This window comes from Puma concolor, unplaced genomic scaffold (genome assembly GCF_028749965.1).
Source record: "Puma concolor isolate L17-30 unplaced genomic scaffold, mPumCon1.1.hap2 unalloc_scaffold_28, whole genome shotgun sequence".
In the NCBI taxonomy this organism is placed as follows: Eukaryota; Metazoa; Chordata; class Mammalia; order Carnivora; family Felidae; genus Puma; species Puma concolor.
The window spans coordinates 437,169-506,937 of record NW_028240234.1 but is presented as its reverse complement, the minus strand read 5'-3'; the positions used below and the strand labels follow the sequence as shown (position 1 = coordinate 506,937).

At 53.7% G+C, this 69,769-nt stretch overlaps 2 protein-coding genes and 1 pseudogene across 3 annotated transcripts; 1 reads left to right on the top strand and 2 right to left on the bottom strand.

The window, feature by feature from the left end:
• Positions 1-772: 772 nt before the first annotated feature.
• On the top strand, positions 773-891 carry LOC147571427 (5S ribosomal RNA; annotated as a pseudogene).
• Positions 892-29,107: 28,216 nt separating this feature from the next.
• Positions 29,108-55,431, bottom strand: LOC147571426 (liprin-alpha-4-like). 2 transcript variants are annotated; one of them, XM_086696423.1, is made up of 9 exons: positions 55,135-55,431; positions 53,467-53,613; positions 53,023-53,071; positions 51,831-51,965; positions 50,170-50,253; positions 48,069-48,200; positions 45,357-45,436; positions 42,079-42,220; positions 29,108-30,125 (listed from the first exon to the last, which is right to left on the bottom strand). In XM_086696423.1, exons 1-9 carry the CDS (start codon positions 55,143-55,145, stop codon positions 30,072-30,074), a joined length of 834 nt encoding a protein of 277 aa, XP_086552549.1. In that variant the 5' UTR covers positions 55,146-55,431; the 3' UTR covers positions 29,108-30,071. The 2 variants fall into 2 exon arrangements, with proteins under 2 accessions (XP_086552549.1, XP_086552548.1); XM_086696422.1 differs by lacking the exon at positions 53,023-53,071.
• Positions 55,432-55,578: 147 nt separating this feature from the next.
• LOC147571425 (liprin-alpha-1-like) lies at positions 55,579-61,282 on the bottom strand. The gene is made up of 3 exons (XM_086696425.1): positions 60,836-61,282; positions 56,298-56,399; positions 55,579-56,025 (listed from the first exon to the last, which is right to left on the bottom strand). The coding sequence occupies exons 1-3, from the start codon at positions 61,001-61,003 to the stop codon at positions 55,951-55,953; spliced, it is 345 nt and encodes a 114-aa protein (XP_086552551.1). The 5' UTR covers positions 61,004-61,282; the 3' UTR covers positions 55,579-55,950.
• Positions 61,283-69,769: the final 8,487 nt, after the last annotated feature.

Sequence of the window (69,769 nt, the reverse complement as noted above, 5' to 3'; positions counted from 1 at the left end):
TGCCTTTGACCTCCTTGACCTCTTCATTGGCGCCAGCCCACCCCCCCTCCCTTCCTGACCAGGGAGAGGCGCTCCTGGGGCCAAACTCAACGCAGCCAGGGCTCCCTCAGCCCCTCCCAGTTCAGCCCAGCGGCCTGGCCTGCCTTACACACCCCACCCCACGTCACAAGGGGCCCGCTCCCCTTTCCCCACTCCCCGCACCAGGCCAAATCCCACTGCACGGGCCTGAAAACACACCCCAGCTTTGCACCTTCCCTGACACACCACCTACACCCGCACGGAGTGCACAGTGCACGCGGGACCGGTTTCCGGAGTTGGGGGTCCGGGGTGCGGGGTCCTGGGGATGGCCGCTGGAGCGTGGGGGCTGGGGCCTGGGTTGGAGGGTGGGGGCTGGGGTGCGTAGACGCGAGGACAAAAATGGGGCAGGAGGGACACAGAGACACCACACTCCGTCTACGCCACAGGCCTGGGCTGTCTGGGTGCTGGGCCTCTTCCCTCCCTCGGAGCCCTCCACCCCTGAATCCCTGGCAATTCACAAGACCCAGCTAGGTGAGCGGGCTTTGTCTGGTGATGTTGTCTGGGGACGCTGGGGCTCCGGTTGGCGTTTGAGCCAGTTGGGGCAGAAGGGAGGGAATGGCCAGGTGGGGGGCTGGCAGACAGGCAGGCAGGCAGGCAGGCAGGCAGGCAAGCAGGTGCATGGGTGCAGCGCGGCACCCTCTGGGCTTGGGACGCGTGGAGCAGGCTCTTGAAGTGCACAGCGGCAGCCCCTGGCGTCTTTGGCCATACCAGCCTGAACGCGCCCGACCCCGTCTCCTCTCGGAAGCTAAGCAGGGTCGGGCCTGCTTAGAACTTGGATGGGAGACCGCCTGGGAACACCGGGTGCTGTAGGCTTTTGCCTTTTGCCTTGGCCTCCTTGACCTCTCCTTTGGCGCCCGCCGCCCCCCCCTCCCTCCCTGTGTCCCTGTCTCCCCAGGGAGCACGGCTCCTGGGGCCAAACACACCCCAGCCACTGCTACCTCAGCCCCTCCCGGGCCAGCTGAGCGGCCTGGCAGGGCCTGGCTCCGCTCCGCCCCACCCCCCCAGGCCCCCCCCCCCCCCCCCCCGCACACCCCACCGCACTTCACAAGGGGCACGCTCCCCGCTCCCCGCCTCAGCCAAATCCCACTGCACCGACTGGAAGCCACAGCGCAGCTTTGCACCTTTCCTGACACACCACCCAAACCCGCACCCGCACGGAGGGTGGCGGGTGCGGTGTGGGCGGGACCGGAAGCTGGCGCCTGGGGGCTGGAGGGTGGGGGCTGGGTGGGTGGATACAAGAACCCAGGAGCGGGCGGGCGGTCGGGCGGGCGGGAGGGGCAGCGAGACCCCAGACTCGGACTCCATCACAGGCCTGGGCTCCCTGGGTCCTGGACCTCTTCGCTCCCTCGAGCCCTCATCCCCAGGGCCCGTGGCATTTCACGAGGCCAAGCTAGGGCAGCGTACTCGGGCTGGTGATGGTCTCTGGGGGCGCTGGGGGCTCCGGGGTGGGTTTGCACCAGGTGGGGCAGACGGGAGGGAACGGCCCCGTGGCTGGCTGCGCCCGCCCTAGGGCTGGGGAGGAGGCTCTGAGAACCAGGCGGGGCGGGCCCCGAAGGCCCGAGCGGCCTGATGCCCCACGCTCACTTCCACCCTCTTCCCACTGAGCAGCCCATCGTGGTGTGGTGCGGGGCTGCGAGGTGTGGTGCGGTGCGCTGCGGGATGGAAGCGGAGGCGGGCGTGGGGCCAAGCCAGGAGCAGCCGGCAAGAGTCCCGGGGTTAGAGAACACCGGGGCTTGTGCCACAGAGCCTTGCCAGGGTCCTCTGGCGCAGCCTCCGCCACCCGCGGCGGAGGGCGGCGGCTGCGGCGGCGGGGCGGCGGCGGCGACTGCGGCTGCGGATGAGGCGGCGGCGGCGGCGGCTGAGGCTGAAGCGGCGGGTGTGTCGGCTGCGGCTGAGGCGGCGGCTGCGGCTGAAGCGGGGGCTGTGGCGGCTGCGGCTGAGGCGGCGGCAGGCAGGCTGGCAGGCAGGCTAGCAGGCAGGCAGGTAGTCAGGCCGGCGCGTGCATGGGAGAAGCGCGGCACCCGCTGGGCTTGGGACGCGTGGAGCTTTCTCTTGGAGCGCTCAGCGGCAGCCGCTGGCGTCTTCGGCCATAGCAGCCTGAATGCGCCCCACCCGGTCTTCTCTCCGCAGCTAAGCAGGGTCGGGCCTGGTTAGAACTTGGATGGGAGACCGCCTGGGAACACCTGGTGCTGTAGGCTTTTGCCTTTTGCTTTTGGCTTCCTTAACCTCTCTTCTGGCACCCATCTGCCTCCCCCCCCCCCGTGTCCTTTACTCCCCAGGGAGCGGGGCTCCTGGGGCCAAACACACCCCAGCCACTGCTCCCTCAGCCCCTCCCGGGCCAGCAGAGCGGCCTGGCAGAGCCTGGCTCCTCCCTGACCCTCCCCACCTCCCCAGGGGCCCGCACCCCCCACGGCATTTCACAAGGGGCATCTTCCCCGATCCCCGCACCTGGCCAAATCCAACTGCTTGGGCTTGAAGCCACACCCCAGCTTTGCACCTTCCCTGACACACCGCCTACAGCCGCACTGAGGGCAGGCCGGACCGGTTCGGGATCCGGGATCTGGGGGCTGGGCCTGGGGGCTGGGGGCTGGGGGCTGGAGGGTGGGGGCTGGGGTGCGTGGATGCGAGGACAAAGAAGGGGCGGGAGGGACACAGAGACACCACACTCCGACTATGCCACAGGCCTGGGCTGCCTGGGTCCTGGGCCTCTTCCCTCCCTCAGAGCCCTCAACCCCTGAGCCCCTGGCGATTCACAAGACCCAGCTAGGGGAGCGGGCGTTGTGTGGTGATGTTGCCTGGGGCCTCTGGGGTCTCAGGTTTGCGTTTGAGCCAGGTGGCGCAGAAGGGAGGGAATGGCCAGGTGGGGGGCTGCCCGAGGGTGGGGAGGGGGTGCTGAGAATCCGGGGGGCCCCTAAGGCCTGGCCTGGCGGATGCTGCTGCTCGCTCCCACCCATTTTGCAGTGAGCGGCTGGACTTGGTGTGGTGTGCTTTTCTTTGGTGTGCTTTGGTGGGGTGGGGTGTGGTGTGGTGTGGTGTGGTGTGGTGTGGTGAGGGGTGGTGTGCAGAGATGCTGCGAAGTGCGGTGCCATGCGGTGCGGTGACCTGTGGGATGGAGGGGCTGGTTGGCGTGGGAGCAAGCCGGAGCAGCCCGCAAGAGTACCGGGATCAGAGAGCGCCAGGGCTTGCGGCACTCCGGGCTGCCAGGGGCCTGTTGCGCGGCCCTCGCCACCGACCCGGGGCCCTCCCCTCGGAGGACGGCAGCGGGAGGCAGGTAGTCAAGAAGGCAGGCAGGCTGGCAGGCATGTGCACGGTGAAGGGGGCACGCGCTGGGCCTGGGAGGCGAGGACAGCGCACAGCGGCAGCGGGTAGCGTTTGGGGACAAACGAACCTGAACACGCCGGATCTCCTCTTGGGTCGGAAGCTATGCAGGGTCGGGCCTGGTTAGTACTAGGATGGGAGACCATCTGGGAATGCGTGTAACTGGAGGCTTTTCCCTTTTGCCTTTGACCTCCTTGACCTCTTCATTGGCGCCAGCCCACCCCCTCTCCCTTCCTGACCAGGGAGAGGCGCTCCTGGGGCCAAACTCAACGCAGCCAGGGCTCCCTCAGCCCCTCCCAGTTCAGCCCAGCGGCCTGGCCTGCCTTACACACCCCACCCCACGTCACAAGGGGCCCGCTCCCCTTTCCCCACTCCCCGCACCAGGCCAAATCCCACTGCAGGGACTGGAAGCGACAGTCCAGCTGTGCACCTTTCCAGACACACCACCCAAACCCGCACCCGGAAGGAGGGAGGGTGGTGTGGGAGGAATCGGAGGCTGGCGCCTGGGGGGTGGAGGATGGGCGCCGGGTAGGTGGATACAAGAACCCAGGAGCGGGCGTTTGGGTGGGCGGGAGGGCAACACAACCCCAGCCTCCAACTTCCCCAAGGCCTGGGCTCCCTGCGTCCTGGATCTCTTCCCTCCCTCGAGCCCTCATCCACAGGGCCCCTGGCATTTTAAGAGGCCCAGCTAGGGCAGCGGACTCGGGCTGATGATGCTGTCTGGGGGCGCTGGGGGCTCTGGGTGGGTTTGCACCAGGTGGGTCAGACGGGAGGGAACGGCCTGGTGGCTGGCTGCGCTCGCCCTACTGCTGGCTAGGAAGCGCTGAGAACCTGGCGGGGCGGGCCTCGAAGGCACGAGCGTCCTGATGCCCCACGCTCGCTTCCGCCCTCTTCCCAGTGAGCAGCCCAACTTGGTGTGGTGCAGGGCTGCGAGGTGCGGTGCGGTGCGGTGCGCTGCGGGATGGAAGCAGAGGCGGGCCTGGGGCCAAACCGGGAGCCACCTGCAAGAGTCCCGGGGTTACAGAAAGCCAGGGATTGCGCCACGGCGCGTTGCCAGGGTTCTCTTGCCAAGCCTCTGTCACCCGCCCAGGGCCGGGGGCCGCGGCGGAGGGCGGCGGCAGGAAAGCAGGCAGGCTGGCAGGCAGGCACGCTCGCAGGCTGGCAGGCTGGCAGGCAGGCAGGCAGGCATTCAGGCGCGTGCGTGGGTGAAGCGCGGCACCCGCTTGGCTTGGGACGCGTGGAGCAGGGTCTTGAAGCACCCAGCGGCAGCCGCTGGCCTCTTGGGCCATAACAGCCAGAACGCTCCCGACCCAGTCTTCTCTGGGAAGCTAAGCAGGGTCAGGCCTTGTTAGCACTGGATGGGAGACGGTCTGGGAGTAACGGGTGCTCTACGCCTTTGCCTTTACCTTTGGCCACCTTCACCTCTCCTTTGGCACCCGCCGCCCCTCCCCCCTCCCTGTCTGTGTCCCTGTCTCCCCAGGGAGCACCGCTGATGGGGCCAAACACACCCCAGTCAATACTCCCTCAGCCCCTCCTGGGCGAGTGAGTCAGCCACTCCTGGCCCGGCCCAACCCCGCCTCGCCCCCCGTGCCCGCATATCCCAGGACACTTCAAAGGGGCACGCTCCCCACTCCCGGCAGCCGGCCAAATGCCACTGCAGCCACTGGAAGCCACAGCCCAGCTTTGCACCTTTCCTGACACACCACCCAAACCCGCACCCTGACAGATGGTGGGTGGTGCGGTGTGGGCGGAACCGGAGGCTGGCGCCTGGGGGCTGGGGGGTGGGGGCTGGGTGGGTGGATACAAGAACCCAGGAGCCAGAGGAGGGGGCACCGCGACTCCAGACTCCGCATCCGCCACAGCCCTGGGCTCCCTGGGTCCTGGACCTCTTCCCTCCTCGAGCCCTCATTCCCAGGGCCCCTGGCATTTCACCAGGCCCAGCTAGGGCAGCAGCCTCGGGCTGGTGATGGTGCTGGGGGCGCTGGGGGCTCCGGGTGGGTTTGCACCAGGTGGGGCAGACGGGAGGGAAAGGCCTGGTGGCTGGCGGCGCTCGCCCCAGGGCTGGGGAGGAGGCGCTGAGATCCCAGCGGGGCAGGCCCGGAAGGCACGACTGGCCTGATGCCCCAAGCTCGCTCCACCCACTTCCCAGTGACCAGCCCAGCGGGGTGTGGTGCGCGGCTACTAGGTGCCTAGCTGTGGGGTTCCGGATGGAAGCGGAGGCGGAAGTGGGGCCACCCTGGAGGAGCCTGCAAGAGTCCCGGGATTGGAGAACGCCAGGGCTTGGGCCACAGCGCGTTGCCAGGGTCCTCTTGCGGGGCCTCTGCCACCCGCCCGGGGCCCGGGGCCCAGGGCCCGCGGCGGAGGGCGGCGGAAGGCAAGCAGGCAGGCTGGCAGGCCGGCAAGCAGGCTGGCAGGCAGGCAAGCAGGCAGGCTGGCAGGCAGGCAAACAGGCAGGCGAGCAGGCAGGCAGGCAGGCTGGCAGGCAGTCAGGCTGGCAGGCAGGCAAGCAATGAGGCGCGTGCATGGGTGAGGCATGGCACCCGCTAGGCTTGGCAGGCGTGCAATAGCCTATTGAAGCGCCCAGCGGCAGCCGCTGGCCAGTTCGGCCATAGCAGCCAGAACGCGTCCGACCGCGTATTCTTTGGGAAGCTAAGCAGGGTCGGGCCTGGTTCCCCCTTGGAAGGGAGACGGACTCGGAATACCGGGTGCTGTAGGCCTTTCCCTTTTAAGCCTTTGGCCTCCTTCACCACTCCTTTGGCGCCCGTCGCCCGTCCCCCCTCCCTGCCTGCATCCCTGTCTCCCCAGGGAGCGGCGCTGCTGGGGCCAAACACGCCCCAGCTACTGTTCCCTCAGCTCCTCCCGGGCCAGCAAGGCGGCCATGCCTGGCCCGGCCCCGCCCCGTCTCCCCCCCCCCCCAACTCCGTGCCCGTACACCCCAGGGCACTTCAAATGGGCACGCCTCCCACTCCCGGTACCCGGCCAAATCCCACCGCAGGGACTGGAGCGAGAGTCCAGCTGTGCACCTTTCCTGACACACCACCCAAACCCGCACCAGCTCCGAGGGGGGGGGTTTGGTGTGGGCAGAACCGGAGGCTGGCGCCTGGGGGCTGGGGGGTGGGGGCTGGGTGGGTGGATACAAGAACCCAGGAGCGAGAGGAGTGGCACCGCGACTCCAGACTCCGCATCCGCCACAGCCCTGGGCTCCCTGGGTCCTGGACCTCTTCCCTCCCTCGAGCCCTCATCCCCAGGGCCCCTGGCATTTCACGAGGCCCTGCTAGGGCAGCGGCCTTGGGCTGGTGATGGTGCTGGGTGCGCTGGGGGCTCCGGGTGGGTTTGCACCAGGTGGGGCAGACGGGAGGGAAAGGCCTGGTGGCTGGCGGCGCTCGCCCCAGGGCTGGGGAGGAGGCGCTGAGATCCCAGCGGGGCGGGCCCGGATGGCACGACTGGCCTGATGCCCCAAGCTCGCTCCACCCACTTCCGAGTGACCAGCCCAGCGTGGTGTGGTGCGCGGCTGCGAGGTGCCTAGCGGTGCGGTTCGGGATGGAAGCTGAGGCGGAAGTGGGGCCATGCCTGGAGCAGCCTGTAAGAGTCCCGGGATTGGAGAACGCTGGGGCTTGGGCCACAGCGCGTTGCCAGGGTCCTCTTGCGGGGCCTCTGCCACCCGCCCGGGGCCGGGGCCCAGGGCCCGCGGCGGAAGGCAAGCAGGCAGGCTGGCAGGCCGGGAAGCAGGCTGGCAGGCAGGCAAGCAGGCAGGCTGGCAGGCAGGCAAGCAGGCAGGCTGGCAGGCAGGCAAACAGGCAGGCTGGCAGGAGGCAAACAGGCAGGCTGGCAGGCAGGCAGGCAGGCTGGCAGGCAGGCAGGCAGTGAGGCGCGTGCATGGGTGAGGCGCGGCACCCGCTTGGCTTGGCACGCGTGCAGCAGGCTCTTGAAGCGCCCAGCGGCAGCCGCTGGCCAGTTCGGCCATAGCAGCCAGAACGCGTCCGACCGCGTCTTCTTTGGGAACCTAAGCAGGGTCTGGCCTGGTTCCCCCTTGGAAGGGAGACGGACTCGGAATACCGGGTGCTGTAGGCCTTTCCCTTTTAAGCCTTTGGCTTCCTTCACCACTCCTTTGGCACCCGCCGCCCTTCCCCCCTCCCTGCCTGCGTCCCTGTCTGCCCAGGGAGCGGCGCTGCTGGGGCCAAACATGCCCCAGCCACTGCTCCCTCAGCCCCTCCCGGGCCAGCAAGGCGGCCATGGCTGGCCCGGCCCCGCCCCGTCTCGCCCCCCCCCCCCCGGGCCCGCACACACCAGGGCACTACAAAGGGGCACACTCCCCACTCCCGGTACCCGGCCAAACCCCACTGCAGCGACTGGAAGCCACAGTCCAGCTGTGCACCTTTCCTGACACACCACCCAAACCCACACCCGATCCGAGGGGGTGTTACTGTGTGGGCGGAACCGGAGGCTGGCGTCTGGGGGCTGGGGGTGGGGGCTGGGTGGGTGGATACAAGAACCCAGGAGGGAGCGGAGAGGCAGCGCGACTCCAGACTCCGCATCCGCCACAGCCCTGGGCCCCCTGGGTCCTGGACCTCTTCCCTCCCTCCAGCCCTCATCCCCAGGGCCCCTGGCATTTCACGAGGCCCAGCTAGGGCAGCGGCCTCGGGCTGGTGATGGTGTCTGGGGGCGCTGGGGGCTCCGGGTGGGTTTGCCCCAGGTGGGGCAGACGGGAGGGAAAGGCCTGGTGGCTGGCGGCCCTCGCCCCAGGGCTGGGGAGGAGGCGCTGAGATCCCAGCGGGGCGGGCCCGGGAGGCACGACTGGCCTGATGCCCCAAGCTCGCTCCACCCACTTCCCAGTGACTAGCCCAGCGTGGTGTGGTGCCTGGCTGGGAGGTGCCTTGCGGTGCGGTTCGGGATGGAAGCGGAGGCGGAAGTGGGGCCACGCCTGGAGCAGCCCGCAAGAGACCCGGGATTGCAGAACGCCGAGGCTTGGGCCACAACGCGTTGCCAGGGTCCTCTTGCGGGGCCTCTGCCACCCGCTCGGGGCCGGGGCCCAGGGCCCGCGGCGGAAGGCAAGCAGGCAGGCTGGCAGGCCGGCAAGCAGGCTGGCAGGCAGGCAAGCAGGCAGGCTGAGAGGCAGGCAAGCAGGCAGGCTGGCATGCAGGCAAGCAGGCAGGCTGGCAGGCAGGCAAGCAGGCAGGCTGGCAGGCAGGCACACAGGCAGGCTGGAAGGCCGGCAAGCAGACAGGCTGGCATGCAGGCAAACAGGCAGGCTGGCAGGCAGGCAAGCAGGCAGGCTGGCAGGCCGGCAAGCAGGCAGGCAAGCAGGCAGACTGGCATGCAGGCAAGCAGGCAGGCTGAGAGGCAGGCAAGGAGGCAGGCTGGAATGCAGGCAAGCAGGCAGGCTGGAAGGCTGGAAGGCCAGCAAGCAGGCAGGCTGGCATGCAGGCAAACAGGCAGGCTGGCATGCAGGCAAACAGGCAGGCTGGCAGGCAGGCAAACAGGCAGGCTGGCAGGCCGGCAAGCAGGCAGGCTGGCAGGCAGGCAAGCAGGCAGGCTGGCAGGCAGGCGAGCAGGCAGGCAGGCTGGCAGGCAGGCAGGCTGGCAGGCAGGCAGGCAGTGAGGCGCGTGCATGGGTGAGGCGCGGCACGCGCTTGGCTTGGCACGCGTGCAGCAGGCTCTTGAAGCGCCCAGCGGCGGCCCCTGGCCTGTTCGGCCGTAGCAGCCAGAACGCGTCCGACCCCGTCTTCTCTGGGAAGCTAAGCAGGGTCGGGCCTGGTTCCCACTTGGAAGGGAGACGGACTAGGATACTGGGTGTTGTAGGCCTTTGCCTTTTAAGCCTTTGGCCTCCTTCACCACTCCTTTGGCGCCCGCCGCCCTTCCCCCCTCCGTGCCTGCGTCCCTGTCTGCCCAGGGAGCGGCGCTGCTGGGGCCAAACACACCCCAGCCACTGCTCCCTCAGCCCCTCCCGGGCCAGCAAGGCGGCCATGCCTGGCCCGGCCCCGCCCGCCTCGCTCCCCGCCCCCCCCCCCCCCCCCCCCCCCCCCCCGCTGCCCGCACACCCCGGGGCACTTCAAAAGGGCACGCTCCCCACTCCCAGAACCCGGCCAAATCCCACTGCAGTGACTGGAAGCCACAGTCCAGCTGTGCACCTTTCCTGACACACCACCCAAACCCCAAACCCGCACCCGGACGGGGGGAGGGTGATGTGGGCGGAACCGGAATCTGGCGCCTGGGGGCTGGAGGGTGGGCGCTGGGTGGGTGGATACAAGAACCCAGGAGCGGGCGTTTGGGTGGCTGGGAGGGCAACAGGTCCCCAGCCTCCAACTTCCCCAAGGCCTGGGCTCCCTGGGTCCTGGATCTCTTCCCTCCCTCGAGCCCTCATCCACAGGGCCCCTGGCATTTTAGGAGGCCCAGCTAGGGCAGCGGACTCGGGCTGATGGTGCTGTCTGGGGGCGCTGGGGGCTCCGGGTGGGTTTGCACCAGGTGGGGCAGACGGGAGGGAATGGCCTGTTGGCTGGCTGTGCTCGCCCTAGCGCTGGGGAGGAAGCGCTGAGAACCTGGCGGGGCGGGCCCCGAAGGCACGAGCGTCCTGATGCCCCACGCTCGCTTCTGCCCTCTTCCCAGTGAGCAGCCCAACGTGGTGTGGTGCGGGGCTGCGAGGTGCGGTGCGGTGCGCTGAGGGATGGATGCAGAGGCGGACCTGGGGCCAAACCGGGAGCCGCCTGCAAGAGTCCCGGGGTTACAGAACGCCGGGATTGCGCCACGGCGCGTTGCCAGGGTCCTCTGGCGCGGCCTCCGCCACCCGCCGCGGCCCCACGGCTGCGGGCGGTGGCGGCAGGGGCGGCGGCTGAGGCGGCGGCTGTGGCTGAGGCGCCGGCGGGGGCGGCGGCTGCGTCTGAGCTGGCGGCTGGGGCGGCTGCAGCTGAGGCTGCGACGGCGGGGGCGGCTGCAGCTGAGGCTGCGACGGAGGGGGCGGTGGCGGCTGTGGCTGAGGCGGCGGCGGCGGCGGCGGCATCGGCGGCGGTGGCGGTGGCGGCGGCGGCTGAGTCGGCTGCAGCTGAGGCTGCGGCTGAGGTGGCGGCGACGGCCGCGGCGGCAGAGGCGGCGGCGGCTGCGGCCGAGGCTGCGACAGCGGCAGTGGCTGTGGCTGAGGCGGCGGCGGCGACGCCGGCATCTGCGGCTGAAGCGGCGGCGGCGGCGACTGACTCCGAGGTTTGGACGGCGGCGGCGGCGGCTGCGGCTGAGGCGGCAGCGGCGGCGGCGGCGGCGGCGGCTGAGGCGGCGGCGGCGGCTGAGGCGGCTGCAGCTGAGGCTGCGACGGCGGTGGCGGCTGCGGCTGAGGCGGCTGCGGCTGAGGCGGCGGCGGCGGCTGAAGCGGCTGCAGCTGAGGGTGCGATGGCGGCGTCGGCGGCTGCGGCTGAGACGGCGGCGGCGACGGTGGCAGCGGCTGCCGCCGAGGCTTGGACGGCGGCGGTGGCTCCGGCTTCGGCGGCGGCGGCGGCTGCGGCGGCTGCAGCTGAGGCTGCGATGGCAGGGGCGGCGGCGGCTGCGGCTGAGGCGGCGGCGGTGGAGGCTGCGGCTGCGGCTGAGGCGGCGGCGGTGGCGGCTGCGGCTGAGGCGGCGGCGAAGGCAGCTGCGGCAGCGGCGGCGGTGGCGGCTGAGGCGGCGGCGGCGGCTGAGGCGGCTGCAGCTGAGGCTGCGACGGCGGCGGCGTCGGCGGCTGCGGCGGCGGCTGAGGCGGCGGCGGCGACGGTGGCGGCGGGTGCCGCGGAGGCTTGGACTGCGGCGGTGGCTCCGGCTCCGGCTCCAGCGGCGGCGGAGGCTTCGGCGGCGGCTTCGGCGGCGGGGGCGGCGTGGGCTGCGGCTGAGGCGGCGGCGGCTGCAGGCATGCTGGCGCTGCTGGGGCCAAACACACCCCAGCCACTGCTCCCCCAGCCCCTCCCGGGTCAGCAAGTTGGCCTGGCCTGGTCCGGCCCTGTCAGGCGTGGCTGGCACACCCCACCGCATGTCAGAAGGGGCATGCTCCCTGCTACCCGCTCCCCTTATCAGGCCAAATCCCTCTGTACTGGCTGGAGGCCACTCCTCAGGTTTGCAATTTCCCTGACACACCACCCACAGGTGCAGGGAGCAGGAAGAGAGGGCGGGGCTGGGGTCTCGGTAGGGGTTCGCATGTTGGAGGTTTGGGTTGGGGCCTATTTATACAAGGACCCAGGAGGCTGGGAGGCGCAGTGAGTTCTCAGATATTGACTGTGCCCCAGTCCTGGGCTCCCTGGGTCCTCTACCTCTGCCCTGCCTCTCAGCCCTCATCCCCAGAGCCTCTGTCAATTCACGAGGCCCATCTACGGTATTGGGCTTGGGCTGGTGAGGTTCTCTGGGGACGCTCGGGGGGCTTCCTTTTGGTTTCGAGCCAGGTGGGGCAGACAGGAGAGAATGGCCAGGTTTTGGTTTGCGCTAGCCCTCTTGGTGGGGAGGAGGGCCTGAGAATCTGCTGGGCTGGAAGGCAAGGCTGGTCTTATGCCGCTTCTTCAGCGACCTGGTTCCACATTAGCAGCCTTGTTTTTTTTGTATGGGTTTGACACAGGTGTGTTTCCTTCCTGGGTCAGCCACTAAGATATGTACTTTTCAGCCCAGTGATAGAGTGTAAAGTTTCAACTTGTAATGGTTTGTTGAAACTATCGATTATTGGACTAAGTGAATTATGTCAGTCAGAAATCTACAAGTACCATGTAATATTGTAATCATTCACGGGTTAGAAGTAAAGAATCACCGGAAATAAGAGAGCGAGATCGTGAGGAAGAGACAAAGGGAGAGAGTGAGAGCGAGTAGAGTATCAAGTAACAGACCCTACTGTGATAATAGTTTGATAGTACTAGAGCGAAGGTGGCTGCTGGGGTAGTTTTCGCACCACGTGAAGGAGATTGAAATGTGTACCTGCAAAAATGCACACTGGGTAATATTTGGACCGTGAAACTACTTAACTCTTTGTATTAACCTTTTGAAATCAAAGAGACTACAAAAACTGCAATTTGAAAACGAAACAAAATGAAATGAGTACCTGTCCAATCGTTTAGTAGGTGAATTACATGAGATTGTAGTTATGGCACCCTTGCCAGGACTGCTGTGGGTTCTGAACTACGTTGGGGGTGGCACATGGGTGGCTCAGTGAGTTGAGTGTCCGACTTGGGCTCAGATCATGATCTCGCTGTCTGTGAGTTCGAGCCCTTTGTCGGGCCTTGTGCTGATAGCTCAGAGCCTGTGTCTCCCTCTCTCTCTGCCCCTTCCCTACTCATGCTGTGTCTTTCTCTGTCTCTCAAAGATGAATGAACATGAAAAAAATTTAAAAAAAAGAAGTACCTTAGAAGAAGTTACAATGTCCTCTAAGTCACATTGCATAGAGACTCCTCTCTTTCCCGTGCAGAAATAGTTAGCAGTAGTTGTGCAGGTATTGAAGAAGAATGAGGATGACAATGTCTTACAGATAGACAAAGGCAGCTTAACAATGGAAGGCTAGTGGGAAATCCTCCGTGCATGCCATCCTGGGCCTGTAGTTTTGACGCTCATGACGCAAGTCAAATAACAGGTTCATTCTGTATGAATTCCTTTAAAGGCCACCCATCCTTCCTCTGGGTCCAGCACTATATCTTCATTAGTGACCGGGACAAAATGTGATCTGTGCCCATGTGGAGATCACTGCCAATGAGGAAGACAGAGGTGAAAAGGGGGTCCATGTGGTTAGTAGGGATGGGAGACAACAGCACGGGTCATTGAGAGCAGAGACCTGCACTTCAAAGGAAACTTCCTCCGAAAGGAAAACTTGGCACGAAGGTCTCGGAAAGGAATGAATGAGAGCTTTTGGAAAAGTGTGTTTTTATATTGAATAAAAGATGTGTTATCATCTCACCTGTGTATTTATTCCTGGAACGTAGGTTTAAACTGGAGGGGATCGGGTATCTATCTGGCAATTTGTCTCACCAAATTATAGCATTGTGGCAGAAATCTCCTAGGCCTCTTTAGTTTTTCCAAGGACTTCTCCATTCCTGTGACAATCAAGTCATGCTCTTTGGAAACCTCCATTGGCTCCTCTTCCTGATTGACTTTCCTTAGATTTGGAAGCAGCTTAACCAAACCAGGTTACGTTTGCCGGTAGCTTTCTGTGTTCTTTGGATAGACAAAATAAGGCTGATGAAGGAAATAAGAATCCTGGCATTCAAGGGCAATCACAGCCTACACTGTTTTTCTACCTTAAGCATTATTTTCAGAGAGTGGAATCACAGTGTGAGTTTGGCTTTTTTGTTGGGCAAACTGTTTTGTTTCTGTTTTTATTCTTATTTTCATTTCAACTGGGTAAACCCTACTTCGTATCTTTAAATCTCCATTTACATTGGTTTTCAATTTTTTGTTACCCTACTCCTCATAGGGAAAACTCTTGGCCTGCTGCCAGTGCCCTTAAGAGTACACATAAATGGGAACAACAAGTAGCCATAGAAGGGGGAGCGCTTGCTGACGTTGCTTCTTTAAAAAGTCATAACAGGGTGGCTGCACCAGTTTGTATTGTGACCAGCAGTGCAAGAGTGTTCCCCTTTCTCCAACTCTCACCGACAACGGTTCTTTCTTGTGTGGTTCATTTTAGCCATTCTAGCAGGTGTGAGGTGGTCTCTCATCGTGGTTTTGCTCTGCATTCCTTAATGCACAGAGATGTTGAGCATCTTTCCATATGTCTGTTAGCCATCTGGAAGTCTTCTTTGGGCAAGTGTCTATTCATGCCTTCTGCCCATTTCATAACTGGGCTGTTTGGTTTTGGGTGCTGAGTTTGATAAGGTGTTTCTACATTTTGATCCTAACCCTTTCTCACATATGTGTCTTGCAAATATCTTCTCCCATGCTGTGGGCTGCTTTTAGTTGTGTTCATTGTTTCCTCCACTGTGCAGAAGGTTTTGTCTTGATGAGAATATTACTCAGCCATCAAAAAGCATGGAGTCTTGCCATTTGAAACTATGTGGATGGAACTAGAACGTATTGTGCTAAGCTAAATGAGTCCATCTGAGAAAGACAAAGATACAATTTCACTAGTATGTGGCAATTAACATATGAGAAGGTGAGGACGAGAAGAGAGGTAGACTTAAAAATTTTTTTTTTAATGTTTATTTATTTCTGAGACCGAGAGAGACAGAGCATGAGCGGGGGAGGGGCAGAGAGAGAGGGAGACACAGAATCCGAAGCAGGCTCCAGGCTCTGAGCTGTCAGCACAGAGCCTGACGCGGGGCCCAAACTCACAGATTGAGATCATGACCTGAGCCGAAGTCAGACACTCAACCGACTGAGCCACCCAGGTGGACCTAGAAAAGAGGTAGACTTTTAATGCTAAAGAACAAACTGAGAGTTGATGGAGGGATGTGGGTGAGAGATGGGCTAGATGGGTGGTGGGTACCAAGGAGGGCACTTGTGATGAGCACTGGGTGTTGTACGTAACTGATGAATCACGGAATTCGACTTCTGAAACCTATACGTTAACTAACTAAAATTTAAATTAAAATAAGAAACAGAAATCTAAACAGCCCACTCCCTCGGTCATGGCCCATGCAACGGTTTTGACAACAGTGTGTGACATTCTCTCTGGCACCATCATTCTAGATGCTGTATCATGGTCCTGTAGCCAGAGGAATCGGATCCTCTATGTCTGAGAAGGAGGTGTCCCATTCAGGGCTCTTAGAGCAAAAGCAGAGATGACACATGCCTACATGAAAGTCTGTGCAAATCCCTAGTCACTGTCTTTGCTCTCCAGAATCAGACCCCTCCCCACCGGAATCAAAGGTGATGGCAACTGAAATCATGGCAACAATCACCCTCCAGTAAGAGAGTCGAGGCCCCTCCCGCTACTGAAAAATGAGTGCCCTGATCTCTAATGCACAACAAGGGGTCTGGTTTCAGGAGTGCGATGAGTCATTTTTGCTAGTTTTGTGGATGAGAAATTACACCAAACTCATCGTCCTATGTTCACTTTTCTGATGACGAGTGAGGCTGGATGTTTACCACTTCCTGCCATTTCCAAAATGTAGCCACCGTTCTCAGTTCTGGGTGAGCGTGCTGAACACACTCTCCCGGACATCCCCCGGGGACACAGACAGTGATCTGTGTCCAGTCAGGAAACGTCACTCCTTGTGAAACCACTAAGCTGTTAGTGAGGGGAGGTCAGTTTCCAGATTTCAGGACAGAAATTCTGTCACTTGCTTCTGACTTGCTTTGTCCCGTGTTTGTTCCATCTCTCTCTGTCTGTCTGCTCCTCTTTCTCTCTCTCTCTGTATCTCTCTCTCTCTCTCTCTCTCTCTCTCTCTCTCTCTCCTTCCCTTTTCCCTCTCTCTCTCTGCTCTCTGTCCTCATTTGCTCCCTCTGTCTGTCCGCTAACCCTGCAAATGGGGAATCAAACACCTCAGTTAGGGAATACCATATGAGAACACGATAGAGGAGAGTAAGAAGCAAGTTTCCAAGGCAAAAGATTGAAATAGGCTCTCAGTTGCAACTGAGTTCTGACACTGTCTGTGTGAGTGAGCTTGGAAGGAAAGTATCGCCCTTTTGACTCTCCGTTGAGACCACAACCCTGGCTTCATAGAGACTTACTTTGAGGCAGGGTCACACAGCTATGCTGTGACTGGATTCCTCTCCTACAAAAATTGTGAGCTATTCAATATTTGTAGTTTTAAGGTTCTAAATAGCTAGACAAGTCTGTCAGGGAGGAATGGAAAGCTAATAGTCTACCAGGTCCCAGCATCTGGTCTATGGTCTGGCTCCTCTCTGCCTCTCCCCTCCCGGGATCCCACAGCCACATTATCCACCTTTCTGATGTGTCTGGACAAACTCGATTCTGTCTCCTATTCTTGGCCACAGCAATATCTTCTCCTGACACGTTGTAGACACGGGCAGGGTGGTTCCCTCTTGTCATTCTGGTCCCAGCAGATGTCACCTCCAGTGACTCCCCAGGCTGTCCTCACAGCACACTTGTTTTTTTTCACTATTACAGTCCTTGAACCCCTTCCCTTTTTATTGGGACAACTCTTGTGTCTCATACCTTCGTTCATCTCCCCACCAGACTGTGGAGACCTGGCAGGCGGGGACCGCTTTGTCATTGCCAGCCTTTCAGTTAGGCCCGCCAGATCCCCTAGCGCAAAGTGCGTGCTTGGAGCAGTTACTGAATGAAGAAATAGAAGGACTGTGGAGCCCTGTGTCTAGATTTAATGGGCTTACTCTGTGGAGATAACTGCTACTCATGGGAGATTCCTGTTGTATCTGAGGCAGGGGGATTCCAGAATGACCTCTGCACGAACTTTCCCTTGTTCCGTTCCTCCAGCAAGTCTCAGTGTGCACCACAGACACAGGAGGCTGCCTGTTCCCTGGTGCCCGGCGCTAGCACTGCAGCCGCAGGCATGAAGACCACCAAACAGAATCAGCGCCCTGACCCCAGCTTAACCTAATCGGACCTAAACCTAAGCTAACGTGGCCCTCGAAGGTCCCTGAGTAAAGCTCATAAGCCACACGCCCAAGAGCTGTGCTATGGACCTCAGGTTTCTGGCGTTCCCCTTTGTCCACCCCCAGTGTATACTCGTGACTCGTGAGGCATCCTCCCGTCGGCCAGCAAAATGAACCCCCTGTTTCCCAATGAAGAGCCCGGGGACCCCGGACTGTTACTGGACTTGGGCTCTGGAGTCAGTGTACAGGGCTCTGACATGTCCCTCCCTATCCCCACCCCTCACCGCCCCAGGTCCCCAAACCTCTCTAGGCTCTAAAGGCTTCAGCAAGTATCAAGTCCTTCTCTAGTCTCTCAGAACACAGTGAGGCATTGATCGAGAACCAAGGCCAGTTGACGCTTTATGATTTTACGGAACTCAGGAGAAACCCACTGGCAACACAACTGATTATGGGAGAACACCAAAGCCTTTTCTTCTTTAGCTATTGTGAAACTACTGGGAGTTAGTTCATCATAATTCCAGGTGCCCAGAGAGGTGGACTGTAGGACCCTAGTCCTTTCCTCTGGAGGCTGGGTCAAGGATGGTCCTGGGTGCAGCAGAAACCTACATACGTTAAGAATCTCTTGCCCATCTTTGGGCCTTTGTGCATGCAGCTGTGACAATGGATGCTGCTGCCCCATGGCAGAGCTCTCGCTCACCTGTTTCTTCCTTCTGTCTTGTTATTGCCCAGTGTCCAGTCTCTCTTGAACACCGTTCAGTGTGTGTGTGTGTGTGTGTGTGTGTGTGTGCCAGTACATATGTGGGAATTAGGATGGCAAGGTGAACTCAAATGGACAGGAAGTGCTGACATGATTTCTCCTGGAATATCTGCCTCTCATTTTTAGAGCAAACGTGATGGGAGAGCTTTAAGCTATTGCCAGTTGCACCAAAGATACTTTGTCAGTTACATAGAAATTACCCTAACGGAGAGGTATAAAATCTGTACTCTGAAATCTCATGAACGAAATGCGAGAGGACACAAAGAAATGGGAAACCTCTCCATGCCCGTGGTTTGGAGTACAACGTGGTTAAAAGGTCTATACTACCCCAAGCAATCGACACGTTAGCGCAATGCATATCAAAATACCACCACCATCTTTCACAGAACAAAAGATCGTAAAATTTGTATGGAATGATAAAAGTCCCCGAATAAACAAAGCGATGCTAAAAACCAAAGCAAAACTGGAGGCATCGTTGTGGACATATTACAAAGAGGACTGAAAACCGACAAAAGAAATAAAACAAACAAAAAGCCTAATGATTTCTTGTGACTGACTCACTTATTCCAAGAATATTTCTATTTAGTTTCTCTTTATGCTTCTACCTCAGCAGTAGTCGAATAAAATCTAATGGTTGCCACTCAGATATTTAGAATACATGAAGGAAAATAGGACAGAAGAATGTGCTGTCGTGAAGATTCAACGTTTCTTTATGACATTTTCTACTCACAGGTGTTTCTAAATATGCGACCTCCTCATTTCTAGGTGATAGGAGAACGTGACCACATGCAGGAACCACAACTGACAGACTGTCTTTCAAGTGAATTGAGATATTTCTATATTTCTGTCAGATATCACTTTCCTGTTTGGCAATCCCACAGAAGTACTCACAGCTCAACCATTGGGAGACTTTGCACTTTAGCAACATAGGTTATTGTAAAGTCTATGTGGCCCGAGACATAAAAACACACAGTGATGTGTCCCTGTGTGGTGAATGCAGTCCAGAAACAGCGGTCATGCTGCAAAGCGATCAGGTTAGATGTTAAATAGAATAGAGAATATAAGACGCTCATGCAATTCAAAGCAGGTGGTGCTGGAAAGAGCCCACCTCACTTCAGGGTCAAGAAGAGACTGGGATCAGGGGCCAGATTCAGGAGCAACTGGTCTGTCCTCAGACAGTGACAAGAAGCTCTAGGCGAGCTCCCACTCGGTGGTGTGCTACCCCACAGCAATCCGTTTGCCATGTTGGGGAAGAAAGGTTGTCCTTGCATTCCTAAGAAGTCAGGGCCAGGCAGGATTGTGTTGGCTCAGATGGTTACTTCCTGCTCTCTCCCAACCTCCTGGAATGCCTGTGCTTCCTAAGTTCTGAGATGCTAATGGTTTGTCCAAGCAAAGTGCATACCTTGCCTAAGGAGGTAGAAACAAGAATCTCCGTAAGTAAAGACCAGAGACCATCTCCAGGGACTTGGGGGTCAGCCAGGAGCCAGATAAGATCCTTCAAATCACCACTGCTCTATCGCTGAAGGAAAGGAATGGAAGAAAGTGATAGCCCTTTTACATACAGGGCTCCTAAGTGTAGCTACTGGAGGTTCCCCTGAGGCCTGGCCCACTGAGGTTAGTGCTGACACCAACCTGGCCCAGGAAAAAGTGCTAGTGACTTCATTGGAAGCTTTATACCATTTTCTTCGGTGAGGAAGACATCTGGCCTTCAGTGCATCCCTTCAGATTCCCTTGCTCTTTCATTAATGAGGATATCATTATGGGACATTCACAGACATCATCTAGGAGCATTTTCTGACGGTAATCATGGAGTTGCGACCAGTTGCCAGGAATCTAGGATGGCCTGGGCAATATGAATCCATGGGCCTCCTCTGCAAGGCCTACCTTGGCCAAAGATGTCATCGGGGATCGGAACTGTTCAGCCCAAGAGGCTTGCTTTGTGCATAGGGGCAGAGGAGGTTCGGAAGGATCCGATCTCCTTTCTGGATCAAGGGCCTAGGGCCATGTTGAGGAGCTACAGGGCTGTCAGTCAGACCGTGCCCAGTCCTTCCCGGGGAGCCTGCACTCACACCGTGTGTCATCGCATAGCACTTAATTTCTGATATCGAAAAGGAAAGGTTGACCTCCTGCCAGTAAGAACTCTGTGTCTGGCTGGTTTCTGTCGCCATGGGACCATTGCCCTGCTCTCTACCCACCCCTTCCGGGAAAGCCTGAGCTACCTACCCCCTGAGACACTCAGGGACCGTGCGTGTAAAGTTCATTCACCGAGCAGGTTGGGGCACAACGATACTCCAAGACTAAAATACCAGAGCCTGAATCTGAAGACTCGCCAGGAGCAAGAGCCTACCTTGTGAGTCACAAGGGCCTCTCTATCCACAGATGGGAATGGCTTGAAACCTGGCCAGAGCTTGACACTTTGCTGACCATATTGACGTTGGGGTGCATGACGTTGCTCACGGGACTCCCTGGTACAGCTAGTGGGTGTTCCATTTCTCTTCAGGCCACAGGTCTTTTTCACTCCTTGGAACCCACACTTGCCCAGGGAGTTGTGCTAGTAACATCAGCTCCAGCTTCTTTCTGTTTTCACCTGAGATGAAGAACTTTAGCCCTCAGTGTATCTTTTCCATTTTCTTACACGTATCCTCACCGTGTGTTCATTGGGAGACATTCGTGCTGGAGTCGGGCAGCCTTTGTCTCCACTTTGATTGGTGGAGTCTTGCCAAGTTCCCATCGATTTGGAATGGCTTGAGGAACTGATGCTCTTCTGGTGTCTGCCAGATGTATCTTGGGAACAGGAGGTACTGGGGACATGAATGTGTGAAGCACAAGAGGCTTGCTCGTGGGTAGTGGCAGGTGATATTGAGAGACGGTTGGCCTCACTGCTGTGGCAAAAGTTGACAGAGATGTGGCCTTTAGGGCCACGGTCAGAAGGGGAAAAAAAATCACATAGATAGGGCTAGCTAGTCTTCTTTTCTTTCATACTTTACTGATAAATTAGATTCCATACAACACCCAGTGCTCATCCCAACAAGCCCTCCTCAATGCCCATCACCCATTTTCCCTCTCCCCCACCACCCATCCACCCTCCATTTGTTCTCTGTATTTAAGAGTCTCTTATGGTTTGCCTCCATCCCTCTCTGTTTGTAACTATTTTTTCCCCTTCCCTTCCCCTCGGTCTTCTCTTAAGCTTCTCAGGAAGCACATGTGAGTGAAAACATATGATACGTATCCTCCTCTGACTGACTTATGTCGCTCAGCATACAACCTTCCCGTTGCATCCACGTTGCTGCCAATGACATGCTTTCACTCTTTCTCTTTGCACGTAGGGCCGATTAACTCCCAGTGAGCACACGTGAAGGTTGTTTTCAACCCCCCGAACAACTAATTTCTGATGTCAACGAAAACATGTTGTCCTCCTCAAACCGTTGGGCGTTGAAGTCTCTTGTTGGTGCAGTGACTATTACTGTGCTCTTTGCCCCCGCCATAGACTGCCTCAACATCCTGCTTTTGGAGACTTTCAGGGATCCTGCATGCCCAGTCGTTGCGCCAGCAGGTGATCGTCAAAGAAACGACTCAAAAAGAACTAAACAGAATCAGAACCCAGTCCTACACACTTGGGCATCGGCTCGTATGGAGACTCTGCCCTCCAGATCACCACTGCTTTTACCCACGGACAGGAAAAGCTGCAAAGCTGGCAAGTGCCCCACCCCCCCTACACTGTTTGATGTCAGATGTTGGGGGTTTCTTTTGCTGCATTGAAGCTCCCAGGTGTAACTAAAATAGGTTCTATTTCTCTACAACCCACAGGTTTTCCATAGTCATAGGACATGAAGCTTCCCTGGGCAATTGTGCCGGTCACTTCCTTCACAGATTTATTTTAGTATCATCTGGGACAGAGAGTTGGGACCCAACTGTATCCCTTCTGATTCCCTTGATCTCTTCCTAATCCGGTTTTCCAGTGAGGGACTGAGTTTCCTAGCCTGGAACTATGTCTCTCTGATTTTAAGTGTGGAGTCCTGCTACGTTGCCCTAGATCCAAGGGAACATGGACAGTGGGTTCTCCATGGGCTCACCTGTGACACCTCTCTTGGCAAGAGAAGGCAAAAAGTCTTCTGGGATGGGGCAAGTGGTATTGGGAGGGAGCCATCTTCACTTGTGTGCAAGGGGAGTTGGAGATCAGAGGTCAGAGTCAGGAACCATGTAACTGTTACTCAGAGAGTGCCCAGCATTCACAAGCAGCTAACCCATGGCGATTCCCAAGGACACATTGCCCTCCCTTACTGAGACCTGTGTGCTTGTTAGCCGGAGGGCTGTCGGTGACCCTGTTCCACAGGTCGCTGTGAGGTAACCACATGATGAGAAGTCCAGTGTTGGAGCATGAGCATTGTTCTTCCCCAGGTGGTCAGGGCAGACAGTCCATTCAAAGACTCGGGGACCAGAGCCCAATTCCACAGACATGGCTGCCAGCCAGCACAGAGAAGCCAACGCTGAGATAGATCACGAGGGCCTCTGCCCACCGGTTGTGAGTGGAAGGCCAGAGCCAGAAGCCTTCCTGCCCTACGTAGCTCAGGATGCAGTGCGCTTGTGATCGGTGCTTCCTTTCATGCCAACCCCACAGACGTTTCCTTCTTACCCTCAGGACACCTAGCTTGCCTGGAAAATAGTGGTCATGTCCGCAGTCCCATCTTAATTCCATTTTCATCTGAGCTGAACAACTTATGTCCCCAGTGTGTTTCTTCTCACTTGTTATTCTTATTTTGATTATGATTATCATCATAATCATCATTGTTATTTATTGACCAGTTCCTCCCTGTGGAGCTTTGGTGGAAGCAGTCTGGAAGCCTCCCTTCTGATTTTTCATTGTCAACTCCTTTAAAGCAGAGTCCCTGGATGGGGGACAGTTTGGAAAATCAGTGCCTCATGGGCTTCCCTGGCAAACGTACACTGGCAACAGGAAGCAGGTACCCCAGTGCGTTGCAAAGCATTGAGCACAAGAGGTTTGCCTGTGGACAAAAGGCCGGGTGGAAAGCAGGCTGCCTTCCTTCTAGGGCAAAGGAAATATATCAGCAGGAAGGAGTCAGGAGCAACGCGGCTGCCACCCAGACAGCAATCTCTGGCAGCTTCTCTGACTGAGAAGCTAATTTCACTTAGCATAATATCCTCCAGTTCCATCCACCTAGTTGCAAATGGCAAGATTCCGTTCATTTTGATAAGGCACAGACCTCTCTTCCTGGCGGAAGGTGAGAGGCTGCTCACAGGTCTCTCTCTGAAACCCAGCGATCCACTGAGGAAATCCCAGGCATCTGGAGGGATCCGTGTGTAACATGATGAAGAGTAAAAACGTCAGGAGGACGTCTGATGCCAGGGCAAGCCGTCAGGCGTGCAGACCTCTTCAGGACTCCAGGACATCCTCCCACACTTCACACGGCTTTGTGAAGAAATCCGAAGGAGGGAAGGAGGAAGTGCATTTGACTAACCAAATAGCTCAACCGGTTTTCAGACACATTGAGAAAATACAGAAAATGACACGTTTCCAAAGATTTGTAGCTGCATAAAGTTCTCTCTTCGTGCAAACGGAAATCACTGCTGCAACCTGCCAGCATACATCTCCTCATGGCCTCCAGGGTTTGTTCCTCGTAAATGATGACTTTGCTACAAGTAATAAATTCTATTACTGTGAGTTAAACATGTACTCACACATGCAAACACAACACACAAAAGGGCCACCAGGGTGGCCCACTAGGTCAAGCGTCCAACTTTCGACTCAGGTCATGATCTCGAGGTTTGTGGGTTCGAGCCCTTCGTCCAGCTCTGTGCTGTAAACTGGGAGCCTGGAGCCTGCTTCTGATTCTGTCTCCCTGTCTCTCTGCTCCTCCCCTGCTCACACCCTGTCTCCCTCTCTCAAAAAGGAATAAACACAAATAAATAAATAAATAAATAACCCAAGTAATCCTCTCTGGAGGGACCGTGTTGCAGCTGGGAGACAATCACAGCACAGGGAATGCTGTCTGCATGAAAAGCAGGGAGCTTCTGGGAGCAAAGGGAGAAGCCGGCTGCAATTCTAATGAACAGTAATGCTTACTGCCCAGAGATCAAGACACCGATCCGTCAAGCCACCGACTCCCCACCAACTCCCAGAAATGATACAGCAGCCTCGACAGGCACCCCACGGTTAGACATTACAGAGCAGAGAAACAAAGTGCCCTCTTTCCCTAGAAACAAGCCAGTCTCAAGCACATGCCACTTACATCCACGAACCACTCTGTCACACACAAGAACCACAGGGTCCCCGGCATCCCATCTACACATCCATTTGGTCAAGCACATCACTGAGCCCGGCCCAGGCTCGAAGGGAGGCCTTAGACTCCACCTCTCAAAGGGAGTAGTAGCGAAGCACCTACCTCCCATCGTGACTTTGATGTCATCATAGGCCACCTCTCAGCAAGTCTACGATGTCACTGCTTGTAGGACACATCCTGATGTCACACGAATCAAAATGTGAAAGCAGGGTCAAGACGGGATCGTGATGTAGCACTTGCATGCTGATTTGTGAGAGGAGACATGTCTCCACTGCCAGTGCAGCTCAAAGTTCGAACCCGGGCTACTTTACGTTCCAAAGTGAGGGCCAGGGAGCAGTCGTTCCAGGCTGAGACCATCTATCGCATGGAGGGGATCCCTAAACAACCACTAATGTTTTCTATTCTAGAAACTTCTGCACAAATGCCAAAGGAAGATGTACAGTAAACCCTCATGAACGCATCACCCATCTTCCACCAGTATCAAACCACATGGTCACTTAATCATTGATGCATACCCTGACCTAACCCAGGGCGTCGAATTCCCAGACGGTGGGTGAGTTCACGTGTAAATGCTGGGACATACGGTGGCACCGTGAGCCCTTTGTGTTGTCCTCCTTGCAATCCACGTGGCTGAGCGATACATATCGCTTTATTACCTAGATGCCACCGGGTAAATCTGAAATGGATTTGCCAGGGCTCACACTGGCCACCAATGAGTTTGTAGGGAAGCAAGGGGAGGAACGGTTAGAATAGTATCACATGGGGTAGGGAGGGGAGTAAAAACCAAGGTGGGGGCAACCACAGTTTCTCTTGAAATAATGAGTGTGGTGGCACTTTGGGCAAAACGTTAAAAACAGGGGCCCCTGGGTGGCTCAGCTAGTTGAGTGTCCAACTTCGGTTCAGGTCATCATCTTATCATTGATGAGTTCAAGCCCTGCGTCAAGCTCTATACTGACAGCCCGGAGCATGGAGCCTGTTTTGGATTCTATGTCTCCCTGTATCTCTGCCCCTCCCCCAGTAGCATTCTGTGTGTGTGTCTCTCTCTCCCTCTCAAAAATAAACAAACATTAAAACATTTGAAAAAGGAAAACAAAAAACCAGGGTCACTCAGCTGCCACTCGGGGGAGTATACAACTCTTGTAGGAGGGTCACGGGTCTGTGCAGACGTTATTTAAAATCTTTAAAAAGTAAATCGAAATTAGGGGCACCTGCGTGGCTCAGTCTGTTTAGCATCTGACTCTTGATTTCAGCTCACATCATGATCTTTTTGTTGGTGAGAGTTGTGTCCCATGTCGGGTTTGTGCTGACAGTGAGGAACCTGCTTGGGATTGTCTCTCCCTCTCCTCTGCCCCTCCTCCTCTCTCTCTCTCTCTCTCTCTCTCTCTCTCTGTCCCTCTCAAAATGAATACAATTTTTACAAAATTTAAAAGGTAACGTAAATGGAAAAGAAAATAAGGTGTTGGAGACGAAGACACCCTCAACCCTCTATTTGTGCAATGTGACAATCCCTCAGTCACTGCTTTAGTTACAAGTTAAATATTTTGTTAATTTTATATTTTTTACGTTCATTTTGAGAGCAAGCACTTGCGTGAACGGGAGAGGGGAGAGAGAGAATGCCAAGCAGGGTCCGTGCTGTCAGCGTAGAGACCGATGCCATGCTCAAACCCCACAAACCGTGAGACTATGACCTGAGAAGAGATCGAGAGGCAGACGCTCAACCAACTGAGCCACACCGGCACCCCTAGTTAAGAATTTGTAAAGCAATTTCCACTATTTTATTCTCATTATAAGTTTAAAAATAGCTTTTACTTAATTTTCTTAGAGCATCGTGGCCTGAAAACCAGAGCCATGGCACTGAGGCCTGGAGTGTAAGCTGTGGGCCGCCCCCCAGCGCCAGGGGAGAAAGGTTCTGTTGGCCTCCTCTGAGGATGGCTGGCCGGATGCACCGAAGACACTCCAAGCCAGTGGGACGGTGGCCGCCGCTTGCGCAGGAGAGGCCGACGTACCCTCTAACTGCTGGATGTGTCCCGGTACGTGTCCCCGAAACCCTGTGGGCGGCCACCATGCCCATGGCTCACAGCGGACGGAGGCCTTGGAGGCGGCACAGTGGGACACAGGCCAACCTGCACCTGGCCCTCACCACAGCCCAGCCTGGCTGGCATCCTGGCGTCCAGGCCTGATGCTGCTTCCTCTCGCGTGTGGGCAGGATGGTTTCCTCTTGCATCGCTGTCTCCCCACACGTCCTTGTACCTGTCCAGAGTGCTTTCTGTCTCAGTAGCCCCTGAAAGTGTCTTCTACCAACGCAGAGCCCCCCCACCCACCGGGCACACACACACATTCGTGGCCAGGAGAGGCTCGGCACACTCGAGTGAGAAGATCAACTGGAAGTAATCCCGATGCGTGCCAGAGGTCCTCTTGACCATTGTCCGCTGTCTTCTGCTGTCTTCCTGGACAGTCCAGGGCCCTTCCTGTGACTCGAGAGTCCTCTTCCCTTGGGAGGGTGGGGCTCGCCCTCCCCACCCTGATGGCTCTGGGACAGGACCAGGCAAGGCAGGCCTTCTCCAGAAACAGGTGGACTGAGGAGGTGGGGTGAGCAGTGGGCCCCCTGCAGGCACATCTATGTCCAAATCTCTGGAACCTGTGCATGAGACTTTATTTGGGAAAGGGGTCTTTGTAGGTGCAGCTAAGCGGAGGACCTTGACACCACCCTGCGGTCCTCAGGAGGGAAGGTGCAAGGACGGATGTTCTTACGAGAGGCGGCAGGTAAGATACACTGAGGGAGGACAGGACAGTGGGCAGCAAGCAGCGAGGCTGGCAGGCCGCAGCCTCCCCGCCCCCCACCAGTTTCTGCCCAAGCAATGGTGGCTGAAGACACAGCGCTGGCCTCGAGGCAGGACTGGAAAAGGTGCAACAGGAAGACAAGGACAAGAAACAGCACAATCCGGGCCACTTGTTCCCACTGAGGAGTCAAGCGACAGGAAGGTAAGAGAGAGCAGAGCTCGGAGATCTTGAGAAACACCATCAAGCGAAGCCGTATCGGCAAGAAGGAGGAAACAACCCCACTTGCGCGTGTGCCTGCTGCCCCTCTGCAGAGGACATGGGGACAGATCACTCCCCGGACCACGGAGCACCCTTCTGGGGGGCTGAGGGCTCAGCTAGCAATAGGCGAGGAAGAACACGTGAAGCCACAATCACCTTCAGATCACACGATGTGACACTGGAGACAGGACCTGAAGGGCAGCAGTGATGAGGGTTTAGTGACCTCCAGTAGGAGTTTCTAGCAGCGGGGGAGTCAAGGGTCTTCGGTGGGACCTGGTGGGACTGTGGAAAGGCCTGCAAGCCCCGGACGTTCAGTGTGGAGTGAGTACAACCAAGTATGGCTAAGGAGTGTTCTCAGAGAGGCGAAAGCTCTCGACATCTGCTCGGCGCTTGGTCTGTTTCTCAACTGACATTTGTTTTTTAGGCACGAGTGGAACCACCAAATCAAGTTTTAATAAAACATCTGCAACTTAATGTACCTGGGGTGAACTGATCTGTTTCCAGAAACTTTCAGATGCCTAAGGCTTGCCCAGCTTTGGTGGGGAAGAGCAGATTGTTACATGTAAAAAGCAAGGAAGCACTCCGTTGTTCCAAAGCTCACACTTAACACGAAGGACTAGGAAGTGCAGAAAAAAAATAAAAATAAAAAATCAGCCAGCACAGATTCTGAGCAGGAAGACAACAACCTAACTACGCCCTAACGGAAGAAAGACGGGAAGGATTACTCCACAAAAAGGGAACGCAGCATTCAGAGGAGTAGCCGATCAGTCCTGGCAGGAGAGACAGTCCAGGAAGATGAAACCCAGTGATCGTCAGCTGTGCCCACCACACACGGACCACGGGTCAAGGTGTCCATCCGCCAACCCGATGGCCACGTGCTCTCCGTGGCGGGGAGGGAAGGAACCGTCCCAGAGTCGCCCGAGCGACAGGGATCTTGTGCCAGAGCCTCATGAGTTGGCCTGGTGGTGGCTGCCAGCCCCCGGTGCGGGCAGACCCTCCCGCCTGCCACACTGGCTGGTGTAAGACTCAGCACTGGGTCTGAGCTTCGGGAGAAGCAGCCTAGTGGGTTCCAGGGGCTGAGACGATGGGGAAGGATGCGGCCCTGGGCACTTCTTGGGACCTTGAGAGGACAGCAGCAGGACAGGAAAGCCCACACAGAGGATGGAAGAGGAGTGGAGACTGGGTGGAAAGCACGCGCCTGTACACACATGCGCACACGCACACACTCCAGTCTCCTGGGGTCCTGGAGGAAGAGCAGCCTCAGCTGGCCCTGACCGTGGAAGAGTCGCCCTGCCCCATTGGCCTATTGCCTGGGCCCCCGGCTGCACTGATTCCGGGGCCGCTACCCTAGGGTCTGGGCACTTGGCCCTCCTGTGGAGGACACCCCTGTCCTGAACTTCCACTCCCAGCTGTGGTATTCTATCAGCTGGTTTCCACACTACTACTTCCACGTGGCAGAAGTGCCTTCATGGCCCCGAGCACCAGAGAAAACCACGGCAGCCACTTCTCAAGTCAATGGCAGCTTGTTCTCACTAGTCTTTATTGGCAGTGGGAAACGCTCCACTACTGCCTTGAAAGCCAGCAATAAATAATACCGTGAGAAAAATAGTTCAAAGTAGACGGTACCTACTCTGGCATACAATCAGGAAGTTCACAAAAGATTAATAGAAAAACACAGGGAAACTGTCAAACGTCCAATGAAAAGCAGAAACGACATGTAAAGAGACATGTCGTTTCTATCTCTGTACCAGCTGCATAAGAAATAAGGCACCATGATCTGAGCACATTCCTGGGTGGCTTTTTTATATGCCACCTCAAAATTATAAGTTACGTTGGCTACTCGTATAACCTGAAATGGCTGTCTCCTCAAAATCTACACATGGAGATGGGGCGCCTGGGTGGCTCAGTCACTTAAGCGTTCGACTTCAGCTCAGCTCACGATCTCACAGTTTGTGAGTTCGAGCCCCACGTCGGGCCCCGTGCTGACAGACAGCTCGGAGCCTGGAGCCTGCTTCGGATTCTGTGTCTTCTCCTGTCTCTGCAGCATCCATGCTCATGCTCTGTCTCTCTCTCTGTCTTTCAATAATAAAGAAACATAAAAAAATTAAATAAAATCTACAAATGGAGAATGAGGTCCACTCCGTAAACTTGTTTACAAACAAATCTAAACAGCTGATTTCCGTAAGAACAATAAGGCCTTTATTAGAGTTGCACTACATTGTTTCCAGGATCTTGCATCTTGCTCTGTGCTGAGCACCCAGCGCCCTGGCCCGAGGTGGGAGACCAGTGCACCCTGATTGGTCCTCTGAGAGTTCTGCTGCCAGGGGTCTAAGGTTCGGGTTGGGGGGGGGGGGAGAAGGGGGTGGGCAGGGTTTCGGGGAAGAGGTGGCCAGGTTGCCCCACCCAGGCTTTCTGGGGCCTCAGCTCCCAGGTTGTGCGGGTCACTGCAGGCAAACTGCCCAGGCCCCCGGGGACCAGGCTCAGAAACAGCATACCGGCCCTGGGAGATTGTCACAGTGTTTCAATCAGCTTTCCACTCCAAGTTTCTTTAGCTGATAGTTAACACCAGATATTTTTAATCTGTTCACACTGCAGAAGAAAGCATTGCTTGCTAGAAAAAGTGTAGTTAAGGTGAGTCATTAAAATACAATGACAATTGCTGCAAATTAAGTCTGATTATATCAAAACCATGGTTGTAGAGCTAAGGGACATTCGTAAAGGATAATGCAGGCTGTGTCACGGTGATTTGACAAACGTGGTAAAATCCTTTTCTCTGTCAGGGCTTCTTAACAAACAATTAAACAATGATAATTACAATACATGCACAGGTTATAAAAGCCCTGTATTTGTCGTAGGATTTATACATACAACCATGATAGTACATACACTTGAAAGACTAAACTGCGATATAAGAACATCAATTGATTCCAAAGGATATTTATAGCCCGGATATACATGAAAGTAAGGAACTATCTATAGGGAGTGACAAATTTACAGAAATGTACGAAACATTACATGCTAAATGAGTTTCTCGATCCTATTCACGAATTTTTCAGTAATTAAATACTGTAAGAAAATATCTCAGGGTCCATATAACAAGGATTAACAGATGAAAGATCTGGTTGAAGTTTCAAATGTAGTCACTGCTGGGCTCTGCGTGCTGCAAGACCATCGGTAGAAGCAGTGTGGGTAAACTGCAAGATAAAGGAAAGAATCAGTCTTAAGACATCAGCCCGAAAAGCACCTTCCAGGGCCCCAGGTGGGGCCTAGCGCGTGCCCCCCGTCCCCAAAGACCTTCCTGGCTGAAGAGATTTGAGAATCTAGAGAAAATATGAAGCATTTTGCATGACCAATGAGAATCATTCGATTGAGTTCATACTGGCTTAAGACTGAAAGTTACCAAATTAAAAAAAAAACAAGATGAAGGAATCAATCAACTATTCTTTTTTTTTTTTTCAGGATTTTAAGTAATCTCCATTCTAAAATGGGGCTCAAACTCACTACCCTAAGTTCAAGTGTCATAGGCTCCACCTGGCCTCCAGCCAGGAGCTCCCAACAATCAAACACTGTGGCTGAGACAGGAAAACAGAATGAGAGCAGCACAAAGCCCACCCCCCGAGGCCCTCAGAGCAGGGAGAAGAGGGCTGGGCTCTGGGGCCCACACCCGAAATCTCCAAGTTCAAACTCAGCCCCTCAGAGGGCAATGTGCTTCCGCTTTTAAAAGCTAATCTCTCAACTGAGAGGCCACCAGCGTCACTCACGTGAGGACTAGAATCCTCTTGGGCCTGGTTCATTCAAGAAGGTGTGCGTAAAACAAGCCAGCCAGGGCCTGCTGACCTAGGAGCTCCAGCAGACCAGGCAAAGGCCAGTGCCACTTGCTCCCGAACGACCAGGAAGGTCAGCTCAGACCTGGAAAATCTCCTACTGCTCCGACAGCAAGCCTGCCTCCCTACCACAAAAGACATTAGCAGACACTGAAGCCAAACTTCTTTTTTTACAAAAAGAGTGGAAATACAGTTTTCTCCGGAAAAACTGAGAACACACCAACCTCTTTAAGTGTAAGCACACAAACACCAGAATCCTCTTAGCAGGTGTAGAGAAGCTCGTGTGTGTGTGTGTGTGTGTGTGTGTGTGCGCGCGCGCGCGCGCGTATGTGTATGTGTGTGTGAGTCTGTCTATGTGTGTCTGCGTGTCTGTGTGTTTCTGAAAGTCCCTAAGTGAGCCTGCTGCGGCTGTCCTGGCTCACACGGACATTGCGCAGACAGGACACAGGGTGTCCGACTGTGGCCTGCATGGACGGTGCCCTCTACTCACCAACAGGAGGCGTCGGCAGGATTAAGACATGACTGGCTGAATCCAGCCTCTGTGGTGCAGATACTATGCCTGCTCCAAGCAACACAAGGGGCAGCGTGCAAATGCAGCATGCGGTTAGTCTTAAAATAGCACATGAGGGCACAAATACAGCCACACACATTCTAAACCACAGCAGCAACCACTGAGGGCTCCCGGGGCACTTCTGAGTGGGGTTCTCTCCACCCGCAAGCAGCCGGGGGAGTCCCCGGGAGTTCACTCTCAAATAGCAATGGGGCAGTAGAGGCCATGAAAACACTTTCGCCGTGTCCATCTGCCATCTTGGGAAAGAGGGGCCAGGGCTGCCCATCACATACGTAGCTCTGCGAGTGTCGCTCTGAGGCTGGTCCAACGCTCTGAGGACACCCACGATGCCTAGTTGTAGTAGTTGAGAGAATACGCTAATATTCCATCAGATAGAAAAGTTAAAAAAATCTCTTTCACTGTGAAACTTTGATAAGCAGAAGTGAGGAGTAACCTTAGATCATTTGAGCCTGAGCATGCCACAGCATCTGAACGCCTTGTTACATATGAAGTCGGCCATTCTCCATCAGTGTTCACATTCCAACCCAAGAGCCTCCCATACCTCCGCCAAGAGGCTGGGGCAGAGCAGCACGTCACATACAGACCAGCAGCGTCTTCTCTGGCTGCATAGAGGACAGAGAGGAAGTGACCCAGAAGCCTGCAGGGAGAGTCTCTGCTGACCCAGCAGGTAAGTCAAGAGTGTCTTGATCCACATTGCTATCTCTAAGAAGGTGCCCTCCTGAAGCTTCTATCATCATCCTGGGAAATTACAGGACCCATTGTGAAATAAAAACCAAAAATATATAGTAAGGTCACCAGCCCTTTAAAATGACCTCACTCTGCAAGTTTGTTTACAGCTGTTTACCCCCATTCCTGACAGCCATTGGGGGCCCCCTGCCCAGACGGCTGCCCCAGGCGGTAAAGGGAGGCAGGGCCATATTTGTGCCAGGACCCTGACCGGGCACAAGTCAGGACAGTCCTGGGCTGACTGGACCTGCCGCACTGTCTTTGTGAAATCACCTTCTTGCTATAGAAGATACTACCTTTTTGTTTTCAAAACAGTCTTTAAGCTGCGGACAGTGCCACACGCTAGGACAGTCCCACCGCACCCTTTCACGTGTCCTATTCTCGTCACACTCGAGTGTTCTTATGGCAATGAAGACAGTCTTAAGTAGTGGTGTGGGAGTAAATCAGTCCTGGTGTTGTATAAGGAGAAATCAACACTTCGTGTCTTGTTCAATAAACGACTGTAACCTTCCCCCAGAGCACAGGGCCCTGGACTGCAGAGAGACCTCCAGGCGCCCCCAAACGCAACTTACAGGCTCTACTGCCAGGCTGCCGTCAACGTGTTATGATGTGAAAAATATTTCTCAAGACTATCAAAAGTCAAATACCAAAAGGAAAGAAACCAAACTCCTCACCTCTGTTAAAATATTGGTTTCTCAATAGCCCATTGGTTTGGGTGTTTTCTACGTTTTTGCAGGTACATTTATTTATTTTTGAAAGAGACACAAACAGTATGAGTTGTGGAAGGGCAGAGAGCTAGGGAGAGAGAGAATCCCAAGCAGAATCCCCATTGTCACCGCTGAGCCCAATGGGAGGCCCAAACTCACGAAGTGTGAGATCATGACCTGAGCCGAAAGCAAGACTCAGATGCTTAAATGATTGAGCTACCAGGCACCCCTGTTTGTTAGATTTTCAGAGAGAGAGGGAGAGAGAGAGAGAGAGAGAGAGAGAGAGAGAGAGAGAGAGAGAGAACGATTGTGTGTGAGTGAGATAGGGGCAGATAGAAAGGGTGACAGGGGACCCAAAGCAGGCTCCACGCAGACAGCAGCCAGCCCCATGCTGGCCTCAGACTCACAAGCAGTGTGATCATGACCTGAGCCAAAGTCAGACACTTAACCAACTGAGCCACACAGGCGCCCCAAAGCTCATTTGTTAATAAATTAAGAGCTAAGCTTAACTTGTAAGGTAAAATTATCTCCGCATTTGGAAGAGTAGTCTGGTACGTGATCCCTACAAACATAATAATCTACGTTCCTTTTGTTTTTTTTGTTTTTTTTTTTTTTTTTTGATTTTACTTTTAGGAAATCTCTACCCCCAGCACAGGGCTCAAAGTCACAACCCAGAGATTATGAGTCACGCTGTCCTCTGACTCAGCCAGCCAGGCATCCCCAAATATAATACTTAACAGTTAACGCAAATTTAGATATCATTAGGCTGAAAACTTATTTCACCAACCCTTTGGTCAGTCGCCATGACCAAAAGGTGGTTCGACTCCCATTCCAAGATAGCACGAGCCTGAAATCACGAGCCGACACCCCAAAAGTTAATGTCAATCTAAAGGATGACAACATATTGCAATTGCGTCGAAACCAAGACTTCAAACTCAAAACAATACCCATTGAATCCTAATAGTGTATTTTCAATCAGAGATGTTAATGTGGAGTCCATTAATGGGCTTGATTTACTTATCTTTGAGAGGCAGAGAGACAGCATGAGCAGGGGAGGGGCAGAGAGAGATGGAGAGAGAGAATCCCAAGCCGACTCCAAGTTGTCGGCACGGAGCCCGACTTGGGGCTCGACGCCACCAACTATGAGATCATGACCTGAGCCCAAAGCAAGGGTCGAGCGCCGAATCATCTGAGCCCCCCAGGAAGCCCACAGGAATGGGCCTTTGGGGAGAGGGGTCCATGCTCTCCGGGAAATTAGACAAGGGTGCCGTGGAGGGGGGTTTGCAGAGGGGACACTGAGGGCATTCCCAAAGGTGTACAGTGTTCTGTAGAAGGATCGAAAGAGTCCTGATTCTCCACTGAGCCCATGAGTCGAACAGAATTCCACAGGGAAATCAGAAACAGAAGCCATGAAACTTCCACGTGGCACACGAAGTAAGAGTGTTTCTCTCTCCACATAAGAGCTAAATGCACGCCAGTCTCACGAGCCTGTGAGGGGAAGGGACAGGCAGAGCTCAGGCAGGAGGAGGCAGCACCGAGGACTCCGTGCCGCGCAAAACAGACCGGGTTTGGCGAGAGAGGACTAGCTGTGCGGTGAAGCTACGCGCTGCCTTGCTCTAATACAGGCTGCGGGGTCTCCAGCAGGAGAGCAGTGGGCGGGTGCAGACGGCCCGGTGTCACCTGTGTGTGCTGGGTCGGGATCTGCACCAGAAGCGCCAGGGCGGTGACATCGAAGGTCCCATCTAAGGCCATCAACGTGCCGTGAACTCCACCGTCTACGCGATTGTTGGCATCCTCCTTAAGGCCGATCGATAGGACCCAGCGAATCCCCGGGTCCTTCCTCCAAACCAGCACCTCTGCCGACAGTAAACACCCATGGCCACGGTGGCTGCCGAAAGCTCTCTCCATCACATCCACACCCTGTAATGCAGGACAAGGATCTCCGCTGTGTGCCCCAAGCCTATGCTTCAGCTGCACACTCCGGGTGTTCTGGAAAACCTTCCTCCCGTCAGACAACACTGTTGGCCCCGAGCCTGGGCACCTTGTCACTTCAACACAAACGTCTCAGTTCTAATCGCAGAGCCCGCTTTGTGGACTCGGTTGAAAATCAGAGAAACCTGAAAAGACTCCCCAGCATATTAAGAGACTGTGACGGGACACCTCACTTTCATGCAAAGTAATAACTATTGCATTTGCTTTAGGACACATCGAAAAATCACCAGATGATTCACTAGTTACTTCTGGTGAAAGACGGCTTCTGTCAACTGTGAAGAGATTTAAAATGAAGTACACAGTACAGGAAACACATATACCCAGTTCATTTCCAAGGTCTTTCACTAGGTAAAATAACAGTTGTTCAAACACATGGACACGCTTAAAACACTTACAGATCGTTATCACATTTCTCTGTAATAACTCTGTAATAACTCTGAGACTCATTCTCCTGAGGCGGACATTGTCACCACTAGGCACCTTTCGTGGAGCCTTATGGGGCTCTACCTCACCGCCACCTCCCTGAGAACTTCACTCCTCATAGCCCACTGTACCCAGAAGCCTTACCAGAAACAGTCGGTTAACACATATTTTATAAGTGACGTGTATATGCTGTATTCCTTCATAAAACAAGGTAAATGTGATTAAGAAAACCATAAAGAGGAGAAAATACATTTACAATACTCTACTGGATGGAAACACATAACTTGCATACGAGTGGACCTGATCTTCAAACCCTGGCTGTTCAAGGGTCAACCGTATGTTTCTGGGACTGGCCGTGCATGTCCACAGAGACCACAGTATGATCCACTCTCAGACACTGCGTGATACCTATGGTAACACAGAACCCAAGTCAGCGATTTGAACATCTCAGCCCCGGAGAAAGTCACCTACACACACTCTGTGAAACTGAATCAAATGCTGGGGCAAACAACTCAATAAACGCTGTCCTCATACGACCAAGTACTTAAACCATACCTCCCGAAGATGACAAAATAAACGTAGGAAACACAGGGGAATGTTTTGGCCAATTTTGTGACCTCTGGACTTACAAGACATACACATTTCTGGGAGCAGTGGGTGTGACAGCCAGAGGGCACTACCACGAATCTTAACGTTTTCATTACAGAAAGTATAAGGATGTGGAAGAAAACACACTGGCAACATCTAAGGGACCGAATTTTCCCAGCATGGTTCCAGGAGCAAAAGGCCCTGGAGGCCTTTTTATGTCCGTGGAGGACATAATACTGCTTTGCAGCTATAGAGTCTATTGACCAAACGAACAGCTACTGCTTGAAAAACAGGTACAGCTGAAAAGTGCTCAGCAAGGTGACAAGAAACACAATGCTTATTTTTTAAAGTTTTTGGTGTTTTTCAGCTTGTGCGCCCAATTTGCGGAGTCCCAGGGCACCTTGGGAAGGGTTTTCAATTCCGTGGCTCCAATTCAGCGGCTGTGGGGAAGCAGAGTGATGAAATGGGAGGTGGGGGGTGTCCACAGCCACGTGAGGTCTCCCGACACGGGGAGGGGTCCGCAGGCAGAGAGACCACGGATCTAGAGGAATGAGGCCAGTAAGACCACCCACACGCTGGAAACACGCAGGGGACACCAACCTGGTCATGCAGGCTCGTCGCTAGCGTGGCTGGGGTGGACCTTTTGTCTTCTGGTGAGCAACCAGCGGATGGATTTTGTGATGCCCTTCTTCTTGGGGGCGTGGTTCAGTGAGTCCCGGCTATTGCTAGTTTTGCTGAGGCTGCTCAAGGGGCCATCCCGAGAGCCCGGGGATCTGGGGGACGCACAGGAGAGCATCTTCCACGCGTGCTCGTCACACGACACACCGCCCCACGTGATTAGAAGCACAATCCCCCAGCTTCTAGGGAGGGCTGCGCCCTGGGAGCTGACACTCTCTCCCTCCCAAGTATTATCTGGAGTCCAAGCCCCTTGGGTTGAGAACGCTCGGCACCCCTCCCTGGCTGTGACCCGGGAGCACGGAGGACATGCACACCTGAGCCACCCCAGGGCGTGGTGCGAGTAACAGAGGGGCTGCTGGAGCTGCGTGGTGGGGGTGGGGGGAAGAGAGCATGGCTCCTGACAGCCCCACAGGGCACAGTGCGGCCCAGGGGAGGAGCCCTAGGGAGCATGTCACCCAGGATCCACCGGGAGGAAAAGGGAGGTCTCAGGACGGCTGGTGCGTAGGATCTGAGCAAACGAGGCTGCCCTACAGCCACCAGCATCACAAGACTCCGGTCTTTCCCACCTGCCTTTTGCTCTGCTGGCCACACCCAGGGCACCCAGGCAGGTATCCCAAGAACGCCGTGCACGTAAGCTCGGTTCATTGGCCTCTCTTTGGAATCGCTGTTCCGACCCTTTCTCCCCCATGTAGAGATCAAAGGTTTCTCAGAGCTGAAAACCAGCGCACAGGCATGTCTCCTACGATGCCTGTGCCCCTTACTTTGTGGCGTCCCTGATGTCCTCGTGGCTGGCCTTGTGCGGTGCCCCTTGCTGCAGCCTGTCCAAGCTCAGGGACCTCTGGGAAGAAGGAGCTGACGGTCCACATCGTGTCCTTGCCACACGATCTTGTGACTCTCCCTCCAAAGGCAGCAACTGTGGGGTGGAGAGGAGAGTGACATGAGTTCACCGTGCGCCCAGACAGAGGAGCACACGGCCCTGAAATCACAGCCAGCAACTCATTTGAAAAGCTATGAGCTGTGCTTTGTGCAGGGTCCAAAACGACTTCCTAGGATCGGCCTAACGCCAGGCGAAAGGGTGGATTCGCGTCCGGGCAGTGGGCCCACTGAGACCCCCAGCCCATCGGCACCGAGGGGTGTACCCTCCCCAGGACCTCGCACCACCAGGAGCCCGGCCACAGAAGGTAGAGGCGGAGACCCAAACCATGTCACCATACACCACGGCCAGCTGAGAAGGAAGGTGTTTGTTTCCTGACGCCGTTCAGGGCAAACCCTGGTGAGCACGGAGCCCTCCCGTGCACGATTGTCCAAAGCTCTTTGTTTGGGGGAAGTGGAGCGAGCTTGTGGCCTAACCCACTGTCACTTCTGGTAGCGATGCAAGGCTGGAACCTACGGGGACGTGTGTAAAGTGACAAGGCACCCAACCCCCTGACCCCACACTCGGGTCTGACTTCTGCTTCTCGGGGCCGTTTCGGGTGATGTTACAAACTGACGGACTCATCTGCAGCTTACAGACAGTCTGCTCGACACGGTGGAGACACAGTGTCCCGTGGCTGCCGTCACGACAAATGAACCCCTTCAGACTCCATTTTTCCTTCTGTGACAGGCGGTGGGTCTGCGGCTATGTGGCTGTGGGCCCTGGAAAGGACCGTGGGGCCACGGACCCGCCAGCGTTATGACCCTTGACAGGTCCTGGGGGTGAGGCAGGGCCGGATCTCACGAGACACACGTGTAGGACTGGCGAGACAGGCACAGCCAACTGGGTTTGTACCAGGACCTCCGAAGCTGCACGGGGCTCGGGACACCCATGGCGGTCAGCACCAAGCGGAGCTGAGCTCAGGGAAGACACAAGCTTCACCAACAGCTCCAAAACACCTGCCTCCTCTCCTGATTTCCTGACAATCGGCAGACAACAAAAGGCTACCTTAACAGGCTACAAATTATCCACATAAAAGCAAACAGGGTCAGACTCCCTCAACACAAGTAGATTTCATACCCAGGTGGAAGCAAGGATATGGAGAAAACAAACCCAAAGGGGAACAGGACGGGGAGCCACGCTAGCGACCAGGCTATGAGGTGAGCAGAGACGGAGGGCTCCGGGAGCACACCCTCCCCTGGGTCACAGCGCAGTCCACACACAGGCCCCCGCCCAGCACTGGGTCCTGCCAGACTTGTGCCTATGGGCCATTTCAGTCTCAACCAAAACGGGAGGCTCCCGCCAGGCTGGGAAGTGCAACGCCCGTGCTGGCCCTGTCTGCACGGACCTGACACCCACTGCCCGTACGCCTAGACTTCATCCCCCAAAACCTCCAAAGAGCCCTCCAAGTAGCCATCAGTGAGCTGCGGGAGCAGGCCGTCCTGCCTGGGTGTTCATCACGCGACCCTCTGTTCCTTGAGAAAGTCTTGCTACAGAGGAAAAGGCAGCACGAGCCAGCAGAATGCAGGGCGTGCTCTGTGCCCCGGCGCCGATGTGAGCTCCTGATCTCTGAGGACCGTGCACCGATGGGCAGTGTGTGGACACCCCAAGGGCCGTGAACCTTGCGCTGTCCTCACTTACCAGGAGAGCAAAGCAGGAAAAAAAAGACGGTGATGAATACACCCCGGTCACAAAACAACCAGTGACCGAACTGGCACTTGAACGCAAGAATTCAACTGAACGGACACACCGTCTGTGCAGTGGAGGGGCTCCCCCAGCTGCCGCCCAGCTCTGTATCAGAGGCACGGCCCTGTCAGCGCATGGCTGGGAAGGTCTGGGATGGGGGTCCGGTCCAGGGAGCAAGGCATCCCAGTTATGAGGCGGACTGTCTGGTCGAGGGTTCCGTCCCGAGGCACGGCGCTTCCCCTGAGGATGGGCACACCCACGTCATTGTCCTCTGGACACAGGAGGTGTCCTGTCCCGGCGAGGGGCACTGTAAATGGGAGGAGGGCGCCCGAGCAAAGGTGGGGTATGTGGCAGAGTGGTGTCGTGGCCAGTGTTTGCCCTGCAAAGTGTCCTCATGCACAGGACCCGGGCTCTCAGGCTCTGGTTGCACATCTGGAAATGGGCTAACCACACAAGCTGTGGCTCGCGGGGATGTCTGTGAGGGCCAGGTCACAGGATCCTAAACCACTGCACACACCAGGTGGCGAACGAACCCTAAGAGCTCTCTGAATGCTGCTGGCTACGGCTGTCAAAAGTGGTTATATCCCGAAATCGAAACTCTACGGCTCTGCTTCAGTAATTTCTCTTCCTAGAAACTTCTGTGTCTCATGGAACAAAGTTCGCAGCGCAGCGAGCAAGACACAAACGAGAGACAACGGCGAGCTCCGGTGGCCGTCGCAGGTACCGTGGAAACCGCACGCCGCGCTCGAGCTCCCAGTGGCTCCTGTACTTCCCCGCACACGCCAGCCGCTCGTCCTTACCCAGCTGTGGTGCTCACCGTGAAGAGACGGGCACTCTCCCCCACACCACAGACAAACACAGCTAGGTTGCACTACGAAACACTTTCGCTTTCTCCGATGCTTCCTTACATCGCTAGGCTGACAGAGGCATGCAAAGAAAGGAAGAGGAATCAGATTTACTGCACACTTGGAAGCTACAATTTCCAAGACGAAACGAGCAAACATATTTTAAAGAGAACAACGAGATGGATATAATGGAGAGAAGATTTAGAAACAACCACGACTGGACGCAGAACTTTGTTCCACCGCACATCTGAATGTAATAGGCTATTCGACATTTACCAGAGACACTCCCAATTATCACTCAGGGACGTAAAACTCCATGACAACATACACAACTTACTGAAACATGGCATCTTGTAGAACAAAGACGTCTAACAGGTGCCTATTCTAAACTTTCCTGTAACTGTTCTCCTTGTTGGAAACCAAGTTACACTTTTACAGTATCACCCGAGGGGATGCCGAAGTTCCCGCAACACCTTGTATAACACCAAACAAACCCACTCTGTTAACGCCCTGCTGGACGTGAATGTGAAATCCTGACCTCGAATTGGATTGACAACCTCTCACGAATCACTGTGCTGGTTACAGGAGGGTGCCCTGGGCAGGTACGTGATAAAAACGGGCTTAGGGGCAGGTGACAGCTTCACGTTGTAGGAGTCCCGAGTTTCAGTGTAGAAGGCAGTACTTGTGCTCAGTAAGCCCGTGAGATTTGGAGTCCTGAACGCGAGTGTCGGCACCGCAAAGCGTGCTGTCTGCATCGAGCTTCCGTTCATCTATGCTCAGTGCCTTATCTCTTTGGAAGAAACACTTCGTTTACAAATTATGATCTAGATCGTACCCGTATCCACCTGTACTATACAGCGATACGCTAACGACAATTTATGACTATTGGGGCAAAACCCCACTCTCTAATGACAAATGAAGATACAGGAGAAACAACACGAGCCAGCCACGAGTGACCACAGACGCGCCAGGGCAAAACAGCAAAATGACAAAACACAAACCACAGAACTTTTGCCCTGTGTCTCCTTCCAGCTAGCACTGCGTCTCTGCTCCCAACCAGAGTTCAAGTCCTCCAGAAATCTGCCCCTACTGTGTCTACACAGACTCTGGAACTCGGGCGAGCGGGCTTTAGCGCAAGGGCTCCTGGACCAGACCACCGTGGTCCTCGGCCTCCACCTTGCCTGGCCCCACCCAGCACGACCAGGCCACCGGTCTCCCTTTCCCTGAGCACCTGGCTCACTGAGCTCCTTCCACCTTGTGACCGCTTGCTCTCTGCCAGATCTGTCTCTCTCTCTCCACTGCCACACTTGGAATTGCCCAGAGAGCCACCCTTGGACTCTGGGGCTATCCACAGGTGCCCATCTAGGGACTTTTGTCAATCATCTGTCAAACAGAAATAGATAACTAACACACATCTCACCTTTTACTTCCCATTCGCTGCTGGTCTCCCCTCACTACACTGTGCACACATAGGGGTGCAGGCCTCTCCTCTGACTTTTTATCTATTTATTGTCTTCTTTGTTTTATTTCAAGTGGGGGAGGAGCAGAGAGAGGGAGAGAGAGAGAATCCCAAGCAGGCTCCAGGCGCGGTCAGCGCAGAGCCCCGTGCGGGGCTGCGGGGCTGCGGGGCTGCGGGTCTCGATCTCACCAAACCATAGATCGTGACATGCGCAGAAATCAGCAGTCAGACCCTTGACCGACTGAGCCACCCGGCGCCCCTCATCTGGGTTTTTCAGTCATGCTGCACCCTAGCTCTGGGACGATATCTGCACCAAACTTGTTCCATGACTACAGGTGCTCAAAACTTACACAAATATCTAAAAATATAGGCGGCTGAAGAGACAAAGGACAAAAGTACTTAAACTCCAAAGGTGAATTCTCTGTTGTTTAAGTTCGATGAAGACACGTGTTCATTTAACCTTTATTAGCATTTCAAACCCTTACTCATTTGCATTGTGCTGTGCTTAACACTAGGTCCTATCTTCATCCACATTGCTACTTTATACAAAGAAAGAACAAAAGCTCTCAAAAGTAAATTCTAAGGCAGCAAAAGAAGAATGGGGGAAGGGGAAAAGAGAAAGCAGCCTATCAGTCCCTTAGTTCCAGAAGAGCCTCACAGACAGAGGAAAAGGCAGGTGACATTGGAGCAGGCAGGTGGGTCCCACGAGAGCCCCCAGAGGATGGAGGTCCTTGCCTTGGAAGGCTCATGTCGCAGACGGGCCACACGGCCTTTCCGGTGGCGCCGCAACACCGCGCTGCTGCTGGTGCTGCTGGCATCCGTGGGGCTGTCCGCCAGACGGAACCTGGAAGCTGGGATGCTGCTGACGTGCGTCCGCCTGAAATATGGAGGAGAACAATCAAACAAACACGCGCACACACACACCAAGGTTGTTATCTAGAGAAAAGTGGGCTTTGTCAGCCAGGCCAGAACCCATCAATTGGGAACATGAGGTCACAGGAAAAGGTCTCCAAGGAAGGCATCCTTGCCCCTGGCTCCAGTGCAAGCCCGCTAGCCGGGCCCTGTGGAGACAGGGTCTCCCGGGCCCAGCAGGTGCAACGCATCCCCGCGGCCCAGACGTCCCCGAGGTGGAGCAGCGCCTGCCCCCGGTCAAGCTGTCATCCTGCGTGTCTGCACCACCTCCTGCCCAACTGACCGGAAAGCACTCCTGTACGTCCCTCTGGCCTTCACCTGCCACCGGCCCACATGTGCCAAGGCCCTTGCTGTGATGCCAGGTGACCCCAGGTTTTCCTCCACCAGCCACTATCGGGCGCCCCAGGGGCATCCGCGGCAGGATCCTCGGGAACCACACCTCGCAGCTCCCGTACACAGGAGGTGGCAATGCGCCCGGTGTTTCCAAGGCAAAAGCGTCTCTGGCCTCTGTGCAGTTAGACTAACAGACAAATGTCCCCCTTGGCCACAGAAGTCTCCAGAAAAGTTCCATGGAGCCCCGAGACCCTAGGGTGGAGTCACTTAATTGGGCTGTCAGCTGCTCCCCTCAGCAAAGGATCTGGGCACGAAGCGGTCAGCAGCTGCGAAGGAGCACCCGCCAGCCCACGTGCCCGGCCTCAGCAAAGGGCTCACCCTCCACACTTGAACCCTGCATGGGAGTCCAGGGGCTCCTCGCTCTCTGGAAAAGAAGAGAGGCTGCCTTCCATTTCACAAATCCTTATGGTCTCGGGAGACAGAACACGCCCATCTGATTCACATCAGCTAAAGAGGGGGCCCCTGGAGTCACCCCTTGTGGCCTGGAGACAGAGCCACCACGACAGGGCGTCTCCTCTGTGGTGCTTCAAGCTCTTCTCTGAGGCCTTTCAAGAAACGTCATTGGCACGTGCTGCCTCAGGGTACTGCTTGTTTCTAAGACAGCCAAGTCGGAACTGGCCGCTGGCCACAACCATCTTCCCCTCCTCTGGTCCCCCCATTCCCAGAACAACTGCTCACCTGAGCTCAGGTGGTCTAGCTTCACCGCTGTGGGGCCACGACACATCGCCAATCGGGGAGAGCCACACACGCCGCCCCGCATGGGACCTGGCATGGTTCGTGGCTCCACCGAGGTTCGCGTGTGTCCCCTGACTCTGACACCCTATCTCAGGCTCCCTGGCTCCCGACCCCACCACCCTGCATCCAGTCCTATCCCAGAGCTCTCTCCCATCTGCCCCGCCTGCGTGTGGAAGTTGGTCCGTCACCTTTCTTTTCCTCTGTAACCCAGACCATGTCATCTTGCTAGAGGAGGACACAAACGGAAGACGTGGCTGTGAGGTCGTGCCAGGAGGGCTCAGCTGTCCAGCCTGCCTGCCGCCTTCTCAGTCTCGTCCCCCCGGCCCCCGGCCGCTCACGGCGACACAGCTCCCACCAGCCTCGCTTCTGCCACCACACGAGAGATCACTTTGTGAGACGGCTTCAAACAGACCCTGTTCCTCAGCCGGTCTCCTGCCCGGTGTCTTCTGACCACAAGGCCACCTGTGACCACGGACAATGCCTCTGCAACCACGGGAGCACTGGGATCCTCTCTATCCTTCTCCTTGGCCAGCTCACCTCAGGCGGGTGACGGGCGTGGACGTCCCTCTTATGGCAACTGCCCCAGGGTGCCACCCTCCAGGGGCCTGCACAGCCCCTTCCCTTGAGAACTCCAACATGCACTCGAGTGGCCTGCACCGCATCCACTGTTTGCTCCCTTGGCCTCCTCACACATACCCGTCATCAAGCCCTGGAATGGTGACACTCAGCACACTGGTGTCTTGCTGGCGAGGATCTCCGTCAGCCAACCAAGAGGCTGCTCTGTGCCCGGATCTTCCTGTGTGCTTCTCTCTCCGGACACACATTCGCTGTGCCACCAGTAGTTCCGTGGACAGGGAGGGCCGCTTGGGACTCTACCTGCCCTGACTTCTCTCTCCTACAAGCAGGCTCAACACGGACAGCCACAGCACACCCTCGACTCTCCCGAGAGCCCACGTCGGCAGCCGCACAGACCCCAGTGAGGCCTGAGTGGGCCTGCCTTTGGAGCAGGAGCCTGCTTCCTGCACCTAAGGGGGCCCAGTCAGCTACTCGAGGCACTGTCACACCAGAATGACTCTCACATGGTACATATTTCCTATGTACCATGGAGGTACATGAAGCAAGCAAACCTTTGAATACCTTGCTGACAGTTACTGTCTGCAGGACGCAGCTCACAAGCCGGCTGACCCACTCCCTCACAGGCGACTCACCAACGTCCCAACAGAGTTGCGGCGATTACCTGTCATTCTCCAGTCTTTTCAAAAATATAAGAAACTGCGAGCACTGCGCTAACCCCACCGATGTCAAGGTGACCTTCACAACCATGGCCACGTGTGCACTCCCATGGTGACCTCACTGGCATTGCGGAAGGGACCATAGCTTCCAGGGATGCTGGGCCGAACCTGGCAGGCTGGACCCCTCCTAGCCCCACACCATCACTGCCACACTCGGGGGAGGGAGGCCGCAAATAAACCCACCCAAACACGAACAGAACTTTTCCTAACTTCTACTCCTCCTCCCATGGCTGTGAGCTCTGTCAGGCCTCCCGGTCTCCTGAGATTCCAAACCTAACCTCTGGAATGAGGTTTTACTTCTCCCTCTTGCCACCTACTAAGCTACCGGCTCCCTGAGCTACATCCAGTCCCTCTGCCCATTCGGCCAAAGGATTCCTCTGGAAGATACACAGCAGGTGCTAACGTATGTGTTTGTGAGGTGGTTCATGTTAGGCACGGTGAAGGGCAGTGTCCCCCCCAGCCCCGCCCCATCATCAGTTAGCTGGTACCTGGAAAATGGATCGCGTCAGACTACAACACACTCAGGGTTATTGTGTGTAACTCTGATCCGGTGCGGGTCATACCATAGCACACCCACGGTTCTACTTGGGAACCATGAGCTGGTTCAGGTCATACTGGTGACAGAGGGAAGCCGCCCCCAGCCGCGTCTCAAACAGATCTGTGAAGCGGGAAATGTCATACCTGTGGTGAAGCGAAGAGCCTCTCGATCTTGCCCGCTTTAATATGGCCCTCAGTGCTTCCATTTTCCGTAGAAGGTGATCCTGCAAAGCAGCAAATGACAACGACACTCACTGCAAGCAAGGTTAACTAGTCTTTGCATCAAGAGTCCGTTCAACTCAGAGCACAAACTGGTAGTGGCCAGAGGAGAGGAGAGTAGGGGCGGTTGGCAAAAGAGATGATGGTGAGTAGGAGGCATCAGCATCCAGGTATCAAATAAGGCCGTCTCGGGGATGAAAAGCACAGTACAGGGAATACGGTCCGTGATACCCTAAGGACTCTGTATGGTGACACACGGTGACCACAGTGATGGTGACGAGCACAGAGTCACGTGTGCAATTGTTGAAACGGTATGCTGTCTACTTGAAACTGATACCACACTGTAGGTTCATTAGAATTCAAGAAAAAATGGAAAACACTACTTGCATCAAGTGTGCTGAAATGCTGACCATCATAACCACGCTGGGTAAATTCAGCAGTTACAAACCCCAAGACCATTCTCTCCAAGAGTCCTCCAGTAAACACCCGGATCACCAAGTGAACGTCCTAAACCCTACTGAACAGTTAGGTCTCAGGCATAGCAAGGTTACAGAGGAGAAACACCGAGCCACTAGGACTTCTTCCTAATTATGTAGAGAGGAGCAGGACTTTCTGGGCGGTGGGGGAATAGCCCTTCTGTGTAATAGGCACGTGCTCCGTCGTGGACCCTCTGCAGCCCAGCCTCACGTCTGCACACGCAGCACCAGGGAGTAAAACCGACGAGGAGCTTTGGTCACACAACTACCCCCTAGGCAGTGCCGTCCCAGGCTGCAGACACCACCGCACGTGGCTAACTGAGCGCCCAAAATGGGGCTGGTCCCGACCACAGGGGATGGAACTGTGAGACGCCCCGTGGGTTGCAAGGACTGAATGTGGAAAAACATTGTAGAGTAGCTCCTTCATGTCTACACTATTTACATGATACAATAACATGTTGCCTGCATCGGGCTGCGTGAAAACTAACATCACCCGTGTGTTTGACCATTTCAAATGCAGCCTCGAGAACCCTTGGGATGACACCCATGTCACCTGTTACCTTCCTGCTGGGCAACGCTGCACTCCACGAAAGGTTTACGCGAACATTTTAGCTTTCGAGCGAACCCCCGAAGGGACTCAGAAATCTGAACCCCGTAGGCTGCTCGGCTCCAACTCCGCCACATGCGTGCCATTCAGACTTGCGAGCGTGGGGCCGCTCGAAAGCACAGTGGTGGCTCGCCTTGGAGGAAGTGTGAGCCCCAGAGGTCACCTGCTCCTTTCCAGTCTCAACCGATCACTGAATGAGTGAGAGACGGAAATACCTTCTCACGTTGCATTTCTTGTAACTGTTTTTTCAGATTGCCAACTTCTAACAGAGACTTCTGAGAAAGATACCGACAGTCCTTTAGTGTTGATTCTTTCAAACGTTCCACATGCTAGACCATGCCTACGTTTCTCTTTACAATAACGCAGCACCACAGACAAGGCATGGAGCCGATGGCCATACCAACGAACCGCGTCACATGACCACAGAGTGAAATGCTGTCTGTGAAACTGCAGTAACAGCCTTTACTCATCCTTTGTCCATGTACAATTTCTTCACGGATCACTGTCTGACTGTAAGTATGACAAGTTCCTACGTTTACTTGCAGCAGGTACACTGGTTTGTACTAGCTTTTAGGGTCTGTGATGCCTCAGTCACTTGGGAAACCTGACCTAAGTTTCGTACATATACTTCCAATCTCACATACAACCTTCTACCGAAAGGCTGGCCCCAGTGATCAAGGTAGAACCTCACGTGGGGTATAATAACGCACCTCATAATGGGTTTTACCCAAAACAAGTGTGTCGTGAAATTAGCATTGCTCACTGGTGTCTCCAAGTGACAATCTTAGGGAAGATTCTGGGCTCATCTACAGGGACACAGGTGTAATCAGAACCGGTAGTATCAGGTCCGCATCCAACTGTCCCCACCAGAGCTTCTCTCACAGAGATCCTATGATACTGCTTCCCTCCCGTTACACCTCAAGTGTGTCCGTTATGATGGTGTAAGAGTCCAGGCTTAGACTCTTTCCAACCCAGATGAAAAGAGGGAAGGCAGGAGATGGAACAGGAGATACTCTGTTTTCAGCTGGTTAAATGCTTGACAGAACTGCGCACTCCTACCGGTCCGTCTGGACAAAAGAGGTAGAAATTAGCTCCCCAGACAAGAACCAGGCTGAAGGTTCCAGCACAGGGGTGGCAAACGAGGGCCTGCCGACCACATCCAGCCACCGCCGGGTCCTATCAACAAAGGGGTATCGGCACACGGCCCCTCCCCTTAGTTATATACTGCCTATGGCTGTTTCTGTGCCCATCTTTGATTAGCATGAAGCTAGCTTACTCCTTACGTCTCAGTTAGTCTCAGTTACGTCTCAGTTAGTAAAGGCCCAGACCATACTCCTCTTCTAGACAGTGAGACGCACCTTCCCGCACGCATACGTCGGGCGGGGACACGACACTGGGAACTTAACGTAGGCCTGCAGTTTTTCCGCGTGAAAGAATCATTTCTACTTTCTACAGTGGCTGTTAGCCTCTGCTCCACGCTGCTCCTCAGGATCACAACGTGAGCGTCTCCTCTGTGAGGACCGGGGCACTCAGCCGCTGTCTCTCATATCCTACCTTATCTTCTGCAGCAGCCATTCTTTCCTTTAGATGACGCTGAAGACGCTCGTCAGATTCGGAAAGGAGCTTGTCAATAGTGCTGGACAGATGTTGATTAGTCTCTTCCTTCAGTTTTTCTCTCTGCCTTACCTGAAAGAGAAGACGCAGGCTTCAAGCCAAAGTGCGAACACCGGCTCAGGCGTGCGAATGACCAGCGGTGTGACCCACACGCACGCCATCCTCGGCTGCCCCTTCCCACGGCACTCTTTGGCGTGCTTGTGCGTCACTGCCAGCACCGACTTAGCGGGGCACACAAACGCAGGAACCTGCTTCCCAGGGGTCATCACTTAGCAGGTCCCTTTGTTTCTGGGAAACAAAACACGCATGGGCCCTCACGAATGTCCTCATTGTTAGCTCTCAGATGGGCTCAGGAGGCAGATGTACATGCAGGAAAGAGCATATTCTCAAGGGGATCAGCTGATCTACACACGGGAGGAGGCATATTCCGGGGCGGAAACCCAAGCTCAGATCTGGCCTCAGGGGGAAAGAAATGAATCCATTGACAAAACCCAAAGATAAAAAAAAAATCCCCTTTGGGAAAGATTCAGTGGTGAGAAAGACTTTGACCTGTTTTTCGTGAAATTCACACATCTCCTGAACGTTTTGTAATGGAAACTTGTATTTACCTCAAGTAATTTCCGAACGGAACCGCCAAGTTCACGGGTCTGTGTTTTATAGAACTCTCATCAATCGTATGGTTTAAAAACTTGTTCCTACCGCATATCCTGAATTAACCCAAAACAGAAGCGGCGAGGACAGGCCGGCAGGATTCAGGGGCTCCTGCCGGGCGGAGGGCCGTGGGGTACGGAGTACACATGTGCCCTGCAGTCGGGGGGCCCAGGGAGGAGGAAGAGCCCACAGGACACACCCGCAGGCTAGGCAATGGACAGTCCCTCCAGGCTCGGGCTTCCTCACCTCCAAGCCACACCTGCTGGCACCTCTTTCCTTGGGAGCAGGCAACAGAAAGCACGACCACCACACCTCACACGCAGCAACGGCCGTCACTCGGAAAAGACCCTGGCCACCCCACAAGAAGGGATCAGCACCCAAGTATTTTTCAAGCAAAGCAGCTTAAAAGTGTCCTTGGAATTGTCTCAGTTATAATAGAATCCTTATCTCAACACCTGTCCCTCCAAACTACCATACAGTCCTAAAGGCAATGAAGTGCTTCTCTAAGTAGGTGAGGTGGAATTCTCGGCCCAAGAGGCTAGCGTCTGGTTGTGCTCGCTTGTGTGCATGTGTCATGGCGGGCTGGGGTCGGCCAACGCGAGCCGTCACGCTGGCATCAGAAGCTTCACTCTGCGGAAACTCATGTTTTATTCTCTGACCCTGAGGGCCAAGCACACGAGTGTCTGGTGTAAGTTAAGGGTGAGTGTTTTGAGTTTTCTGGTGAAAACAAAACCCGATGGCCTTGGATGGACGTCCCAAGTTGGGGAGGCGGCTGCCTGCTCTGTCTCCTGGGTGTTTCATGTTGACGTCCGACCAGCTCCCACAGGGAAAAATCTCAGGGGATTCAAGGGACACGGGCCTCCCTTTCGTCAAGGCTCGATGACGCTATTCCTCTTCTTAGGAACATCTACCCCGACCTGTGCCTTTACATCTCAAGTAGAAATTCAGGATGTGGGGACCAAGGTCAGGCCCGTGACCTGATTTCAGGACCTCGGTGTCATGTCCTAAGGAAGGAGACCCCTCCTCTAGGCTGCCCTACCCCAGGCCAGTATCTCCGCTTTGGCCAAGGGACACCCACGAGGTCCCGCGTCAACCGTGAGTAGCTGCTAACGAGCTGGTGGGCACAGTGGGCTGTGCGGGTGCCTCCACCCCTAGGCGGCACTGCCTACGGGGCCCCAGCGTCCAGAGAACATTGTCCACAGGCTAGCAGTGTTCACTAGCATCCAACTCGCACAAGAGTGCACTGTACCCCTGATGGGATCGAGAAGGGGCCTGGCGTCCACGTGGGGAGAAGTGGGAAACAAGGGACCACTCCCTACCCCCACACCCCCAGCCTGCGCCTCATCCTCAACCACCGCCAGGTGCGCGGCTGCTCCGCCCGGACACGTACCCGCTGCAGTTCTTGGTTCTTTTCCTCCAGCTGGGCCTCCATCTGGCGCAGCCTTTCCTCGATGTTGCCACCCCTCTGCTCGGCCTGCGGGCGACAGCAGGGTCAGAAGAGCTGGCTGCCCCACCACACACGCTGTGCCTACGCACGACATGCTGTGAGCGGCCTTCTGCCTGCTCACAGTCCCTACAGGCCTCATGCGTGCCAGTGGGAAGCAGTGGGCTTCCATGCTGGTGACCGGGGGTAGGCAATGGTCTCGTCCCCACCCCGGGTCCCGGATCCTTGGACGGTGCCTCGTCCCCCGGGAGACACCCCTGGCCACTCAGCACGGACAGGAGGAAGCAGCAAGCGGAAAGAGCAAACAGGCGTGCTGCCTTCCTAAGCTGGGAAGTTACTTCCAACAATTTAGCTTCCTCAGCAGCACACTGTCCAAAGACAAAGGGTCGGGCTACACGGCTGACCAGGGACAGGAGAGAGGACAGGTGAGAAAAGAAATGGAGACTTGACATGCAGATCACAAAGGAGGAGAGGCTCTGTTGGAGCCTGGGCCTGTGGGCGCCCAATGCCGCCTGCCCGACTTGATGGCAGCCTTGAGGGTCATTATCCCGTGACGAAACCACCCCCCTTCCCACTGGGACCCTCACTGCACTGGAACCGCTGACACAGAAGCACCAACAGGCTCCCTGCTACAGGTTCCCTCAGCCCAGGTTCCGGAAGGATGGACTGGCTGCCCAGTCATGGGCTCCCTCATCCTGTGTGCATCACTCGATCCCAGCACCGCCCACATCATGTCTGGAAACTACCTCTTCAACTGCTGCCTTCCTCTGTGGGTGGTGAGGGCTGTGAGAACTGGGAGGGCAGGGACTGTGTCTGGCACGTTCCTCGACTCTATTTGTGGAACCTCCGAGTGAATTCCTTAAAGATTTATTTCTTACAGGGGTGGCTGGGTGGCTCAGTCAGTCGGGTTCTGACTCTTGGCTTCAGCTCAGGTCATGAACTCAAGGTTTGGGGCTTCGAGCCTTGTGTCAGGCTCTGTGCTGATAGCATGGAGCCTACTTGGCATTCTATCTCCTTCTTTCTGCCCCTCTCCTGCTCATGTATGTGCCCAGGCTCGCTCTCTCTCTCTCTCTCTCTCTGTCTCAAAATAAATGAACATTTAAGAATTTTTTAAATAAAAAAACGATTGTGTTTGAAAGAGGATAGGATTTTCTCATTTCTCGGAAAAATTCTATGCTTTTTTTGTTTTTGTTTTTTTTTTTTCCTTCGGTAAGCTCTACACCCAATGGGGAGCTCAGACTCATGACCCTGAGATCAAGAGTCCCAAGCTCCACTGACTGAGCCGGCCAGGCACCCCTGTCCTTCTCTTGCCCAAGGCTACTATCTTGAGCTTTGAGTCGCTGACTTAACTCTGAAAAGCAGTGAGTCTTAGATGCAGCCAACGGCAAACTGCACACGTCGGACAAAACCGGAGGGAACAAAACTGGGGATGATGCCTGCCGTTTGAAAAGCATTCCAATGTCAGACAAAGAAGCACCGAAAACAGATCTCAGCTGGTTCGCGGACTTTGGCACGCCGACGTTACCGGTGAGAAATGAGATACAAGAACGGACCGCCATGAAGTTGACATTCCCACCATGGGACCCAGAAGGAAACGGGGGCCCCACCTTGCAGAGGGTGGCCACCCTCTGGGCCGGCTCGGCTTCCACCTCGGGCAGCGACTTGGCCTTCCTCGGGGTCTGCTGCAGCTTCCGCTCCGCCACCTCCAGGCACTCTTGCAACTGGCGGTTTTGATCCGCAGTCTAGGAAATGAAGGCAAAGCATCAAAGTGTAGCAAGTCTTCTCTCCGTTTCCATTTTTAATAAAGTGAAACAAAATCTAAATGCAGAGATCTACTGTTAGTTCTGACTGAAGCCAACAGTTTGGTAGGTGCTTCAGAGTAAACCTTTCCTTTCTGCGAGGAGTCACCCACTTGGTCCTCCGTTCGCTACGCAAAACATGTCTTGCCAAACTCTTTGCTCTTCTTCACTATCTTCAAAGAAGTCTTTCCAAAGACAAAGTTCCCACACATTAAAGAAAACCCATCTTCTGGAGGAGCTTGCTCGCTCTTCCTGACCAGTTAAGGAGAGAAGGGTTCGGTCCTAACCCTTCGTAAACATATTTATACTGGGGTCCGAGGGCTCGCTACATAGGACATTCTGAGGTGGGCACATCAGCCAGCACAGAGCTTCTGAGAGCATGCCTGATGCCAGTTGAGTTCTTTTTGGAAGTGTACCATTATTCAACAAAAACACTCTCCCTCTTGACCAAAAACGTGGAAAACTTCAACGTGGAAAACTTAGACACGAGATTTTTTGTTAAAGGACTTTTAGGGAAGCCGAGGTGGCTCAGTCAGTTAAGCGTCCACCTTCGGCTCAGGTCATGATCTCATAGCTCATGGGGTCAACCCTGCCTCGTGCTCTCTGCTGACAGCTCAGAGCCTGGAGCCTGCTTTGGATTCTGTGTCTCCCTCTCTCCCTCTCTTGCCCTCCACTGCTCATGCTCGCTCTCTCTCTCTCTCTCTCTCTCTCTCTCACTCTGGCTCCCTTTCTCAAAAATAAATAAGCATTAAAAATATATAAAGTCATTTTAAAAATCATGTATAAGGTGAGGTTTTTGCAAGGTTAACGTGTGTTCCCACAGACTCCTTCCATCTTCTGTGTGCATATAGCTCTGTGTGTATATACAGACCACGTATCATGCTTGAAAACCCTCCAAACAGCATTCCTCCATGTCATTTTAATGGCTTCCTAGTATTTCACTTTGATTATCATTTTGGGTCGACTGACGCATTTGACAAACACACCAGACAAAGCTCACTCTGTTTCCAAGAAGCTGGATGTGGTTTTCCTGTTCAATGCCGGATGACCTGAGACAACCAAGGAAGAGACGTGCTGCTTCCCAAAACACAGGGTCTCACATCCTCACGCCAGACTGTGCTTCTGCACCTGCCATTCCCCCCGATCTCAGGTACTACCCAAAATGGCCAGCTGCCTACACATTCCCGGCCACTCCCTGCTCCTTTGGAAACAGTGCTGACAGGCAACAGAGTAACGTGCATGTAAGACAAGACAAAGAAGGAATCAAGGAGGGGAGCCCCATAACATGCTTCCATAAAATTCGAAAGAATTAAACCCTGGACGTTGAAGTAACCCCGCTGGTCAACACAAGTTTCTAAGATCCTAAAACCTTGACATTGACACTTGGTCCTTAACTTGACTTGTAATTAATAAAAGTGGAATGAAGTCCAACGAAACCAATGACCTGTCGATGCAGAGAGTCCTTCTTTGCCATCTCGTTTTCAAGTTTCTCCTTGAGGTCGTGCAGAGAGGTGGCTTTGTGCTGTGCCCTGAGGCAGCGCTTCTCAAGGGTAGTGATCCTGTCTTGCATGTCTTCCTTCTGGGCCATGGCCTACAGCAGGTATTTCAGAGGGAAAACAGGGAACGAATTAGCGTACGACACATTAACACACTCCAGACACAAAACCCGGGCGAAATCCTCATTTTCCAAACAAACAGAAAAGTAGCATCCTCGGGGCACCTGGGTGGCTCAGCCGGTGTCGCTCTGTGAGTTGGCGCCCCGCGTCAGGCTCTGTGCCGACAGTGCGGAGGCTGCTCGGGATTCTGACCAGTTACCCAGGCTTATTCTTTCCCATGTGTTCAAAGACAAACGGATAAGAAAGTCTCCCGGAAGTCACAACCTCGGTTGCCTCCGGACACCGTTGAGCTTTCCACAGAACAGCGACTTGCCTCTGGAGGCACACACCATGAGACAACCATCCTTTTTCCCGGGGAAAAGGCGGATGAAATCTCATCCAATTACCACAAAGTTGAAGCAGCAGTGGTAACAAATGGAAGCCAAACTCCACCTTTCATATAACTGGAAGTCATCTTCTATAGCCTAACCCTGTAACAACATTGTATCCCATGGTATCTGACACTGCAAATGGAACCAGAACGTCCTGCCCTGCGTTTCTTGTCCAACACCCGAAAGATTCCTCTTCCAGCCCTCCGTGTTTCCTAAGCAATTTATGTCAGCAGTCTCAAGAGTGAAAGTGATGAGTCCTAAGAAAGGATTTTCTAAATTCTCTGCACATTGAACTCTGCTGAGGGGTCTCTCCCCACCTCTGCCAAACAACAACTTCACTGAACAGGTTCTATAATTTCTGCAAATACTTTTGTTTTAAATTCCGACCCGATCTCACCCACACTAAGGTACTAAACAGACTGCTCGTGCACTTACACCCTCGAGGGTCTGACAGGGTCTTCCCGAGGTGGCACTGCTGGGCTGGGGGTGGGGTGTGCGGGGACTGTCCGCAAAGGGCAGCTCACAGTGACAGGAGGAGGCACAGAGAAACCATCCTACCCTTACTAGTCCTCTGTGACAATGATCAGATTCCCATCGACGACCACACGTGCAGAAGCGGCCGCACTCCTCCATGACCTTACACCAGGACCAGCGGGCTACCCCTCGCTCACTCTGACCGTCACGACCAGGAGCACGGAACCCCTGGGAGGAGGGCAGGGCGGCAGAGGCGGCCGTGACGGCCCCTGGCAGAGCCGCCCCCGCAAGGTCGTGCCCCCGGAAACGCCCTGGCAGCACCACGCTGGTTCCTACGTGCCGAGTGTGTTCCCAAAATGGACCGAGAGCACGGCATGGGCCAAGCTCAGGTGGCCCACACGCCACACCCGAGGCCACTCCGCCGCCTGCCCGCCAGGCCTCGGCAGGGGAGAGCCCAGGGAGGACAGATTCCACCACGCAGATGGGGAGGCAGCCCGCCCAGGCCCCGGAGTCACGTCCCGTTCTGCTGCTACTTCTACCAAACTCCAAACGTTCAAAACCCGTGGGAGACGAAGGACACACTGGGCAAGGCCGAACCAAACACCCCACGTTTGGCTCGACGACGGCGTGGCCATTTCAACTGACACTCACTTCACGGACATCTCTTTGTAATATGGTGTTCATTGCTTCAGAAAGGATGAGGTCTTTCCTGGAGATGTCTAGGTCCTCTTCCAGCTTGGCCACGAGAGTGCACAGGGTAGCCAGGAGCTCTTTCATCTGGCTCTGCACCTTTGAAACTCAGAAAGGGAAGCAACATGTGAGGGCCCCCACTGCTAGTCTTCATACGTTGTTTTAAAAACAATGGATAAAAAGGAAACCCCCTCCAATCAAATCCTGGCGTGATGTCTGGAGCTGAACTCTGCGAGTGGCCCCTAATTCTTCTTCTACGAAACTACACCCCTCCAGTGCCACACGTAACTGCTCTCTCACCTGGAAACAAAGGGATTGAGTTGGTACACAGAGGTGTTTCATTAGTCCTTACTATACAGTTACCCTAAGATCCCCTTCGCCTCAAATGACATGACAGAATGCTGGTAAGGTTTTTCACGGATGCTCCTGTTCACAGACTTGCTTGTTAACCGCTTTCAATTTTACATTGGAGACAAATCTTCCCCCAAATAAATTACATTATGCAATTTGTACTAGCCAATCGATACACACAACATTTCCACCAACTACTGCTTTTTAACCATACAGACCTGTCTTCTTACAAGAATTCAAGAAGATGAAAAGGAAACCCCAGTCACACAAACACACAAAGTGTGCCTAGAACACACAGCATGTGCACAAATTGAGAACCGCCGTGGCTAGGCACACCGTTTCAGCTTCGGTTTTGTCCTTCTCCAATATGCAGTTGAGGACCTTGAGCACCTCCGCCTCACTGGACACGCCGGCCGGAGTCTTCGCCTATCGCCGTATGACTGTTTTTTGAAGAGCTCTCTCGTGCCTGGAGACGAGGAACTCCAAATGTTCCAGCAGCAGCTGGCGGGAGAGGCAAAAGGAAAACCGTGTTTCAAGAACACCTTCAATTCCGGGCCTCAAGTTCACCAAATGCAAAACCAAGTCTGAATCCCTTCAATTCAGTTCCCAGGTAGGGAGCCGTCCCCGCCAATGTGTTAAAAGAGCCTTACTCCTCCTCACGGATCAAACAAGGTTTGAGAACAATAGGTCCCAGCCAACTCCACGGGGACATTGCGGACAAGGGGAGTGAATGGTGTCCCGTGTTTGAAGACACTGGCAGTGCGCCTACTGACCCTGGTGTTGTTTCTCTCCGCCTTCAGGTTGGCGATCTCCTCCTCTCTCTGCACGAGCTGCTCCCTGCAGGTGTGGAGCTCTGCAGCGAGAGCTGCACACTCCTGGGGTCGGAGAGGGGACAAAAGTGGAGAGACACAGGGGGTCTTTACCAGAGCACACCAGGCCTCCGTGGCCCTCCAGAGGCCCAGCACCCACCGCCCTCAAGTAGCATCACACACACCAGTCCCCTCCTCACCACCCACAGGAGTCCCGGGGATTTTCGGAGGGACCGACACTCAAGGGGACGGACATTTTCAGGTGCCTGGCAGGTCTAGGACTCAGGAACTCTGCTGACTCGGGAGCAAGCGGCCGAGAAGCCTCCTGCCCATCCGCAGCCTCTGGCCTCGTCTGCCAAGCAGGCTTGTGGAGCGGCAGTGGGGAAAGGCTGACGGTACTCAAAAGCTGCTGTCTTAGCCTGAACCCCTGGCTCAATCAGACTCAACCACACCCAATGGACTTTTCAAAAATGATGGTAGGACTCTTGACGAAAGGGCGAGTTTACGACTTCTTTCCTTAGTCAAGCAGGAAATATTATGGAGGAAGGGTTTCTGAGGAGAGTGATGCCAGGGCCCACCACCCCGCGTGGGGCTTCTCTCACGCCAATACTGAGCGCCCGCCCAGGACATGGCGTACAGGTGGGCTCCAAGGAGGTGGACGCACACTCTCCAGTCAGTCGAGCGCAGAGCCCGGTGCAGGGCTCAATCCCTGAACCATGACATCATGACCTGAGCTGAAACCAAGAGTCAGACGCTTAATGCCCTGAGACACCCAGGCGCCCCAGAGCTTTTGTCTCTGTAGGACAAACGAGGGGATAAACGTTCACTTAACAACTGACATTCCAAATAAGGAGAGTTGTTGATTTCAGCAATTCTGGAAAATCCAAGTACAAACTGGTGACACACTTCAATTTCTTTCATAAAGTAGCCCTTTCCAAATCAACGGGAATGTTACCACAGAACTGACCACGTTCCTTGCAATCTGACTTGACAAGGTGAACCCACAGAAGCCTATCTGATCCTTGATGTAGGACTGTGCAGGCCCGTTTCTATGTGGGGATTTTTGTTCCAATAAATGCATTGGAAACTCTTCTGGAGATGTGTGACATTTGGAAAGACTGGCAGATGAGCTGAGCAGCTACGAAGTATCAAACCTAGTAAGTAAAAGGGAGGCCACCAGTGCATGAAATATACGCAGATACTAGGCTATTAGAGCATTTCCTCCCCGAAAACATACACAAACCTACTCTGACAAGATAAAACGTATCATTTTGCACACAGAAACTGACCGTACCTACATGGTGCCATTTGCAGTCAAGAGAAAGGCAAACAAATGTGGAGACGCAGGATTAAGTCCTAACCGCATAACACGAGCTGTAGCAGACGCTGTCCTCTGGGGGAAGTGTGCACCACCTCCTGTTGCTCTTGAGGTCCCCTCAGGTGTTGCACGAATCCACGAATCTGCTACTCAGCTCTTGGTAAGCACTTCCTTTCTCCAGTACATCAAGCACCACAGGAGAAGTGATTTCTCAGGGTTCCTGCGTCATTTTCACCGCGTTAAGGGCAATACCATGAACCTTAATTACAGCCTGGGACCCGTTCGAAGTGTGCCCAGGGATGCCGGACGTGCTCCCGCGATGCAGAGAAGACTCATGGTGTGACAAGAAAAGGCTGAATGGCCTGACATGTACTGAGGTCCACAGCTGCAGCTGCCAGCCGGCCAGCGTGAGGACCACGGAGGCACAAAGAAAGGGAAAGTCTCGAAGCTCTCTCCCTGCGGCGACCCCAGCACATGCAAAAACCTGGTGCTACTGGTGAGACATCTTTGTGTCTGGTGCGGAAGATGTGGCATCTCTGTGGATGTAGGACTGCTGTGAGACGGGCACACCTGCCGACGCAACTCAAACTGCAAGACAAGTGAAGACCTGACATCACGACGTAAGGCAGAAGGAAGGGAAGGATCGAAAACTGGCACATTTCAATGCAGGCACAGGATAGCTTGGTGATTTTAGAAAGGGGTTTGGCTTTGAAAATGGTCCAGACGCTAGGAGAAGCAGCTTCCACCACGAAGAAGAAGGACACAGTTTCCCAGACGCCCCAGAGAAGATTGCAGAGAAGCAGGAACTACCATCCACCGCATGTCAACCACTCCAACGCAAAAAGTGAAAACCCAAGAAAATCAGTTGAGGAGACCATGGCTGCCTGCACGGGTTTTTCATGCAGCAGGAGGTGCCCTGTCGGGGGGAAAATGCCACAAACGACATTTATTCACGAGAAAGACAAGTGAGCACCAAGATGTTGGGTAGGAAGGGGTGAAGCAGCTACCGAATGAGCGGCTACAGGTGGGGGTGTGAGCAGGGCGGCTGGCCCTGTGTAGGAAGCTCACCCCAGGGTCCTGAAGGCAACAAGTGCCAGTGGCCAGTGGTCTGGCTGCACAACCAGAGCCCTTGCCCTGGGGCAGTTCCATCCCGGCTCTGTCCCTCAACTCAGGAAGTACACTGAAAGCAAGGGACTGTCCTCCAAAGTTCTTCTGACATTGGACAATGTCCTGGCCACCCAGAACCCCACGGGTCACCACCAAACGTGTCTTGGCGGCTCACTCGCTCCGGAGCGCAGCGGGTCTAAGTGAGCCTGCGGACCAGGGGCCACGAGGACCTGTGAGGTTCATGACACAGGCACGTTACAAGAAGGACAGTCAATGCTACCAAAGAGAACCGCCACAGAGGGAACATTATGAAAGTCAGGAAGATGCCAAGGGACGTTACAAAAAACTCTGGGGAAACCGTCAAGCCCAACACAATCAAGAAATCCCTGCTAGAGATGACTGTCCATACGACGTGCGTGATTTCCAGGACCTATGACACAGCCAATCAGGAAACTCATGAATGACACTGTGCATATGGCAAAAAGAAAAAAAAAGAAAAAGAAAAAGAAAAAGAAAAAGAAAAAGAAAAAGAGTTGGGGGATGCAGGGATTCAAAATGCGTATCCTACAGAAGGTCACGAGCACAGAGAAAAGCCCAGAGGAGGTCACAGAAGAAGACAGCACAGAGAGGAGATCTGGTGAAGCAGACGGAGGGCGAGGAAGGCGGGACGGAAGTGTCATCGCTGGAAAGCACGCTGCCACCAGGAGTGATCCGGCAGAGTCTCGGCTCCTTTCCCACATGGACCCTTCCATGACAAGGGCGCTGGGACTAAAGCCAGCCAGCCGTCTATGGAAACACTGGCCAGGAACAGAAAGGCCCTTCTGGAAAGCTGCACAGACAGTGCCCGCCTCCACCCCCATACCGCCAGGCCCCAAGGCCCAAGACAGCCCCATCTAGCGGGTCCCCCCCACCCCATGCATGTCTGCATATCAGCACATTTGTGAGGACCCACCCCCACTTTCCAGACAGCAAATCCTCACCAAGGTGCTCAGTGAACCACTTCGCCTGCCATGCACACGTCTGTGCGTGAAAATCGAGGGAGCATGCAGCCAGGCCACCCGGGACGCATGTGTGTCACCACCACCTAAGCGTTCATCAGGAGGAACGTCGTGTGCGAGACTTGTGTGCACTTGGACAGCCTATCCTCACACGGGCATAAGGGCAGTAAGATCTGACATAAAGACAGGCAAGCTCCACGCCACAGGACCCACGGCCCAGCAGGGAGAGGGAAGAGCAGGAGAGAGGCAAAGCCATCTCCCTGGCTTCTGACCACCGGACCAGGGAGCAAGCTGCTCTGTTCCCAGGAGGAGGCACAGGTGGGGGGGGCAGGGTGGTGGCCCGTGTGGAACTCAAAGAGCCCACAGTCCGCCCAGATGGAGCTTCACTACGAGGTGCTTGGAAAGGCGTCCGGGAGACAGAGTGGCGTGCATGAAGGAGAACACAGGGCAGCCGGACCTCCCAAGGAAAACCGCCTCCCCGAGTCTGACCCACGCCGACCCATGGCACAAAACGGCCATCCTGCAGCCGCACTGTGCACACGTTCCCCCTATTCCACCGAACCACACACTCCCATGCCCTTCTATTGCTCTCCGTAAAACCGCATACGTCTCTGGGCGAGGTAACTGCAGCACATAGGGTTCAGCACCTAATACCGTGCCTGCCATGCACTCCAGAACAGGTGAATACTTTAGTGTACGCCCTGTACCCACACACGTAAAATTACACACGCTGCTTTTAAACATTACGCAGTTCTGTAAAGGATATAAAGACGCACACTGTCCTGTGCTTTATGTGATGGGTGATGTGAGGGGCTTGTACCTGTTGCCTAAAACACGAATCTTAGAGCTCAACCCACACATTAGAAGGAGCCACTCTACCCAATGACGTCTACACTGCATCCATTCTTGTCTCCTCCCCCAACCCACTATCCACACAGAACCAGCACCAGCTTTCAAAACATTCAAATCCATCATGCCAGTCCTTCCCCCTGAGGACACAACGACCCCAGGCCCTTATCGGAAAACCCAACTCCTTACGGGGTAGGTTCCGTCCCAACGCCAGCTGCCTGGTGCCTCACCTGGCTCCGCTTCCGCTTCCATCGCTCACAACAAAGCCAAGCTCCTCCTTGACCCCGGCCTTTGGCCTCGGAGTCAGACTGCTGGGAGAGTGCTCGGTCAGCCTCAGCTCCCGAGCGACCTCTCCGGAAAAGGCCTTTCCGGAACCACAGTGCGCAAGTCAGCGACATTTGCTCCTAACCCCTTCACTCGCCCAGATACACTCTTCTCAGATGTGCCTCCACCACCCTCTCCGAGGAGCACAGCAGCCAGAGCCTGGCGACCACAATGGTGCAGAGTCACAAAAGGGCTCAACAAGGGTGGGTGGTTGTGTCTCTGCAGATGATTCGGGTGCACCAACACAGAAGCCCTTTTTGTGGGGGCTACACCGTACACATACAGACATCATAAGGACTCTAAACCCGTATCTTTCTATAATAACACTGAATGTAAATGGACCAAATGCGCCAACCAAAAGACACAGGGTATCAGAATGGATAAAAAAAACAAGACCCATCTATTTGCTGTCTACAAGAGACTCATTTTAGCCCTGAGGACACCTGTAGATGGAGAGTGAGGGGATGGAGAACTAGTTATCATGCTACTGGAAGCCAAAAGAAAGCTGGAGTAGCCATACTTGTATCAGACAAACTAGACTTTCAATCAAAGGCTGTAACAAGAGCTGAAGAAGGGCATTTGAGAATAATTACAGGGCCTATCCATCAGGAAGAGCTAACAATTATAAATGTCTATGCGCCGAATACAGGAGCCCCCAAATATAGAAAACAATTCCTCATAAACACGAGCAGCCTTATTGATAAGAACGTGGTCATTGCAGGGGACTTTAACACTCCACTGACAGAAATGGATAGATCATCTAGACACACGGTCAATAAAGAAACAAGGGCCCTGAAGGATACATTGGATCAGACGGACTTGACACATATATTTAGAACTCTGCATCCCAAAGCAACAGAATATACTTTCTTCTGGAGTGCACATGGAACTTTCTCCAAGATACGTCATATACTGGGTCACAAAGCAGCCCTTCATAAGTATACAAGAATTGAAATTATACCATGCATACTTTCAGACCACAAGGCTGTGAAGCTTGAAATGAACCACAGGAAAAAGTCTGGAACACCTCCCAAAGCATGGAGGTTCAAGAACACCCTACTAACGAATGAGTGGGTCAACCAGGCAATTAGAGAAGAAATTGAAAGATACATGGAAACAAACGAAAATGAAAATACAACAATCCAAACGCTTTGGGATGCAGCGAAGGCAGTCCTGAGAGGAAAATACATTGCACTCCAGGCCTATCTCCAGAAACAAGAGAAATCCCAAATACAAAATCTAACAGCACACCTAAAGGAAATAGAAGCAGAACAGCAAAGGCAGCCTAAACCCAGCAGAAGAGGAGAAATAAGAAAGAGCAGAGCAGAAATAAACAATATAGAATCTAAAAACAACCGGAGAGCAGATCAACGAAACCAAGAGTTGGTTTTTTGAAAAGAAAAACAAAATTGACAAACCTCTAGCCAGGCTTCTCAAAAAGAAAAGGGAGATGACCCAAATAGATAAAATCATGAATGAAAATGGAATTATTACAACCAACCCCTCAGAGATACAAACAATTCTCAGGGAATACTATGAAAGATTATATGCCAACAAATTGGACAACCTGGAAGAAATGGACAAATTCCTAAACACGCACACTCTTCCAAAACTCAATCAGGAGGAAAGAGAAAGCTTGAACAGACCCATCACCAGCGAAGAAATTGAATCGGTTATCAAAAATCTCCCAACAAATAAGAGTCCAGGACCAGATGGCTTCCCAGGGGAGTTCTACCAGACGTTTAAAGCAGAGATAATACCTATCCTTCTCAAGCTATTCCAAGAAATAGAAAGGGAAGGAAAACTTCCAGACTCATTCTATGAAGCCAGTATCACTTTGATGCCTAAACCAGACAGAGACCCACTAAACAAAGAGAACTACAGGCCAATATCCCTGATGAACATAGATGCAAAAATTCTCAATAAGATACTAGCAAATCGAATTCAACAGCATATAAAAAGAATTACCCACCATGAGCACGTGGGATTCATTCCTGGGATGCAGGGCTGGTTCAACGTTCGCAAATCAATCAACGTGATACATCACAGTAAGAAAAGAAAAGATAAGAACCACGTGAGCCTGTCAAGCGATGCAGAAAAGGCCTTTGACAAAATTCAGCACCCTTTCTTAATAAAAACCCTTGAGAAAGTCGGGATAGAAGGAACATACTTAAAGATTGTAAAAGCTATGTCTGAAAAGCCCACAGCTAACATCATCCTCAATGGGGAAAAACTGAGAGCTTTTTCCCTGAGATCAGGAACGCGACGGGGATGCCCACTCTCACCGCTGTTGTTTAACATAGTGTTGGAAGTTCTAGCATCAGCAATCAGACAACAAAAGGAAATCAAAGGCACCCAAATTGGCAAAGATGAAGTCAAGCTTTCCCTTTTTGCAGATGACATGATCCTATACATGGAAAATCTGACAGACTCCCCCAAAAGTCTGCTAGGCCTGATACATGAATTCAGCAAAGTTGCAGGACACAAAATCAATGTACAGAAATCAGTTGCATTCTTATACACTAACAATGAAGCAACAGAAAGACAAAGAAACTGATCCCATTTACAACTGCACCAAGAAGCATAAAATACCTAGGAATAACTCTAACCAAAGATGTAAAAGATCTGTATGCTGAAAACTATAGAAAGCTTATGAAGGTAATTGAAGAAGATATGAAGAAATGGAAAGACATTCCGTGCTCACGGATTGGAAGAATAAATATTGTCAAAATGTCAATACTACCCAAAGCTATCTACACATTCAAGGCAATCCCAATCAAAACTGCACCAGCATTCTTCTCGAAACTAGAACAAGCAATCCTAAAATTCATATGGAACCACAAAAGGCCCCGAATGGCCAAAGTAATTTTGAAGAAGAAGACCAAAGCAGGAGGCATCACAATCCCAGACTTTAGCCTCAACTGCAAAGCTGTCATCATGAAGACAGCATGGTATTGGCACAAACACAGACACATAGACCGATGGAATAGAATAGAAACCCCAGAACTAGACCCACAAACGTATGGCCAACTCATCTCTGACAAAGCAGGAAAGAACATCCAATGGAAAAAAGACAGTCTCTGTAACAAATGGTGCTGGGAGAACTGGACAGCAACATGCAGAAGGTTGAAACTAGAACACTTTCTCACACCATTCACAAAAATAAACTCAACATGGATAAAGGACCTGAATGTGAGACAGGAAACCATCAAAACCCTAGAGAGGAAAGCAGGAAAAGACCTCTCTGACCTCAGCCGTAGCTATCTCTTACTCGACACATCCCCAAAGGCAAGGGAATTAAAAGCAAAAATGAATTACTGGGATCTTATGAAGATAAAAAGCTTCTGCACAGCAAAGGAAACAACCAACAACACTAAAAGGCAAACAACGGAATGGGAAAAGATATTTGCAAATGACATATCGGACAAAGGGCTAGTATCCAAAATCTATAAAGCGCTCACCAAACTCCACACCCAAAAAACAAATAACCCACTGAACAAATGGGCAGAAAACATGAATAGACACTTCTCTGAAGAAGACATCCGGATGGCCAACAGGCACATGTAAAGGTGCTCAACGTCGCTCCTCATCAGGGAAATACAAATCAAAACCACACTCAGATATCACCTCACGCCAGTCAGAGTGGCCAAAATGAACAAATCGAGAGACTATAGATGCTGGAGAGGATGTGGAGAAACGGGAACTCTCTTGCACTGTTGGTGGGAATGCAAATTGGTGCAGCCACTCTGGTAAACAGTGTGGAGGTTCCTCAGAAAATTAAAAATACACCTACCCTATGACCCAGCAATAGCACTGCTAGGAATTTACCCTAGGGGTACAGGAGTACTGATGCATAGGGGCACTTGTACCCCAATGTTTATAGCAGCACTCTCAACAATAGCCAAATGATGGAAAGAGCCTACATGCCCATCAACTGATGAATGGATAAAGAAATTGTGGTTTATACACACAATGGAGTACTACGTGGCAATGAGAAAGAATGAAATATGGCCCTTTGGAGCACCACGGATGGAACTGGAGAGTGTTATGCTAAGTGAAATAAGCCATACAGAGAAAGACAGATACCATATGGTTTCACTCTTAGGTGGATCCTGAGAAACTTAACAGAAACCCATGGGGGAGGGGAAGAAAAAAGAAAAAAGGAGGTTAGAGTGGGAGAGAGCCAAAGCAGAAGAGACTCTTAAAAACTGAGAACAAACGGGATTGATGAGGGGTGGGAGGGAGGGGAGGGTGGGTGATGGGTATTGAGGAGGGCACCTTTTGGGATGAGCACTGGGTGTTGTATGGAAACCAATTTGACAATAAATTTCATATATTGAAAAAAAAAATAATAAACATAAAAAAATTCAACAACCTCATGCCAGTCCTTCCCCCTGAGGACACAACGACCCCAGGCCCTTATCGGAAAACCCAACTCCTTACGGGGTAGGTTCCGTCCCAACGCCAGCTGCCTGGTGCCTCACCTGGCTCCGCTTCCGCTTCCATCGCTCACAACAAAGCCAAGCTCCTCCTTGACCCCGGCCTTTGGCCTCGGAGTCAGACTGCTGGGAGAGTGCTCGGTCAGCCTCAGCTCCCGAGCGACCTCTCCGGAAAAGGCCTTTCCGGAACCACAGTGCGCAAGTCAGCGACATTTGCTCCTAACCCCTTCACTCGCCCAGATACACTCTTCTCAGATGTGCCTCCACCACCCTCTCCGAGGAGCACAGCAGCCAGAGCCTGGCGACCACAATGGTGCAGAGTCACAAAAGGGCTCAACAAGGGTGGGTGGTTGTGTCTCTGCAGATGATTCGGGTGCACCAACACAGAAGCCCTTTTTGTGGGGGCTACCCTGTACGCTTGAGGGGCATCCCCCCCCCCAGCCTGCTTCAGATTCTGGGTCTCCCTCTGTCTGCGCCTCCCCTGGCCACACACTCTGTCTCTCTAAATAGTAAATAAACATTACGAAAATTAGAATACAAACAACACTGATCAAACACTCCCAGAATAAGCGTCACTTAAGCGATCCACTTCATCTAGTTGCCCTGCCATAGCCAGCCCGTAATCACAAAGCCTGCCCTGGGCAGGCACCTGACAGGGGAGGAGGGCGGCCGTGGCAGTGGGGGATAGGGAGCTGGGAGGCTGACACCATCACCACCCCATGGACGCTGGCTGAGTGTGGGCAAACTGGATGGTCATTTTAGAAGAACGACGGGTACTAGGCAAGGACTACTGGGTTTCGTTTTCTCCTGTAACAAATGCTGAGGACCAAAATGTTTGCTATGACTTCTCAGTCTTCCCTGGCTTGCTCTTATACATGTGAGTAGCCTGTTAATCAACACATCATGAACTAGGAAAGATGAGTTCAATTTGAAGCATCTCTGAAGGCATCAAGGAGACCCCGAGGCAGTCCCAACTGGGAGGACCGAGACCCCAACAAAAGGGAAGCCCGCTGAGCCAACTCTAATGTTCAGAGTCCTCTCTCTCCCTCAAGACATGTGAGGATTCTGAATTTCCTCAGGGATTGGAGGCAAGATACCAACGAGCTGCAAAGGAAACCTAACAGAAAGGCAAGCAGAAAGTCGCAGCTAACCGAGCTCTGGACAGCACAGGGAGGCACAGAAAAGGAGCCCGGCACTCGGCAAGCACTGCCTGAGAAGCTGACCCTTCCATCATCTCATTGTGCTGTGGAGAAAATAACGGGGCTTTGGGAGCTAGCATCAAGGACGGGTCCTCGGAAATACTCCAGGCCTCCAAATGGAGACCCTGGAGGTCTACACGGGGGTGGGGGACAGCGTGAGCCCAGCTCACACGGCACCTTACAAAGACTGAGCCCCAGTCTCAACTCACTCACGCCTGAGTGGGCCCAAGAACCGCCGCACTCGGGGTGTGTGGGATGAAATGCTGAAGGAATACAAGCACACGAAGAGCCTCTATGCTTCTCCATACAGTCCAGCACAACAATAAAAACAAGAAGAAATGAAAAGACAAGATAAGACAAGACAACAAAAAGACAGAAAAGAAAAGAAAAGAAAAGAAAAGAAAAGAAAAGAAAAGAAAAAAGAAGAAAAAAGAAAAGAATAGAAAAGAAAAAAGAAAAAAATGAAAAGGAAACGAAAGGAAAGGCAAGGAAACGAAAGGAAAGGAAAGGAAAGGAAAGGAAAGGAAAGGAAAGGAAGGGAAAGGAAGGCAAAGCAAGGCAAGGAAATGAAAGGAATGCCTGGGTGGCTCAGTCGGGGAAGCATCCCACTTTGGTTCATGTCATGAACTGACGCGTTATGGTTTGAGTCTCGCGTCGGGCTCTGTGGTGACAGTGCAGAGCCTGGAGCCTGCTTTGGATTCTGTGTCTCCCACTTTGCCTCCCCCTCCCCTGTTCAAGTTTTGTCTCTACCTCTCTCTCTCTCTCAAAAGTAAATAATATTAAAACAAAATTCTTTTCATAAGAAAAGGAAAGAAACAAACAAGCAAACAAAAAAAGAGAGGCACCTGGATAGCTCAGTCTACTCGTTTAAGTGACCAACACTTGGTTTCGGCTCACGTTTGTGAGTTTGAGCCCTGTGTTGGGCTCTCTACTGAACAGAAAAGAGCCTCTCCTCAACAGTGTCTCTCTCTCCCCCGTCCTCTACCCCCACCCCTGCTCTCACTTTCTTTCTCCCTCAAAATAAATAGATAAACATAAAAAAACAAAAAACAAACAAACAGGTCATATCGACCCAAAGAAGAAAGAAGAGAAACAGACCAAGAGGAGACACATAGACTGGAGTTATTGGATGCAAAAGTCAACTGTCCAAAAACCATTCTTGACAAATGGGAAATTTTCAGAGACTCAAAACAGATTCTCCAACTGCAAATTACCAGAGCTAAAATTAAGATCTCCAGGTGCCTGAGTGGCTCAGTTGGTTAAGCATCTGACTTCAGCTCAGGTCATGATCTCGTGATTCGGGAGTTTGAGCCCCGCGTTGGGCTCTGTGCTGACAGTGCAGAGCCTGGAGCCTGCTTCGGCATCTGTGTCTCCCTCTCTCTCTGTTCTTCCCTTGCTCCCAGTCTGTCTAGCTCTCTAACACAATTAAAAGACTAAAAAATCTTGTTAATGGCATGAAGAACTCAGTCGGTGGGTTTCACATCAGACTAGACACAGGTGAATAGACTCAGTGAACTGAAAGATAGTTAGGTAAAAATATATCTAGACCATACACAGAGAAAACGTCCAGAAAATACAGAAGCCCAAAAGACACAGAAGATATGGTACAAAGGTCCAATAGGAACCCACAAAGTAGAGGAAACACAGAATGGGTAGTACCACCTCGCTACAAAGATAAGAATCAAAACTGATAAAAGAACCATGAGAGTGACTCCACAAAGAACACCCGAGGCAAAAAGATGTTAACAGTCATGAGAGGACAAAGATACCGCCTTCCATGGGACAACGACAACAACACTACCAGCTGACTCTTCAAGAACAGCAAATGAAGCCAGATGATGGATTGGCATGTATGAAAGGTGAACTAAAATAGCCACCAACCTGGAAGTCTTTACCTAACAGAAACATTCTTCACAGTGAAGGCAAAGTAAAGATGTTTTTCAGGCAAAACAGAAGCAAAAACAAAAACGGAACAACAAAAACAACACACACACACACACACACACACACACACACACCATGACTACACATCAACTACAGACACAAACTAAAAGCAATATTAAAGCAGCTCGTTGCAAAAAAGAAATGTAGTCTCTGACAGAAATATGAAAAAACAAGGCTTGCAGAACAAAGGGTAACTATGAGAACAAACCTTAACAAGCATTAAGTGCACGAAACAATGACATCAACGCCAAAATCCATCTAAGACTAAAAAATATTAGCCAACAAAAGGTGAAGGGGAGTTCAGTGTGGTTCAAGTGTCCAAGAAAAGAGCAGGGGCGCCTGGGTAGCTCAGTCAGTTGAGTGTCCGACATTGCTCAGGTCACGATGTCACCTTTTGTGAGTTGGAGCCCCGCATCAGAGTCTGTGCGGATGGCTGAGAGCCTGGAGCCTGCATCAGATTCTGTGTCTCCCTTTCTGCTCTGCCCCTCACCCGATTGTATTATGTCTCTCTCAAAACACAAATAAATCTTAAAACAAAGAAAAACTAAGAGGAGAGAGCAGTGTCAGGGAAGCAGTACAAGTCCTGAATCAGGCAGGGGTCAGTTTAAAATGCACCTGCCTCTAGAAATAGATATAGTCCAATTACCTAACAGATCAGTGTACAATTAAAAACTCCCTCCTACTTCTAAAGGAAGGCTAGAGACCAAAAGAACACACAACAGCTGGGACAAAGAAGAAACTAGTAATACAGTACGTGTAAACTAACATATCAGTCATTACATGTGCACAAATACTCCAAGGAAAAGTTTGAGTGTCAAATTCATTAGAAGGAAACTAAGCATACGCTGGTCACAAAGGTACACCCTAAAACGTAAGATCACAGACAGGTGGAAGGAAAAGATCCCCAGGCAAACCCAACCGAACAGAAAACTGATGTGACCACTGGGACCCTCCAATAAACTAACCTCTATAGCAAAAAGCTCTACTAGAGATCAAGAGGAACATTTCACGATGGAAGTTCCATTTACCAGGAACACAAGACTTCTAACCTTGCATATACCCGATAACGCAATCTCGAAATACAGAAAAATTGACAAACATAGAAAAGGGAAAAGAGCCACATCCATAAGCATTATGGGAGACTTAACGATACATCTCTCAGTATCTGACAGAACTGACGACAACAGAAAAATCAAAGGAGTGGGACGGGGCTGTCCAATATGCGGTCACGTGCTTTATTGCAAGTCCTTGAAATGCG

Bases quoted from the DNA above. Each gene is read 5' to 3' on its own strand.
- LOC147571426 (XM_086696422.1), bottom strand. From the start codon at position 55,260: ATGAAAGAGCTCCTGGCTACCCTGTGCACTCTCGTGGCCAAGCTGGAA. The intron at 42,221-45,356 runs GTATGACATTTC...TCCATATTTCAG, and splicing joins GGCTCTTCGCTTCACCACAG to GCGGACGCACGTCAGCAGCA. The intron at 30,126-42,078 runs GCAAGGACCTCC...TTTATCTTGCAG, and splicing joins TGCGACATGAGCCTTCCAAG to TTTACCCACACTGCTTCTAC.
- LOC147571425 (XM_086696425.1), bottom strand. From the start codon at position 61,003: ATGTCGCTGACTTGCGCACTGTGGTTCCGGAAAGGCCTTTTCCGGAGA. The intron at 56,400-60,835 runs GTGAGGCACCAG...CTCCGACCCCAG, and splicing joins GGAAGCGGAAGCGGAGCCAG to GAGTGTGCAGCTCTCGCTGC. The intron at 56,026-56,297 runs GTCAGTAGGCGC...CTCTCCCGCCAG, and splicing joins CGGAGAGAAACAACACCAGG to CTGCTGCTGGAACATTTGGA.